Genomic DNA, 72089 nt, shown 5'->3' with positions numbered 1-72089 from the left:
CTATTTCTTATGTTCTTATGTTCTTATGTAGTATTTGCAAGGGATTTCTTGGAGTGAATTGGTACTTGCAAGGATGTCCCTGAGAGTGTGTCAGTATTTGTTGGAAATTCCATGGATATGTGGTGTTATTTGCAGGGGTTACCCTGGGAGTGTTTCCATTTTAACAGGGTATTACCTGGGGGGTGTCAATATTTGCAGGGGATTCCCTGAGAGTGTATCAATATTTATAGTGTATTCCCAGGTAGTATGTAAGTATGTTCATGGGATTTCCTGGGAGTGAAAGAAAGACAGACTTGCATTTATATAGCGCCTTTCACGACCAGCGGACGTCGCAAAGTGTTTTACAGCCAATGAAGTACTTTTTGAAGTGTAGTCACTGTTGTAATGTGGGAATGAGTGTGTGAATATTTGCAGGGGATTCCCTGTGAGTACATCAGTATATACAATGGATGTACTGGGATTGTGTCATGACTTGTAGGCGATTCCATGGAGTGTGGATTATTTGCAGGAGATTCCATGGCTGTGTGTTAGTGTTTGTAAGGGATTTCCTAGGAGTGTCAGTATTTGCAGGGGATTCCCTGGATGTGTCAGTAGCTGCAGGGAGCCCCGAGGAGTCTGTCAGCATTTGCAAGGAGTTCTTTGAGATGTTTCACTATTTGCAGGAAATTCCAAGGCTGTGTGTCGGTAATTGCAAGGGATGACTAGGAGTACCTCACAATTTGTAGGGGATTTCCTGGAGAGTACCAGTGTTTGCAAGGGATTCCCTTGGGCAGTGTTATTATGTGTAGCAGATTCCCTGGGAGTATCATTCATTGCAAAAATTCCTTGGGGACTTCCTAGAGTGTGTAAGTATTTGGCTGTGTGTCAGTGTTTGCAGGGGATTCTCTGGCAATGTGCCAATATTTACATGGGGGCTTTGGATGAGTGTCAGTACGTGCAAGGGATTCCCTGGGCGTGTGACAGTATTTACAGGGGATGCACTGGGAGGGTGTCACTATTTGAAGGGGATCCCCTGTGAGTGCATCAGTATTTGCAGGAGATTCCCTGAGAGTGTCAGTATTTGTCGGGGATTCCCTGGCTATGTGTTGGTAGTTACAGGTGATTACCTGGGAGTGTGTTAGTATTTACAAGGGATACCATGGGAGTGTGTCGGTACTTGTAGGGGGTTTCCTGGAGTGTGTGAGTATTTGCAGGGTATTCCTGGGAATGTGTCATCATTTGCAGGAGATTCCCTCAAAGGGTGTCAGTATTTACCGGGGCTTCCCTGGGAATGTGTTAGTATTTACTAAGGATTCTGTGAGATTGTGATGATATTTGCAAGGGATTCCTTAGAGTTTATTGGTATTTGCAAGGAATTCTGTGGGAGTGTGTCACTATTTTCAGGGAATTCCCTCGCTGTGTGTCAGAATTTGCAGGGGATTAGCAGGGAGTGTGTTAGTATTTACAAGGGATTTCATGGGAGTGTTTCAGTATTTGCAAGGGATACCGCGGGAGTGTGTTAGTATTTAAAAGAGACACCGTGGGAGTGTGTCAGTAATTACACGGGATTCCCTGAAAGTGTATCAGTATTTACAGGAAGTCCCTGGGAGTATTTCAGTGTTTGCAGGGGATTCCTTGAGAATATGTCATTATTTGCCAGGGTTTGCTTGGGAGTGTGTTAGTTTTAACACGGTATTCCCTAGGAATGTGTCAGTATCTGCAGGGGAATCCCTAGAAGTCTGTCAATTTTAAAACGGTATTCCTTGGGAGTGTCAATATTTGCAGGGGATTACCTGGGACTCTGGGAGTATGTCAGTATATACAGGGGTTGTCCTAGGAGTGTGTCAGTATTTATAGGCGATTCCATGGAGTGTGGAGTATTTGCAGGGGGTTCCCTGTGTGTGTGTCAGTGATTGCAAGGGATTCCCTGGGAGTGTGTCTGTTTTTGCAGGGGATTCCCTGGGAGTGTGTCAGTATCTGCTGGAGGTCCCTAGTAGTATGTCAGTATTTGCAAGGAATTCCTTAGAGTGTTTCGGTATGTCCAGGGATATCACTGGGTGTGTATCAGTATTTGCAGGAAATTCTCTGGCTGCGTGTCAGTAATTGCAGGGAGTGTGTCAGTTTTAACAGGGTATTCCCCTGGAGTGTGTCAATATGTTTTAGGTGCTTCCCTTGGAGTGGGCCAATACTTGCACAGTATTCCATGGGAGTTTGTCAATATTTGCAGGGGATTCCCTGGATGTGTGTCATTATTTACAGAGGACTCTCGAGGAGTGTGTCATTATTTGCAATGAATTCCCAGGCTGTGTGTCGGTATTTGCAGGGCATTCCTTGGGAATATGTCAATTTTTAGAGGGGATTCCCTGAGAGTGTGTCATGATTGCAGGTGACTTCCTGCATGTGGCTCGGTAAGTGTGTTTATCAGTATTTCCAGGGGATTTCCTGGGAGTGTGTCAGTATGTGCAGGAAATTCTTTGGCTTTTGGTGGCATTGGCAGAGGATTACTGGAAGTGTGTGAATATTTGAAGGGGATTCTCTAGGAGGGTGCCGTTATATGCAGATGATTCCCAGGGAATGTGTCATTATTTGCAAGAAATTGACTGGGAGTGTGTCAGTATTTGCAGGGTCTTCCCAGGGAGTATGTCAGTATTGCAGGGTATTCCCAGGGAGTGTAGGGTAATTGCAGGGGATTTCCTGGGAGTGTGTCAGTATTTGCAGGGTATTCCCAGGGAGTATGTCAGTATTTGTAGGCGATTCCAAGGAGTGTAGGGTAATTGCAGGGGATTTCCTGGGAGTGTGTCAGTATTTGCAGGAAATTCACTGGCTGTGTGTCGGTATTTGGAGTAGATTTCCTGGGAGTGTGTCAATATTTGTAGCCGATTCCAAGGAGTGTGGAGTATTTGCAGGGGATTCACTGGCTGTGTGTCAGTGTTCACAAGGGATTCCTTGGGAGTGTGTCAATATTTGCAGGGGTTTCCTTGGCTGTGTGTCAGTATCTGCAGGGGATTCCCTGGCTGTGTGTTGGTATTTGTAGGGGATTACCTGGGAGTGTGTTAGTATTGCTAAGGGATTCTGTAGGAGTGTGTCAGTATTATCAGGTGATTTCCTGGGAATGTGCCGATATTTGCAAAGTATTACTTGCAGTCTATTGATATTTGTAGGGAATTCCATGGGAGTTTGTCAGTATTTTCAGGGGATACCCTCACTGTGTGGCAGAATTTGCAGAGGATTAGCTGGGAGTATGTTATTGTTCAGAAGGGATACTGTGGGAGTGTGTCAATAATTGCACGGGGTTCTATGGAAGTGTGTCAGTACTTATAGGGAATCCCTGTGAGTGTTTCAGCATTTGCAGCGGATTCCTTGGGAGTTGTCAGTTTTATTAGGGTATTTCCTAGCAGTCTGTCAGTATTTGCAACGGATTCTCTGGGAGTGTGTCAATATTTGCAGGGATTCCCTGGGAGTGTGTCAGTTTTGATAGGGTATTCACACGGAGTGTGCCAGTTTTAACAGGGTATTTCCTGGGGGGGGTGTCAGTATTTGAAGGGGATTCCCTATGAGTGTGTCAGTTTTAACAGGGTATTCCCTGGGAGTGTGTCAGTTTTAACAGGGTATGCCCTGTGAGTGTGTCATTTTTTGTAAGGGATTCCCTGGATTGTGTGAGTACTTGCTGTGGATTCCCTGGGAGTGTTTCAGTATTTGGAGGAGATTCCCCGAGTGTGTGCCAGTGTTTGCAAGAGAGCCCTTGGAGTGTATTGGTATTTCCAGGAATTTCCCTGGGAGTGTGTCAGTATTTGCAGGTGATTCTCTCATTGTGTGTCGGTATTTGCAGGAGATTCCATGGGGGTGTGTCAGTATTTACCGGGGTTAACTGGGTGTATATCAGCACCGTTTTTACAGGGGATTGCCAGGGTGTGTTTTAGTACGGTATTTACAGGGTTTCCCTGGGAATGTGTCATTACTTGCAGGGGATTCGCTGGGTTTATGTCAGCATATAATGGGGATTTACTGGGAATGCGTCAGTGTTTGCAACAAGTTCCCTGGAAGTATTTCAGTAGTTAGAACATAAGAACATAAGAAATAGGAGCAGGAATCGGCCACTTGGCCCATCGAGCCTGCTCTGCCATTCAATAAGATCATGGCTGATCTTGGGCTCAAAGCCACTTCCCTGCCCACTCCCCGTAACCCTTCACGCCCTTATCTTGCAAAAATGTGTCTATCTCCACCTTAAATGTATTTAATGACCCAGCCTCCACGGCTCTCTGGGGCAGAGAATTCCACAGATTTACGACCCTCTGAGAGAAAAAATTCCTCCTCATCTCAGTTCTTAAAGGGTGACACTTTATTCTGAAACTATGCCCCCGAGTTCTAGATTTCCCCATGAGGGGGAACATCCTCTCTGCATCTATCTTGTCGAGCCCCCTCAGTATCTTATATGGTTCAATTTGATAACCTCTCATTCTCCTAAATTCCAATGAGTATAGGCCCAGCCTGCTCAACATTTCTTCATAAGTCAACCCCCTCATCTCAGGAATCAACCGAGTGAATCGTCTCTGAACTGCCTCCAATGTAATTATATCCTTCCTTAAATAAGGAGACCAAAACTGTACGCAGTACTCAAGGTGTGGTCTCACCAATACCCTGTACAGTTGTAGCAGGTCTTCCCTGCTTTTATACTCCAAGCCCCTTGCAATAAAGGCTAACATTCCATTTGCCTTTTTGATTACTTGCTGTATCTGCATGCTAACTTTTTGTGTTTCAGGCACAAGGACCCCCAGGTCCCTCTGAACTGTAGCATTTTGTAATCTCTCTCCATTTAAGTAATAATTTGCTTTTTTATTTTTCCTGCCAAAGTGGATAACCTCGCACTTTCCCACATTATACTTCATCTGCCAAATGTTTGCCCACTCACTTAGCCTGTCTATATCCTTTTTCAGATTCTTAGAGTTGCGGCGGATTCCCTGTGAACGTGTCAGTACTTGCAGGGGATTCCCTGGGAGTGTGTCAGTACTTGCGGGGGATTCCCTGTGAACATGTTCTCTACGTCTACCCTATCAAAACCCTTCATACTCTTAAAGACCTCTATCAGGCCACCCGTCAGTCTTCTCTTTTCTGGAGAAAAGAGCCCCAACCTGTTCAATCTTTCTTGATAGATATAACCTCTCAGTTCTGGCATCATCCTAGTGAATCTTTTTTGCATCTTCTCCAGTGCCTCAGTATCCTTTTTCTAATATGGAGATCAGAACTGATCACAGTAGTCCAAGTGTGGTCTAACCAAGGTGCTATACAAGTTTAACATAACTTCTCTGTTTCTCTATTCTATTGCTCTAGGAATGAACCCCAGTGCTTTGTTTGCTTTTTTATGGCATTATTGCCCTAAATTGCTAATTTTAGTGGTTTGTGTATCTGAACCCCCAGATCCCTCTGTTCCCTACCCTATTTATTACTCCGGAGACGCGTTGGGAGCCGGGGTGGGGGTGGGGTGGGGGAGGGGCGGGGATGGAGGAGGTGTGGGGGGGTGATGGGGCGGGTCCAATATCACTTTGGAAATCCGGAAGTAAGTTTAGCATGTCTGTCAGTGGTTTTTTAACTCAACCAGCTCATTAACATTTTACTTCCAGGTTTGGTGTTGATTGCACAGCAGCGGGTGTGATGAGGACCGGCAGGATGCGATCTCAGCTCCGGTATTTAAAGGGCCAATCCGAAGATGGTTTTTGGAGGAGTTTAGGGTTGGAAGCAAGAGAAGACAAGGTATGCAATAGATTCCAGATGGGTAAAGGCCCCACTTCAATGATGCCTCCCTTGATGTTCTGCTGGGGACTGTGAGGAGCCGCAGAGAGCAGGAGCATTGTGCCACGCTGCTGAATTCAGTGCAGGATATGCTTTAATGATCTAACCAGGTCAGGAAAGGTGAGTACAGTGGCACAGTCACCTACATCTTGGCCTGCGCATCATCCCAACCCGTTACTCTGCCTTGTCAACCCTATTCCATCGCCTCGCTCCTCACACCCACTTACCTTGCAAGCACACCATCCTTCTCTTTCTATGCAATTCCTCACATCCCCATCTATCCATCCACCACTGCCACTCACCCTCATGCTTATTGAATTTCATGCCTTTCCCTGATAGTCATCTTCACCAAATGCACTGCATCCATCGGGTGAACACATGCCATTACACTAACTCATAGGTCTGTTCTTTCCCTCGTTGCAGGAGAAGAGAGCACAGAACACTAGGGAGAGGGAGAGAACGGGAGGGGGCTGTAGTGTATGTGCTTTAAGTCAGAACTAATTTTTACAGCTCCTGTATACCGTAGTACCGGCAGTAACCACACCGGTATATAAGCTGTGCGCATGCCTCTGTACTCCAGTCTAGAGATGACCCTCCTCCAGTAAAGACCTGTTGTTTGTTTATATACAGCATCCGTGTAATTCTTTATCCACTGAACCACGGATCTAACAGTGGCGACGAGTGTTGATGCGAATCTACCTGCAACTTAAAAAAAAATAAAAAAAATAGTTGAGTCCAGGAACACGGGCGTCGACCGCGATCAACTGCCCAGCAGTCAGGCAGAGATCCAACTTCGCTGGGGAGGCTGTGGAGAGCCGGGCTTGGTTCCCGAGCCGGGCTTGGTTCCCAAGCCACAACGAGCAGTAAGAGACTGACGACAGGTCCAGAGCAGACCCATCCCGAGCAGTGGCGGCTGGAGCCGACCGACGGCAGAGAGAGAGAGCCGGGCAGCACCGACAGGGTAAGAAAGAGGGTGAAGAGAGCAGGGCACAGCCGGGGATTGATCACCGAGCGGCATCGAGACAAAAACATACTGCAAACCGGAGAGAGAGAGGGTAAGAAACAGCCGGGTGCTAGACTGAGTGGCGTCGACAAATATCAAGAGAAGAATGTGCAGAGCACAGCCAGGGAGCACGGGCTGATCAGGGTCCGCGGGGCGAAGCAAGGGGAGACGCCATTGAGCCGCAGCGGAGAAGACGGGCGAGCGCGGGAAGGAAGGAAAGCGCGGGAGACACCATTTTGTGCCAGCGGAGAAGAAGGGGAAGCGCGGGAGGCGCCATTGGGGATAGTTAACGCACAACCAAGGATGCCGAAGAGTGGCAGTATCTCTACGTTCGACAATGAAGTCGAAGATTGTGCGACATATGTGGAACGTATTGAGGTGTACTGCAGGGCGAATGAAGTGCCAGATGTTAATAAAGCACTGGCTCTGTTAAATTCCATGAGTGCAAAAACTTATGGGTTACTGCGAAATCTAATAACCCCAGAGAAGCCGGTAAACAAGGGTTTTGGAAGCATAGTAGAAATCCTACAGGACCACTTAAGCCTCACACCGCTGCTGATAGCAGAACGATTTAAGTTCCATAAAAGGAACCAACACAAAGATGAAAGCAATGCTGAGTACCTAACGGAACTGCGCAAGCTATCGAAATATTGCCAGTTTGGAGTGGGACGAGCAGACACGTTAAGGGACAAGTTTGTGTGTGGGCTACAATGTGAAGGAACCCAGAAACGGCTTCTATCAGAAAAGGACCTTATGCTGGACAAAGCTTTCAATATGGCAGTATCACACGAAGCAGCCGCAAGGGGCGCTGCAGAGATACAACGGAGACCGCAAGAATACGGCACCAACGAAATGACCTATGGAACAGGGAAGTGCTATCGCTGCGGCAGAACAACACATGACCAGAAAGATTGTTGGTTCAAGGACCAAGTGTGCAGACAGTGTGGGAAAGCAGGACACATAGCAAGAGTCTGCAGGTCTGGGAAGTAAACCAACAGTAAGAAATCTCCACAGGAGAAGTACAAAAAGGTACACCAGGTGATGGACAGTGGTTCAGACGAACAGAAAAGTGACACAGACTCCGGAAGCAAGGAGCTGGGTTGTCTGAAACTACATACTGTAACCAAAATAGAGGGTCACCAGACTATCTGGGTTACACTCAAGATAGACGGAGTCCAAGTGGAAATGGAATTGGGCACAGGGTCAGCTCTAACAGTCATAAATCAAAGAGACTACAAGCGGCTATTTTCACACATACCCTTGAAAGCTACAGAGATTGTCTTGAAGATGTATACGGGGCAAAAAGTCTACCCCAAATGAGAAATAAGGGTGAAAGTGACATATAAAGGTCAGGAAATACCTAAAATGGATATATATGTATTGTCAAATGGAGGACCACCACTGCTAGGAAGTGAGTGGATCCAGAAGATACATTTAGATTGGCATTCCATACAAGCACTGAAGGTGCAGGCCAAAAAGGATGACGACGTCACACCTGGACGACTGTCAAAAATGCTAACTGACACAAAAGAAGTGTTCCAGGAGGGACTAGGAATACTAAAAGGAATATCAGCAACAATTAAAATAGAGGATAATGCAAGCCCAAAATTTCTGAAGGCCAGACCAGTGCCTTATGCGATCAGACCAGTGGTTGAAGCAGAGCTGGAAGGGTTGGAATGTTCAGGAGTACTGTCCAAAGTGGACTGGAGCGAGTGGGCTACACCCATCGTACCTGTAATGAAGAGGTCGTTGAGTAATACGCCTGCGGAACCAAAGAAGATCCGCATTTGTGGGGATTTTAAGGTGACAGTGAACCCAGTCCTTCACACGGTGCAATATCCGCTTCCACGAATTGAGGATATTTTCACCTCGCTATCTGGTGGTAAACACTTCACCAAAATTGATCTAGCCCAGGCATACTTGCAAATGGAGGTAGAAGAAGCTTCGAAACATTACCTTACGATCAACATCCATAAAGGTCTCTATCAATACAACCGGCTGGTGTTTGGAGTAGCCTCGGCTCCGGCTATCTGGCAAAGGGCGATGGATCAGGTCCTGCAAGGGATTCCAGGGACCCAGTGTTATTTTGACGACATCTTGGTCACGGGCGAAAATGACGGTGATCACCTCGCTAACTTGGAGAAGGTGCTCGCCAGATTAAAGGAGTATGGGCTACGAGCTAATTGCCACAAGTACGAGTTTTTCCAGAAACAGATGTCGTATTGCGGCCACGTCATCGATGAAGAGGGGTTACATAAGTCCCCTGACAAGATTGAGGCAGTAGTCAAGGCTCCAGCACAGGAAAATGTGTCACAACTGAGGTCGTTCCTCGGGCTGGTAAACTATTACCACAAGTTCTTACCAAATTTGTCTACAGTACTACACCCGCTGAACACCCTACTGCAAACAGGGGTACCATGGAAGTGGGATGACGAACGTAGATGAGCTTTCCAGAAGTGTAAAGAATTGATCACATCAAAAGAGGTGTTGGCCACTTTCAACCCAGCACTACCAATTCGTTTGGCATGTGATGCATCACCCTACGGGATTGGAGCGGTGCTGTCGCACAAATTCCCAGACGGGTTGGAGAGGCCAGTAGCCTTTGCGTCTCGGTCAATAACCTCAGCCGAGCGCAACTACGCCCAGATTGACAGGGAGGCCCTCAGCCTAGTATGGGGAGTAAAAAAATTCAACCATTATCTGCATGGGCAGAAGTTCACCTTGCTGACTGACCACCAACCACTTGTCTCCATCTTTAATCCTAAGAAGGGCGTGCCAGTAATGATTGCACAGCGGTTACAAAGATGGTCCCTGTTTCTAGGGGCAAATCAATATGAAATAGAATATAAAGGCACGAAACAGCATGGAAACGCTGATGGGCTATCGCGCCTGACACTGCCTACGGTGGAGGAAGCACAAGCAGTGGACCCTATCGAGATATTTTATTCATCGATAATTGAACGGTTGCCAGTAACAAACGCGGATATAGAGAAGGAGACCCGCAATGACCCGACGCTGTCACGGATATATGAATTGACGGTGAGGGTATGGCCAACACATGGCGACTCACTGTTGCCAGCATTCTCATCCAGAAGAGAACAGCTGTCAGTATGCCAGAGGACAGTGATGTGTGGATCCAGAGTGGTGATTCCACCCAAGTTAAGGGAGAGAGTGCTAAAGGAGCTACATGAAGGTCATCTGGGGGGAGTGAAAATGAAAAGCCTTGCTAGGACTTATGTGTGGTGGCCAGGAATCGATCAACAAATCAAAGACCTAACTAAGAGCTGCTTAGGATGCCAGAAGGTCCAAAATGCACCACCACATGCCCCTCTACACCCATGGGAGTGGCCCTCCTCTCCATGGCAATGGGTGCACATTGATTCCGCTGGTCCATTCATGGACTCAATGTTCTTAATAGCAGTGGATGCTCATTCAAAGTGGCCTGAGGTGATAAAGATGTCTTCAACCACTACAGAGAAAACGATTGCAGTCCTACGGACCATATTTGCCAGAAACGGTTTGCCAGAGCAGATCTGCTCTGATAATGGACCACAGTTTGTGTCCGACGAGTTCCAAAAATTCATGAAAAGGAATGGGGTAAGGCATTACACATCCGCCCCGTATCATCCAGCCACCAATGGATTGGCTGAGAGGTTCGTACAAACCTTTAAGAAGGCGATAAAGGCCATGTGCGACAAGGAAGTTCCACTACAGCATAAGATGGACAATTTCTTATTAGCCTACCGAAACGCGACACATGCAGTTACCAACAAGACCCCAGCCATGATGTTCTTTAACCGAAGGTTGAGATCTCATCTGGACTTGCTCAGACCAAATGTGCGAAGAAATGTTGAGGACAAACAATTCCAGCAGATCAACGAGAAGCCGACAAGGAGCTTCAATGTAGGGCAACCAGTCTTGGCCCGGGACTATCGAACAGAGAAGTGGCAACCCGGAACGATATGTACAAGGCAGGGGCCATTAATGTACACAGTGGATGTCGGGGAAAACATTGTGAGACGCCACGTCTATCAGAACTTAGCGTCACAGGAAGGCGTCAACCCCATGTCTCGAGTGCCTGGGGATGAACCCGACATCCCGGTAGCATCTACTTCAGACCCAGTAGCAGTGGAACCCGATGAACTACCCGATGAAAAGGGGTCAGAATTGCCTCTGCACCAAGAACAAGAACCTCCGGAAAGGCGCTATCCTGAAAGGGTCAGGAAGCCGCCCCAAAGACTGAATCTATAAATGGACTTTTTGTTATTGAATGTACATGTAAAAATGTAATTGTTATTTGAATATTAAGGGGGTATTATTAATCTAAAAAGGGAGGAATTGTAGTGTATGTGCTTTAAGTCAGAACTACTTTTTACAGCTCCTGTATACTGTAGTACCGGCAGTAACCACACCGCTATATAAGCTGTGCGCATGCCTCTGTACTCCCGTCTAGAGATGACCCTCCTCCAGTAAAGACCTGTTGTTTGTTTATATACAGCATCCGTGTAATTCTTTATCCACTGAACCATGGATCTAAAAGGGGCCCTCCACAGATTTCCCAGTTCACAAATGCAAAGGAGGAGGCGCTGAAGATCAGTGGAGTTTAGGCGCCCCTGGCCGTCAGAGATGGGGAGACAGGGACCTCTCAGTTACCTGGCAACACAGTTAAATATCAGTAACCTACATGTCATACAGCGCTCAGTCATGTTAACCTGATTTCAACAGCGAGGGAAACATGATCATCTTCATAAAGATAAGTTGCAACACTCTTAGCTTGCCAGTACTAATTCATATCTTTTCTCTCTGCCAGAGCCTTCACATGTGCAGCAGGAGTCCATGGGCCTCGTGGATGACAAATCCTCCGAGGAGCTGATTCCTTCTGAGGCTGCACCATCACAGGACTCATGCTTACCATGCATCAGCTCAGATATTCACACTGCAGTGGGACCAGTTATACAGATAGTTGGGTTTTCACCTGGTGACTCACACTTCACAAGTGAGCAAGAGCAGATGGTGGCAGGGACAGCTGTGGAGAATCCGCATCAGAGGGCACAGCCCTGTCCAAGCTCTGCTCAGCTGTCTTATGTTCATTAGTAAATAGACATTCTTATTATGAACACAGCTAGCTTTTGCTAGACACTTTTATTGAGCACATGTGGACTAGGTACAGTATCTGTAGAGGCTTCCATCTTGATTGCTGCCTTGTGGGTAGCCTAGTGCCTCATGGGTAATGTAGTCTTAATATACATACAGCTGGGTAGTGTGGTCTTATACATACAGCTATATACAGCTCTACGGCTCCACCTAGTGTCCACTATAGAATGACATGTTATTGATCATTACATCCCCCTTTCTTTGAGGTTTAACAAAATCAATATCAATCAACTTTCAAGAAAACAATAAAGATAATATCAGTAACACTTTTGTTAGTGCTCTATAAACATAAACATTTTCAAAGCAGTCAACACATTTTCAAAGCTTTACATTGTACACAAAGATTAAGTCTATCAGGCTTTTTTACTTCACGTGTGGATCTTCTCAACATGGGTAAGTCTGATGTGTCTTCATGAGATTGTTCTGGTGGTGAGTGACAAGGTTCAGCTGCGGCATTGTCATCGATTTGCACTTGGATAGTTTCTTGTGTTTTCAGGAGGGAATGGCGGTTCCTCCTGAGAATCTGTCCTTCTTCAGTTCTAACAGTGTATGACCTTGGTCCTACTTCCTCAAGAACTGTAGCTTTCCTGTTCCATGCATCTGGATCCTCAATCCTGACAACATCATCCCTTGTCAATGGTTTTAGAGTTTTGGATGACTTGTCATCGTATGATTTCTGTTTCAGCTTTAACAGTGGAAGTCTCTGTCTCAATTCCTCACTTTGCTGTTCTTTTGCACAGCAGGGTAGCGTGGTGCGCAACTTGCGACCCATTAGTAGTTCAGCAGGTGAAGAACCACAGTCTAAAGGTGAGGTTCAGTAGCTCAGCAGGGCGAGATAAGGATCAGACTTGCTTTCTGTCGCTTTCTTCAGTAGCTGCTTGAGAGCTTGAACACCTTTCTCTGCCTTACCATTTGACTGAGCATACAAAGGACTGGATGTGATGTGCTGAAAGTCATAATGTGCTGCAAACTGTTGCCACTCCTTACAGCTGAAGCACAGACCATTGTCGCTAACGGCAATCCTGGGAATTCCATGTCTGGCGAAGATGGATTTCACATGCATTATGACACTGCTTGCTGTGGTGCTTGAGAGCAGTGCCATCTCAGGATAGTTAGAATAGTAGTCAATCACTATTAGATAGTCTTTACCATTTAAATGAAAAGGTCCATACCAACCTTTTGCCATGGTGCTGTTGGTATGTCAGCTACTATCATTGGTTCCTTTGCTTCTTTGTTTTGGTGTTTCTGACATGTCTCACATTTGCCTATCATGTTCTCAATGTCCTTATTTATGCCAGGCCAATAAACAGTGTCTCTTGCTCTCCTTTTGCATTTTTCAATTCCGAGGTGTCCCTCATGAATCCTTTTGAGCATGTCTTGACATAGAGCCTGTGGAATGACTATTCTGTTCTGTTTTAGTAATAGTCCACTTGCGACACTCAATTCTGACCTTATGTGAAAATATTTTGGACAGGAACCTTTTGGCCAACCATGATGAATGTTCTCTATTACTGTTTGTAATATTGTATCTTTTACTGTTTCTTCTGCTATTTGCTTTGATTTTGTGTCTGACACGGGCAGCGCAGCAGTGACCATAATCACATGAACATCCACGTCTTCTTCAGTAGAGCTCACATGACTCATTGTGGGCGCTCGGGATAGTGCATCTGCTAACACTATGTATTTGCCTGGTGTGTAGATCAGTTCAAAGTCATATCTTTGCAGCTTCATCATGAGTCGTTGAATCCTTGGAGACATCTCATTCAGGTTCTTTTTTATGATGGCAACCAGTGGGCTGTGGTCTGTCTCAACTGTGAAGGTGGGAAGTCCATATATGTAGCCATGAAACTTTTCTAGTCCAACTACCAAGCCTAGACATTCCTTTTCAATCTGGGCGTATCGACACTCAGTATCAGTCATAGACCTGGAGGCATAGGCAACAGGCTTCCAATCTTCACCCTCTGCTTGTAGCAAGACTGCACCTAGGCCATCTTTTGATGCATCCGTTGACACTTTGATTCTTTTTGTTGGGCCAAAGAAGGTGAGTACAGGTGTGGTTGCCAGCACTGTTTTGAGGTTTATCCACTCTTGTTCATGTCTTTCTGTCCATGCGAACTCATTTGTTTTATGTAGCAGGTCTCGCAGACAGGCTGTCTTGGCTGACAAGTTAGGAATGAACTTTCCAATGAAGTTTATCATCCCCATGATGCGTAGCACTCCTTTTTTGTCAGTGGGTCGGGGCATTTTGAGTATGGCGTTTACTTTTTCCATATCTGGTTCCATTCCTTTACCAGATATATTATCTCGTAGGAAAGTGACTTCCTGGACGCCAAACTGACACTTGGCTTTGTTGAGCTTCAATCCATTCTGGCGTATGCTCTGTAGCACTTTAGTCAGTCTCTCATTGTGTTCTTTCAGTGTGGAGCCCCAGATGATGATGTCATCAACATAGACCCGAACTCCTTCCAGACCTTCAATTATGTGTTCCATCGCTCTTTGAAAGATTTCAGATGCAGATATTATCCCGAAAGGCATTCTGAGGAAACAATACCTGCCAAATGGTGTGTTGAAGGTACAGTATTTGGTGTTCTCTTCATCCAGTTTTAGTTGCCAAAATCCTTGTGAGGCATCGAGCTTTGTGAAGTATCTGGCACCTAACATTTCACTGGTGATTTCTTCTCACTTGGGAATCTGGAAGTGTTCACGTTTTATGTTTGCATTTAAGTCCTTTGGATCCATGCATATTCTTAGATCATTGTTCATTTTCTTTACACATACCATGGAGTTAACCCAATCTGTTGGCTCTTCGACTTTCCTGATGACTCCTAGTGTGGTCATTCTGTCCAGTTCATTCTTGAGCCGGTCACGCAGGGGTGCTGGAACTCTTCGTGGAGCATGTACCACTGGCTGAGCATCCTCCTTTAGCTGGATCTTGTAAGTGAATGGCAGAACTCCAAATCCTTTGAACACATCCTGGAAATTATTCACTACAGAATCCACCGAGTCATCTGGTCTGCTTATGGCACAGTTTATACGGTAGACTCTCTTGACCAGTTCTAAGTCCTCACAAGCTTTGTCACCCAGTAGTGAATCAAGTCCTTCAGCCACAACAGAAAACATGAGATGATGCACTTTGTCTTTGACTGTCACTTTAAGTCTGCATACACTTAAGCTATCTATTTTCTGTCCATTATAGTCCTTCAGTAGTACTGACTTTTTCTGTATTTTGGGCTTTTCTTTCATATTGTTAATGTCCCTCATACTGATTAAGTTTGCTTTTGCCCCAGTGTCTAGTTTCAAGGTAACTAATGCTCCATTTACCTGCAGTGGGATCATCCATTTGTCCTCTTTTACTACATTAACTTTATGTTCAGCATTGTCCATTTCTGAGGGCTGCACATTTTCTGTATTCTTTTTGATATTGTCACATGACACCATTCCTACAAAAAATGTCTCACTTAAATCAGTGTCCTCAATTACATTAACTCGTTGCCCTTTCTTAGTTTTTACTTTTGAAAAGCATTGTTTGGCAAAGTGATTCTTTCCATTACACTTTGTGCACATTTTTCCAAATGCTGGGCATTGTCTTAACTGGTGTTTGTAACCACAGCGTTTACAATTAAAAATTTCATCCTCCGATTGCTTTTCATTTCTGTTCTGCCCATGTTTGTTCCCCTTGTAGGACACAGCACCGACAGCAGCATTATCACTCATTACAATCGCATCGTTATTGATTTCACTGAAAGTCTTCGCGTGCTTTCGAGCTAGCTCGCTGGCTTGGCTTATTTTCACCGCATTTTCCAAATTTAGTTCGGTTTCTCTCAACAGACGTTCCCTTACTTTTTTAACATGAATACCAAACACAATCTGGTCACGAATCATGGATGCTTTGAGCTCAGAGAAATTACATGTCTGTGCTTTCAGTTTCAGATCAGTTATAAAGCTATCAAAAGTCTCATTTTGCTGCTGTGTCTGAGAACGGAAGATATATCTTTCATAGGTCTCATTCTTTTTGGGAGATCAATGTGCATAAATTTTTTTTAGCACATCTTCTAATTTTTCTCTGTTCTCCTCTGGATTAAATACAAATGTATTAAATACCTCGATTGTCTGTGGCCCTGCAACCGTAAGCAGCAACGCTATCTTCCTTGCCTCTGGCTTCGTACCGAATCCGATAGCTGCAATGCAGAGTTCGAATTGCTGTTTAAGAGTCTGCAAATTGTAGTCGATGTTTCCTGTGAGTTTCAAACGCTCTGGTGGCTTCAAATTCTCCATGTCGCTTTTCACAATTTTCAGCATATCTTCACCATCCTGGTACCATCTTATGTTCATTAATAAATAGATATTCTTATTATGAACACAGCTAGCTTTTGATAGACACTTTTATTGAGCAAATGTGGACTAGGTACAGTATCTGTAGAGGCTTCCATCTTGACTGCTGCCTTGTGGGTAGCCTAGTGCCTCATGGGTAATGTATTCTTAATATACATACAGCTGGGTAGTGTAGTCTTATACATACAGCTATATTCAGCTCTACAGCTCCACCTAGTGTCCACTATAGAATGACATGTTATTGATCATTACAAGCTGTACCCCGGGGGCCATCGATAAAAAGGATAATCATTCAGCAGCAGCAGAGAATGTGCGATGCACTGATGGGCCTTCCAAGCACACTGACTGTCTTGTTTTGCACACTTTGTACAAAACTAATAAATTGCAGGACAACGGATTATTTGTTGTATCTATGCTTTAATACGTTCAATCAAGCATGTAGATACGTCGGATTAAATCAGAGTCAGGCAGACAGGCTTCTAACTATGATCTTTACTTTAATGGTAAAATGGCTGACTGCTGCTTTCCCGGGCAATTCCCATAATGCAATGCACATTACATTACTGTATTAACTAGTGTTAAACTCGCACATTACTGTAGTGTCCGAGTATAAATAATACACGGACTGCAGGAGAACAATAATAACAGGTATTTACTGAACAGAGGGTAACTTAAGACTGACGTACAGAAGCCTGCTATGGCTTTATATACAGGGGTAGTCACTGCCGGTACTGCAGTATAGAATCAGTTCTTCTCGTAAAGGTACATACACAACAATTCCTCCCTTTTAGATAACCAGTACATAACATTCATTTAACAACTAAATAATAACTAATTACAATTACAATTTTCTCTGTACTATATACATCAACTGAAATAATCATTTATAAGTTCAGTCTTTGAGGAGGCTTCCTGAACCTGACTGGATAGCGCCTTTCTCGAGTATCCTGTTCTTGCGGCGGATTTGATTCTGGTTCATTGTCATTGGTTGGTTCGTCAGCTTCCAATACCACTGCTTCTGAGATAGACGCAATCTGTACTTCGGGTTGATTACCAGGTGCACCTGCTCGTGGTATGGGTTTGGCTTGTTCCTGTGACTCTAGAATCTGGTCAGCATGGCGTCTCACGATGCTCTCTCCAACGTCCACTGTGTACATTAGTGGTCCCTGCTGTGTGCATATCGTTCCTGGCTGCCATTTTTCTGTTCGGTAGTCGCGGGCCAAGACTGGTTGCCCTATCTTGAAGCTCCTGGTTGGCTTCTCATTTATGTGCTGGAATTGCTTATCCTCAACATCTCGTCTTATGTTTGGTTTGAGCAAATCCAGGCGACATCTTAGCCTTCAGTTGCAGAACATTATGGCTGGAGCTTGGTTGGTGACTGCATGTGTCGCATTCCGGTAAGCAAACAAGAAATTATCCACCTTGTGTTGTAGTGGTATGTCGTCATTATTCATTGCCTTTATTGCCTTTTTAAAGGTCTGAACAAACCTCTCAGCCAATCCATTTGTGGCTGGATAATATGGGGCAGATGTATAATGTTTCACCCCATTATTCCTCAGAAACCTCCAGAAATCGCGGACACAAACTGTGGCCCATTGTCGGAGCAAATCTGTTCAGGCAAGCCATTCCTGGCGAAGATGGTCCGTAGGACTGCAATAGTTTTCTCCGTGGTGTTGGAGGACATTTTGATAACCTCTGGCCATTTCGAATGGGCGTCCACAGCGATTAGGAACATTGAGTCCATAAATGGACCAGCAAAATCAATGTGTACCCATTGCCATGGAGATGAGGGCCACTCCCATGGATGTAGCGGGGCTTGTGGTGGAGCGTTTTGGACCTTCTGGCATCCTGTGCATCTCTTGGTCATATCCTCGAATTCTTTATCGATTCCCGGCCACCACACAAACGCCCTGGCTAGGCTCTTCATTTTTACCCCTCCCAGATGACCCTCATGAAGCTCATTGAGCACTCTATCTCTCATCTTGGGTGGAATTACCACTTGGGATCCACACATCAAGGTCCCCCGGCACACTGACAGCTGTTCTCTCCTTGGCGAGAATGCTGGCAACAGTGAGTCGCCATGTGCTGGCCATCCCTTCACCGTCAAATCATAGACCCGAGAGAGTGTCGGGTCATTTCGGATTTCCTTCTCTATACTTGAGTTTGTAACAGGTAGACATTCGACTATGGTCGCATGGAATATCTCAACAGGGTCCACTGCAGGTGCTTCCTCTACTGTAGGCAACGGTAGGCGCGACAGCCCATCAGCATTTCCATGCTGTTTTGTACCCTTGTACTCTATGTCGTACTGATGTGCCCCTAGAAAAAGTGACCAACTTTGCAGCCGTTGCGCCGTCATCACCGGAACGCCCTTCTTTGGCTTAAAAATGGAGACCAGGGGCTGATGATCAGTCAGTAGGGTGAATTTCTGCCCGTGCAGAGAGTGATTGAACTTCTTCACCCCCACACCAGGCTGAGGGCCTCCCTGTCAATCTGGGTGTAGTTACCCTCGGCTGAGGTTAACGAGCGCGACGCAAAGGCTATTGGCCTCTCTGAACCGTCAAGGAATTTGTGTGACAGCACTGCTCCGATGCCATAGGGAGACGCATCACATGCTAACCGAATTGGTAGTGTTGGACTGTAGTGGGCCAATACTTCTTTTGAAGTGGTTAGGCATTTACATTTCTGAAAGGCACGCTTACACTCATCACTCCATTTCCATGTTACTCCAGTTTGCAGTAGGGCGTTCAGTGGGTGCAGAATTGTAGATAAATTCGGCAAGAACTTATGGTAGTAGTTCACCAACCCGAGGAACGACCTAAGTTGCGACACATTTTCCGGTGCTGGAGCCTTGACTACAGCCTCAATCTTGTTCGGCGACTTATGCAACCCTTCCTCATCAATCATGTGGCCACAATACGAGATTTGTCTCCTGAAGAAATCGCATTTGGGGTGGTTGGCTCGTAGCCCATATTCCTGTAATCTCGTGAGCACCTGCTCCAGGTTGGCAAGGTGTTCACTGTCATTTTCGCCCGTAACCAGGATGTCGTCCAAATAACACTGGGTCCCCGGGATCCCTTGCAGGACTTGTTCCATCGCCCTCTGCCAAATAGCCGGGGCTGATGCTACCCCGAATACCAGTCGATTGTACTGGTAAAGGCCTTTGTGAGTGTTTATCATGAGGTATTTCCTGGATGCTTCTTCCACCTCCATTTGTAGATACGCTTGGGCCAGATCAATCTTTGTAAAGCGTTTCCCTCCAGATAGTGAGGCGAAAATATCTTCTATCCGTGGAAGTGGATATTGTACTGTGTGCAGGACTGGGTTCACAGTTACCTTGAAGTCCCCACAGATGCGAACCTTCTTCTGTTCCCCAGGCATGCTGCTCAATGATTTCTTCATTACAGGAACGATGGGTGTGGCCCACTCGCCCCAGTCCACCTTGGACAGCACACCCGAATGCTCCAGACTCTCCAGCTCTGCTTCAATGGCTGGGCGGATCGCGTAAGGTCTGGCCTTAAAAAATGTTGGGTTTCCGTTATCTTCGATTTTTATCATTGCGGTTACTCCTTTTAGAGTCCCAAGTCCTTGTTGGAACACCTCTTTCGCATCAGTTAGAATTTTTAACAGTCGTCCAGGTGTGACGTCATCATCCTTTTATCAGTCACAGTTAGCGCCTGAATGGAATGCCAATCCAATTGTATTTTCCGGATCCATTCACGTCCCAATAATGGTGGTCCTCCATCTGGTAGTATATATAGATACAGTTTCTGTGTTTCCTTGCCGTTGTATTCAACTGGCACCCTTATTTTTCCTCTGGGGTAGACTTTTTGCCCCGTGTATGTCTTCAATACAATGGACGTGTCCTTCAAGGGTATGTGTGGGAATAGCCGCTCATAGTCTCATCGATTCATGACAGTTATGGCTGATCCTGTGTCCAATTCCATCTTTACTGGGGACCCTGCTATCATGAGGGTGACCCAAATGGTTCGGTGATCCTCCTTTGCGATCACGTTGTGTAATTTTAGACAACTTAGTCTCCTGCTCCCGGAGTCCTTATCACTCTCCTGATCTTCCAAACTACTGTCTGTCAATTTCTTTACTTTCTTGTACTTTTCCTTAGTAGTTCTTGTAGTGTTGGTTTTCTTTTCCGACCTGCAGACCCTTGCTATATGTCCCATTTTCCCACATTGCCTGCATACTTTGTCCTTAAACCAGCAGTCCTTCTGATCATGGGTTGTTCTGCCGCAGCGATAGCACTTTTCTGCTCCATACGCCATTTCGTTAGCACTGTATTCTTGTGGTTTCTGTTGTATTTCCGCAGCTGCCCGTGCTGCTGCTTCGTAGGATACTGCCATGCTGAAAGCCTGTTCTAGCTTCAGGTCCTTTTCCGAAAGTAGTCATTTCTGGGTTCCTTCACTCTGGAGCCCGCAGACAAACTTATCCCGTAAGGTGTCTGCCAGTCCTGCCCCGAACTGGCAGTGCTTCGATAACTTGCGTAGTTCCATAAGATAGTCAGCATTGCTCTCATCTTTGTGCTGGTTTCTTTTATGGGACTTGAATCTTTCTGCTATCAGCAGCGGTGTAGGGTTTATGTGTTCCTGGAAGATATTAACAATTTCTTCATAACTTTTCTCCATTGGTTTAGCTGGGGTAATTAAATTCCGCAATAGGCCGTACATTCTCGCGCCCATCAAATTTAATAATACCGACGTCTTCTTTCCATCGGCCACCTCATTTGCCTTGCAGTACACTTCAATTCTTTCCACATACGTGGTCCAGTCTTCGACCTCGTTGTCAAAAGCAGTGATACTGCCACTTTTCGGCATCTTGGCTGAATTAAAATGGCACCTCCCGTGCTTTTCCTTCTTCCCCAATGGAATAAAATGGTGCCTCCCGCACTTTTCCTTCTTCCCCTTGCTGCCACGCTGCTCCTAGCGTTCTGCAGGGTAATGGCAGCGACCCACAGCTTCGGCGCGTCTCACTTTTCCTTCCCCTTGTTTTATTTTCGCTACGCTGCCCGGTTCTTGAGCACCGGCCATGCCCTGTGCGCTCCACTCTCTCTCTCTCTCTTTTCCTCCTGACGACGCTGCACGGCCCCTTTGCAGAGCCGCTCGATCGAGCTCGAGCCCGCCGCAGTCCGGAAGGGTCAGCGCACTACCTGCTACCAGCACGATTTGCTGGAACACCTTGACTGGGGAGCCAAGCCCAGCTCTCCACGGCCTCTCCTGCAACTCTCTGAACTCTGATGGATCCTTGGGCGGTTGCCCACGGTCGACGCCTGTTGTTCTGACTTCGACCGCCAAAAGCTTCTTCTCAGGGAAAGATCCCCATGAGGTGATGCAGTACTGCAGGTGAGTTCGAACCTGTTCGTCGCCAATGTAGTGTCCGAGTATAAATACTACATGGACTGCAGGAGAACAATAATAACAGGTATTTACTGAACAGAGGGTAGTCTTTTATTTGGACCCAAAAAAAAACCCAATTCAACTGTAAATAAACAAAAGTTCAACTAAAGCTTAACAAATCAAATTAAAATTTGGTTTTCTGTGTTGATGATGCACTCCAGTCCCCGTGGCACCCATCGGTCGCGGAAATACTCAAGCGCACCGGCGGACACCGCGTGCTCCATCTCCAGGGCCACCCGGGCGCGAACATGGCCGCGGAAGAGATGCAGGCAATCCGGCTGGACGACCCCCTCGACCGCCCGCTGCCTGGACCAATTGATGGCTCTTTTAGCCAGGCCCAGGAGCAGGCCCACAAGGAGGTCCTCCAACCTGTCCGCTCCCCTCCGCACCGGGTGACCGTAGATCAAGAGCATGGGACTGAAGTGCAATCTAAAATCGAGGAGCAGCCCCTTCAAGTAGTGAAAGAGGGGCTGCAACCTCTCACAATCCATATAAACATGAAACACGGACTCCTCCAGGCTGCAAAAAATGCAGGCGGCCTGGGAGTCCGTGAACCTACTTAAAACCTTATTGCACGGGACCGCTCCGTGCAACACCCTCCAGGCCAAGTCCCCGATGGAACAAGGGAGGACTCCCGCATAGAGAGCACTCCATTGGGGACCTCCGCTACCGCTGGTCGGCAAAACGCCACGCCAAGGCGTGTCCGGACGGTAGACGAAGATGGCAAAGTGGAGAGTGTGCAGGAGCAGCCCGTACAGGAAACCCCTCCGCGCAGAATGAAAAGGCACGGAGGGTATTTCCTCGAGACGGCTCAAGTTGTGAGGCGCCGGTTCCCGAGGGGAGGTTCGGGGCCGGGCGCTGATGAGGAATTCCGTCCGAACGGGGGTAAGCTCGGACGGGATTGCCCCACGTGCTTGAGCCGCCTCGATACACCTAGTGGAGTTGGGGCCCAGTGCCGCTTTCGCCGATTTGATGGTTTCGACCGCGAGCCGGACGTTGGCCCAGGGCAGGCGCCGCGCCAGCTCCTCCGGCGCCATCCAGCCCGCTCCTCCGCCATCGAGCAGGTCCCCGACTCTGGTCACCTTGCCAGCCACAGCCCTACCCTCCGCCAGCCGCCCGAACCCGTGTTCGTGGAGGTGCGGATTCCTGAGCAGCGGCTCCCGAAGGAGAGCTGCCGCTCCTGACGGGGGAGAGCTCCGCCTGGAAGCGACGTAGTTCCAAACCCATAGTAGTTCCTGGTAGAAGACAGGCAGCTCCCGCAGGCCGGCACGCCTGCTGCCCACTTTCGCAAACAGGAGCTGCGTGTCGTAATTGAGGCCATGCAGCTGGCGGAAGAAAAACGTCGCCAGCGCACACCATCTCGGAAGATTCTCGTCGTACAGGTATCTCTGCAGCGTCTGAAGACGGAAAGTCGCAGCCTGGGTGCGAAGGCACACCAGCGCCTGACCGCCCTCCCTAAGCGGGAGACACAGAACCGTGGCAGAGACCCAGTGCTTCCTTTTGTCCCAGAAGAAGTCGATGAGCTTCTTCTGAATCTTGGCGACAAACGCAGGGGGAGGGATCAAAGTGACCAACCGGTACCACAACATGGCGGCCACCAGCTGGTTTATGACCGGCGCTCGACCCCTGTAGGACAACACTCGGAGCAGTCCTGTCCAGCGTCCTAGGCGAGCGGTGACTTTGGCCTCCAGCTCTTGCCAGTTCGCCGGCCAAGCGTCCTCGGCAGGGCTAAGGTAGACTCCCAAATAGAGGAGGTGCGTGGTGCTCCAGGCGAAAGGCCTGAACTCCTCCGGCAGGGAGTCCACCCGCCACTGACCCACCAGGAGTCCGGAACATTTCTCCCAGTTGATCTTGGCGGAGGATGCGTCCGAGTAAATCTGCTGGCATTCCCGCATCCTCCGCATGTCAGCGGGATCCGTGACCATGAGGAGCACGTCATCGGCGTAAGCCAAGAGGACCACCTCCACGCCCGGCCCTTGCAGAGCCAGTCCCGTCAACCTCTTCCGCAAGAGGCGCAGGAAAGGCTCCACGCAAATGGCATATAACTGACCGGACATGGGGCATCCCTGACGCACCCCCCTCCCGAAGCGAAGGGGAGCCGTCAAGGACCCGTTAACTTTAATCAGACACTCCGCGGCGGCGTACAGAAGTCGGATCCGGGCGACGAAATGCGTCCCGAACCCGAATGCGCGCAGAGTCCCGAAGAGATACTCGTGATCCACCCTGTCGAACGCCTTCTCCTGATCCAGGGAAAGGAAGGCGACCGACAGACCAGCCCTCTGGGAGTGGTGGACCAGGTCCCGGACCAGATGGATGTTATCGTGGATGGTCCGGCCCGGGACCGTGTAGGACTGGTCGGGGTGGATCATGTGGGCCAGCACGGTGCCAAGGCGAGCAGACATGGCCCTGGCAAAGATTTTATAGTCCGTGCTGAGGAGGGAGACCGGGCGCCAGTTCTTAAGGAGGCGGAGATCGCCCTTCTTACGCAGCAGGACAATGACCGCCCTGCGCCAAGAGAGGGGCATCTCCCCGGTCGCCAAACTTTCCCCCAGGACCCGCGCGTAGTCGCCCCCCAAGACGTCCCAGAACGCCCTGTGGAACTCCACGGTCAGCCCGTCCAGCCCCGGGGACTTTCCCCCAGAGAGCTGGCGGAGGGCGCCGGTCAGCTCCGCCAGACTTAGCGGAGCGTCCAATTTTTCAGCGCCCTCCGGGCCAACCTTCGTCAGGTCCTCCCACAAAACTCTGCGCGCATCTTCGCTGGACGGATCCGGAGAGAACAGAGCCCCGTAATAGGCACGGGTCTCCGCGCTGATTCCCTCCGGATCCGAGACCAGAGATCCGTCGTCGGCCAGCAGCCCCAAGAGCTGCTTACGGACCCCCCGTCTTTTTTCCAGCGAGTAGAAGAAGGGGGAGCCGCGGTCCAGGTCCCGCAGGAGCTGGATCCGCGACCTCACGTACGCGCCTCGGGACCCGACGAGCTGCAGGTCCTTCAGCGCGCCCTTCTTCTCTTCGTACACCTTCCGCAGGGCCGGGTCCTCGACGACCTGACCGAGACGGGACTCCAGGTCGAGCACCTCCTTCTCCAACCGCGCGACCCGGGCCTCCCGCCTCTTGGTCGACCCCTTCGCGTACTCCTGACAGAAGAGACGGATGTGAGCCTTGCCCACATCCCACCATAGCCTCAAGGAGGGGAAGCCCCCCTGCTTCGTTCTCCAGTCGGCCCAGAATCGACGAAACGAATCCCGGAACCGTGCGTCCTCCAGCAGCAGGTTGTTAAAATGCCAGTACACGGACCCCCCCCGCGCGCGCAGTGGAGCGAGCTCCGCCCACACCAGGTGGTGGTCCGTGCATGGCACCGGCCGCATGGAAGCTGCCGGAACGCAGGAGACGTACGCCCGGGAAATGTAGAGGCGGTCGATTCTGGACCTTCCTCCCCCAGACCTCACGCTAGTGAAGGCGCTGGAGTCGGGGTGGAGATTTCGCCAGACGTCCACCAAGTTGAAGGACCCAACCAGGTCCCTCAACTTCTCCATCGCCGCCGGGCTTCGCGGGGGACCCGAACGGTCCCTCGCCTCGAGGGTGCAGTTAAAATTCCCCCCGAGGATGACGCACTCGCCCACGTCGATGGAGCCCAAGAGAGCGGACACTTCTTCGAAGAAGCGCACTTGCTGCGCACTGGTCTGAGGGGCGTACACGTTCACTAGATGGAGCGGCACGCCCCCCAGGCGAACAGTGACCTGGAGCAAGCGGCCCGGCACGTGCTCCTTGACCCCCAAGATCTCCGGCTGAAAATGCGGGGCCAGCAAGATAGCCACCCCGCTGGAATTGTTGGAGAGGTGACTCATGCTGACCCATCCTTGCCACTCCAGGAGCCACGTGGCTTCGTCTCCCGGAACGGTGTGGGTTTCTTGCAGGAAGCACACCGCATACTTCCCGTCCCGAAGGACCGAGAAGTTATTGAACCTGCGGCGCGCCTCCTTGCTGCCGTTGATGTTGAGGCTGGCTATGGTTATCTTCATGTCAGAAGCATAGTGCAACCTCTACCTACACCTAACGGGGGGAGGAAGCGCAGCCGCTGGTCAGCCGCCACTTCCTCAGCAGCCCAGTGAGAAACGTTGTGAGCCGACGCAGCTCGAGCGGGTTCACACCCTCGTCCGCGCCCATGATCTTAACGGCGGCGCGGACGGAATTGATGAGCAGCGCCAGCTCCGACCACCTGTCGAGGGCCAGCCGGACCTTATTGCGCTGACCCAGGCACGTGGCCATAAAATCCCGGAGTTCCCTTATGGAAATGAGGGGAGACTCGGCAAGGGGCACGAGGTCATCCATCGCCACGTCGGCGCTGGAGTCCGAATCGTCCTCCGTGCCCATCAGCGAGTCCCCATCCTCCTCCAGGGGGTCGTCACCAGCGGCCGACCCGTCCGCCGTGCAGTGCGAAGCGAACGACTCGGCCGCGCCAGCCAGCCCCGCCTCCGCCCGGATCCCACCCCCAGGATCGGCGGCAGAGGATTTCTCCCTGGGCTCATCTAGGGGTGCCGGGCCAGAAGACGGCGGCGGTTCAGAGCTCCCCTCCGCCTCAGATGCCGGAACGACCGGAGAAACCGGGGAGAGAACAATTTCCAGCTCCTCCAGTACGTCCGGCACCAGAGACGCAGCCAGGGGGCCATCCTCCTCCCCGCCACCAACCTCCGACCCAGCGGACGGGGGGTTTTGAATTAAAAGCTCTACCAGGACGAGCATCCCCTGGGAGATGTCCGGGTCGCATTGGGCGAGCTCATTATCCTTGGGCTCACCCGACCCAGCCCCCAGGCTGCCCGACCCGGCGAGGGGTAACGGCACCGATAAAAGGTCAATTTCAATTACTGCCGCAGGTTGTTCCGCAACCCCCCCCACGGGCAGGGTCTCATCCCCATCCCCGGGAGGCACGTGCTGGACAGACACATCTGCCTCAGCCTCCCGAGGGACTGGCGACCCCTGCCGATCGCTGGTGATGACGACAGCGCTGGGGGGGGGGGGCGCGGTACCCGCGGCGGGCGACGACTCCCCCTGCTCGGAGGGACCGTCCTCCTCCTGGTCCTCCTCCTCATCCAGGGGGTCGCGCCTTCTTTTTAGCACGGAGGGAGCGAGGGAGACCTCCATGTCTGCAAAGGCCTCCTCCTCGACTCCCTCCGGCGGAGCAGGTTTGTCGGGTTCCTCGGGCCCGAGCCCGGCCGCAGGTATTGGCATTACCGCTGCGGCGGTTGCGGCCACAGGCTCGGGCACGAGGCCCCTCCCGCTCACATCTGCCCTGATCAACTCCGCGAGGAGCGCGGGTGTAAGGGGCTCAAGGGGCAAGGGCTCGCCATCCACGGGGGGACCCGCCCCAAGGTGCTTCTTTTTTCCCCGCGCCTTCTTTCCGGCCGGACACGCTCCCTCCCCCCCGCCGGAGGTCTTGGTGGCATCAGCCCCCGACGTCAACCGCGCATCAGACGTACTTGACGCGTGGGCAGATCCGGGGGGAAGGGCGGCGGCGGCGGCGCCAGCCTCGGCCGCACGAGATGATCCGGCGGCCTTGGAGGCAGGGCAGTTCCTCCTGATGTGCCCCACCTCCCTGCAGGCATGGCACCTCACACCGTCCAACGTCCAAAAGGCGCGGTAGGCGGTCCTCTCGTGGAGGACGACGAACGCCCCGTCAGTGTCCTCCTCCCACGCCAGCTGGATAAACAGCTGGTGCCGGAAGGAGAAGACGTGGCGAAGGCTGGCCTCCCGGAAGCCGAGCGGGATGGGTGTGATCCCCGACCTCACCTCCCCAAGTTGTCGCAAATGGGGAAGGAGGAGCTCACCAGGAACATAGGGCGGGACGTTGGAAATAATGATCCTCTGCACGGTGGCCTCGAGAGGATCCACCGGCAGGAAGGTCCCGCCCACGGTGAGCCCCTTGGCGACAGCCAGGGACACCGCCCGCTCCGACCCCAGGAAGAACACAGCCTTCCCATACATTTTCGAGGCCGCGACGATGGCTGAGGGGCCGACAACCCCAGCCATGGCCTTGACGCAGGCCTCGATGGTCATAGTGGGGTGAGTGTAGCTCTTCACCCCAAGCTTTTTTGAAATTAATCGAAAATGTGACGGGGCAGCAGGAACAGCGGGAGCAGCTGTGGCTGTGGCTACCACTCCCGCATAGGTCCCGGCTGGCCCCGCCACCGGCGAAGACGCAGTCGCCATTCTGTGGTGCTTTTTTTAAGGGCTACACTCACCCCAAGTCACAGGCCTGAAGGTGTTAATGGCCTCGGTGTATATATATATTTTTTGTCCTCTATTGAGCAGAGGGAGCTGATTAAAATGAGGACACACCTCTCTCCTTATTGATTTAAATTGGGAGAGGGGCCCTCTCCCCTTTGCTCAATTGGCAATTAATAAAATAGATGAAACTAAGGTGCCTTAGAAAGACAGGCAGAGAGAGACAAAGAGAGAGAGAGAGGTGGGGGGGTGGGAAGGAGGGAGGCCGCAAAGGGCAGTGTTGCCACTCAGGATGGTGGGTGGGTGTTGGCAGGGTTGCACTCTCCGATGGAAAAAGTCTTTGGTGGTGGTGGTCTTCTGGCAGGGGGAGAAGACGTCTTCACCTGGAAAAGCTGGAGAAGCCCAGGCTCAGTCCTGCAACAGGTCTTAACGATGTAATTAAATTAAATTAAGGACTTCACCTTGGGCAGCTCCAAGCTCTCCCAGGGCAGGCAATAGAAGGGATGCTAATTAGTGGTGTGTGTGGCCTAGCTTTTAACAAGAGCCACACACACACACACTACACCCCTTGATGATCCGGCCTTGCTTCTTCTTTTCTCCCCCCACCTAAAATACAAAGTCTTGGGAGAGTGCCCCAAATAACACCCACCTGTAGATGTTCCGGATGAAGTTTTCTTCCCTCCTTTCAAGCAGTTGGTTTCTCTCCCCTCTCTCCCTCTCCTGAAGTGGAGGCCAATTTGGGGAGGCAGTGATAGAAAAGGCCTCTCCCCTGGTTGATGTTGATGTAGGTCTCCTTTCTCCTTCTCCTCCTCTGTCCTCTCTCTCCAGGCACCTCAGTTGATGTAACGATGGTGGAGTTGGTGGTGGTGGTGGTCCAACGTTCTCCTCCTCTTCCTGGTCAGGGGACCACCACTTTAATCCACTCTCCAAAGTCTGGCTGCTCCCTCTGCTCGTGCTTGCAGCTGCACAGCCAACAATGCTGTGCAAACTGAACAGAGGGTAACTTAAGACTGACGTACAGAAGCCTGCTATGGCTTTATATACAGGGGTGGTCACTGCCGGTACTGCAGTATAGAATCAGTTCTTCTCTTAAAGGTACATACACAACAATTACATTACCGTATTGACTGGTGTCAAACTCACAATCAATACACGACATCCCCCTTTTCCTTGGAAACAAACTTGCAGTTTACAAAGAGTTGCTTACAATAACACTGCATAACTTATTTGGTTTATAAACTTTTTACAAACTTGTGTCTTACCACACAACCAAATAATTCCCAGGTTTAAACATTTAACATCACCCATGCAGTTCTCGCACAGTTTATGTTGTGACATAATCAGACAGTCTTTGGGGTTTTCTTTTAACCCTTTGAGGTCTGGCTGTATTGGGTATGTCTGACATGTTGGTGTCAGTGTGTATTGCCTGTGTCACAGTGGTATGTGTGTCAGGGTCTATTATACTGTCCTCAGTCCCTTATGTTTCCTCCTGCTCATGGAGTGTCTCCTTTGGTTCATTGGTTCTGTATTTCTTCACATACGTAGTGTTTCTCGAGTAGCGTGCTCTGTCTGGAGATTCTACTACTACTTGACTCCCTGTTTTACTCAAAACTTTGTGCGGTGTGGCATTAAAAGGAGTGGTGAACTTGTCTACTTTGTCCTGCCGTACCAGCACTGTGTCGCCAACTTCCACCTCTGAGTATTGTGTTCTCCGCTGTTCATCTGCGTATAGTTTGGACTTGCCTTTTTTTTCTGCATCCCGGTCACGTACTTCCATGTCTGCGCGTGACTCTGTGATGTCTGGCAGCTTTCCTCTCATTTTCCGTTTAAAGAGCAGCTCTGCCCGGCTCTTTCCTGTCGTGGCATGGTCAATGCTCCTGTACACAGTCACATATTTTCTAAGTTCACGTTTCCAATGTAGTCCTTCTGACTGAGCAATTCTGATTCTCTTCATCAGCGATGCATTCTGGCGCTCGACTTCTCCGTTAGCCTGAACCCATTTTGCTGTCATTTTCAGGTGTTTGATCCCGTTGTTTTCACAGTATTCTTTGAACAATTCAGATCGGAATTGGGGACCATTATCAGATTGCAGGTGATTGGCAAACCATGACGGCTGAAGATTGACTCTAAACTATCAATAACCTTCTCTGTTGTTGTGGAGGTCATGATGTCGTATTCATAGTAGCGACTATAATAATCAACTACCACAAGAATGGAGTGGTTGGATGGCAAGGGTCCCAGTAAGTCTATAGCTACATCCTGCCAGGGGCCCTCCGGTAATGGTGTTGGTCTCAACGGTTCAGGTGGGTCGGGTCTGTCTACTATCTAACAGCCGTGGCACGCTTTACAGTGTTTTTCAGCTGCCTTGTCCATGCCAGGCCACCAAACCTTGGTTCTGAGATGTTGCTTTGTTCCAACTATTCCCAAGTGTCCATCATATGCTAACGCCAGGGCTCGTGCGTGTAACACTGTGGGTAGCACGATGCGTGTTCCCCAAAGAACTAGGTACCCCACTACGCACAGCTCATTTGCAATTGCTGCATAAGCTTTACAGTTCTCAAAATGTCTGTTTGTGATTGCCTTCCGGACCTCAATCAGCTCTGGGTCGGTAGCAGAGGCTTCCTCCACCTCTCTAGTAGTGAGTGCTTTTGGTGTCGCACTCACAGTTACAAATCTCACGTATTCATCTGAGCCATGAGAATGTCTCTCCTGTTTTGCTGTCTCCCCCAGCAATCGTGACAGTGGGTCTGCAATGTTTTGCTTGCCTGGAATGTGTATCACCTTAAAATCGTACGGCTGTAATCTAAGTACCCATCTCTCTATACGGGCACAGGGTTTAGAGTGTGGGCCGTATATCACTTGTAATGGCTTATGGTCAGTTACCAAGTTAAATTTTCAGCCATACACATATGGATGCAGTCTCTCACAAGCCCATACAAGAGCTAAGGCCTCTCTCTCTGTTTGAGAGTATTTCCTCTCACAGTCTGTTAAACTATGACTTACATAGCATATTGGCACCTCTTGTCCCTGTTGGTCCTGAACTAGTACTGCGCCTAAACCTACAGGACTGGCATCTGCTATCACCTTGCTTGGTGCGTCCTTATATCAAAATATGCTAAAGTGTCAGCTCTGGCCAACTCTTCCTTGAGTGCACTGAATGACTGTCTCTGTTGTGATCAAATTTAAATGGTGTGTCTTTTCTCGTCAGGCGTCGCAGTGGCTCTGATAGCGTTGCAAACTGCGGGATGAATCTGCTACTGTACCCAACGAGTCCCAAGAAACTCCTCACCTCTATAGCATTCTCTGGTTCCCGAGCTTCTGCCACCGCTCACACTCTCTCTGCTGTTGGTCCGATGCCCTTTTCAGACAACAGGATTCCCATGAAAATCAATCGGTCCATGTTGAATTGGCACTTCTCTGAGTTTAGTGTCAGTCCACTTTCCATTAGTCTGGTCATGACAGCGTGCAGGCGTCTGTCGTGCGTTTCCTGGTCGTGTGCATGCACGATAATGTCGTCTGAGATGTTTTCAACACCCTCTATTCCAGCTAAAGCATTAGCTATCTCGTGCTGATATTGCTCACTAGCTGAAGATACACCAAATATCAGCCTCTTGTACCTGTATATTCCGTTATGTACTGCAAACTTTGTGATTTCTCGTGACTCAGGGGTCAGTTCTAGCTGGTGATAACCCCATTTCAGGTCTAGCTTACTAAACACCGTCGAGTCATTCATACCTTGGAGTATCTCATCAATGGTGGGGATTGGATATCGTTCCCTCACTGTTGCCTGGTTTGCTCGTCTCATGTCTAGGCATAACCTTACATCCTTATCTGCTTTTGGTACAATAACCACAGGATTTACCCATGGGGTGGGACCAGTTACAGGTTCGATAATGTCCATGTCCCTTAATTGTTTTATTTTGGCCTCTACTGCCCCCCTTAAGTTGAATGGTATACGCCTGAGTGGCTGGGCCACAGGCTTCACTTGTGGGTCGATATACAAACTGATCTGTTTTGTGTTCAACCTTCCTACTCCCTGGAACACCTTTGGACACCGCTGTTCTAGTAGCTGTCTTACATCTACTACAGCTGAGACATCTGCGCCTATTTTTAAAACTCCCAGTTTCATGGCTGTCTCCCTTCCTAGCAACGGCTCTCCATGGCTTTTAACCACAATGAACTCCACCTGCTCAGTTCTCTTACACCTTTAACTGACAGTGGTCGGCTAGAAGCATAAGAGAATAACTTTCTCTCTGTCTTAGGAACATGTTACTGACACTTAATGTGTTCTGACTTTAATCCTTCCCATGTATTCTCATCTATCACATTATTAGTTGCACCCGAATCAATTAACATTCTCAGGTTTACTTCCCCCCACACAAAAGGTAAGTCTCTCTGTCACGTTATTTCCAGTAACAGCAAATGCACAGTTATTTTGTTCCTCTACATTGTTCACACTGTGTTTCTTTGTACCCTTTGTGCGGCATACTTTGGAGAAATGATCCTTTCCCTTGCACTTATGACACGTTTGTCCGCGTACTGGGCATTTCGGATCTCTGCCCATGTGATCTGTGTGTCCACATCTGTAACATTTCCTTTCGTTCCTATCGCCATTTCCCTTTGGTTTCTCTGTCGAGCTTTTCGCATAATACCCTCTTTTCGTATAACACGACGAACAGTATCTGTCTCTGCCTTCTCTGTACATGACATGGCTGACATCTGCTCCTCGACGTTTTTACAGTGTGAGGCCAATTGTAACGTGCGGGCGAGCGTTAGACCATACCCTTCCTCTAGCAATTTCCTCCGCACATAGGCTGACGTGCACCTACTCAGGATAGCATCTCTTATTTGATTATCCGCATCCCCCCCAAAAGCACGGTCTTTAGCAGCCTGCCGCAAGCGAGTAGCAAATTGTTGCACAGTCTCACCTGTCTTCTGGGACAACTTATGAAAAGTCTGTCTAGCAAATGCTGCATTGACCTGGGGCACGAAGTAGTGATTCAAAGCACTAACCGCCGCCGTGTAGTCTGCTGGCTCTCCTGTGTCCGGCAGAGTCGAAAAGATATCCTGGACATCTGATCCTGCTAGGTGTAGAAGTAGAGCTCTTCTCCTCTGCTTCATGGCAGTTGTAGAGGTATTGTCGATAATGAATCCTTTGCCGTCGGCATAAAGCTCAAAAGACGTTAACCACCTCGTCCATCTTGAACCCAACGTGGCTGGCTCGGCGAAGCAAGCAAAATTTTGAATGCCGGTCTTCTCCATCCTAACTAACTAAAACTTGGGCATCTACCTATTTAAAATGATTCTGTCCATTATCCCCATCACCAATGTTGTATCTATGCTTTAATACGTTCAATCAAGCATGTAGATATGTCAAATTAAATAAGAGTCAGGCAGACAGGCTTCTAACTATGATCTTTACTTTATTGGTAAAATGGCCGACTGCTGCTTTCCTGGGTAATTCCCATAATGCAATGCACATTACATTACCGTATTAACTGGTGTTAAACTCGCAAATTACATTACCGTATTGACTGGTGTCAAACTCGCAATCAATACATGACAGTATTACAGTTTAAACTATTTTAATGAAGCATCGGGTCTGTAAACTTTCTCAATCAATACAGCAGCACCATGTGGACCAGATGGAGTCAGGACCCCCTCGGTCTTCTAAACAATAGCAGTCCTTACAGATGCCTGCAGGCCAATGACAACTCAGCATGTGATCACATGTGAATATAATAGGTATTCCTTACAGATGCCTGCGGGCCAATGATAAATCAATATGCAAATGTTACATCCCCTTTCTTTTAAAAGAAAAATGTTATGCATTACTTTTGAACCTTTCTTCTACATAATGTTCTCAGTAGCATCAACATATAAGTAAACTCAACATTTAACTAGCACTGAAAACAGCTCAACGTTTCAATAACGATGTACAGTTTTTTTTTAGGGCAGCGATCCGCCTATACCCTTTGACAGTTCACAAGTCAAGGATAATTCTAGGCTTCACCTCTCGTCCTGACCTTGTGTGGTATGGAACTGAGCATGCTCCTGAATCGGTCAACAAATCAGGTTCAGGTTTAGGTTCAGGTAAGTATGATGTGTTTTGTGTATTGCTCTGTTCATCACACTCTGTTGCACTGATCCTCTCGTCGGAATGATGGTGTTGTTCCTTGGTGTTCAGGAGGTGCCTGCGATTGTGGCGGTACACCTCTCCTTCTGGGGTGCGGACGTGATACGATCGCTCAGTGTCAGCTGGCTGGATGACGACTGCTGGCTTCCAGTAGTCATGCTCCTGGATTCTGACGGATTCTCCATTGTGCAGCGGCGGCAGTAATCTAACTGACCTGTCATAGTATCTCTTTTGGTGTTGCTGTCTCTGTACATGTTTTGCATGCACTTGCTTGCAGCTGATGACCAGCCAGGGCCTGTCTGGGATACGGTGAGGTATCATGGGCTCTTTGGCATTTGATGGGCGGCGTTCTAGACAAATGGAACATTTTCTGACAATGTCCTCAATGTGTTTGCACATTCCAGGCCAAAACATAATGTCACGTGCTCTTTGTTTGCATTTTTCCATGCCCATATGTCCAGCATGAATTTTTGTCAACATCTCTTCCCCGAGACTGGTAGGAATCATGATTTTCTCCACTTTGAAGACGATTCCGTTGATTTGTGACAGTTCGTCTCTGTGGTTCCAGAATTCAGATATGCTCTGAGGGCATTTCCTCCTTTCCTCAGGCTATCCTTCATGTATGACTTTGCTCAGCAGTGTGAGTTGTGCATCTTTCTCTGTTCCTGCTCGGATCTCCTTCAGTTTTGAGTCACTCACAGGTAAGCTGTTGTACACCATGTGCACCTGCACATCCATGCCTTCACTAAAGCTGCTGTCCTGGTAGCTAAGAGACTTTCTGGAGAGCGTGTCTGTGACAGGAATGTCTTTGCCTGGACAGTGAATGATTGTGAAGTCATACTTCTGTAGCTGAAGGATCATTCTATGTAGCCTTGGTGGGGCTGCAGCTAGTGGTTTCCTCATGATTGACTCGAGGGGCTTGTGGTCGGATTCCACAATGACTTGTCAGCCATAGATGTACTGGTGGAAACGCTTACATCTGAACAGAATTGCATATAGCTCTTTCTCGATTTGAGCATAGTTGATTTCACTGTCTGTGAGAGATCTGGAAGCGTAGCTGATGGGCTTTCCTTCTTGCAGTAATACTGCACCTAGTCCGTACTTTGACGCATCCACTTGTAGTCTGAGCTCTTTGTTGGGGTCGAAGTAGGCAAGAACTGGTCCTGGTTCTCTGGTGATTAGGTCTTTCATTTTCTGAAATGCTGTGTCATGTTGTTTGTCCCACAGGAACTCATTGGATTGTTTGAGCAACTGACACATGGGTGCGTTGATTTCGGAGAGGCTCGGGGCAAACTTGGCTAAGTAGTTAACCATGCCTAGTACTGTCTCTAGCTCTGCGCGGTTCTTTGGCGGCTCCATCTTTTTGATGGCAGAGATTTTCTCTGGATCCAGCTTAATGCCATCAGTTGAGAGGCAATGCCCGAAATAACTGATCTCAGTGGATCCGATTATGCTTTTCTCGGGGTTGAGCCGGATACCTTTCTCCTGTGATCTTTGTAGCATCGCACGGAAGTTCCTGCCATGTTCCTCTCTATTCCTGCCATAGATGAGGATGTCATCTACGATTGCGACTACTCCATCGAGGCCTTCATTGGTTTCGTCGATCTTCCACTGGAATTCATCCTGAGCTAAGATAAGACCAAATGGTAAATGCAGAAATCAGTAGCGTCCAAATGGTGTGTTGAACGTTGTTAGCTTAGATGACTCTTCCGTGAGCTTGATAGTCCAGTATCCTGATCGTGCGTCCATTACACTGAAGTAACGTGCTCCCACTAGCTTGGGTGTGATGTCATCTAGCGTTGGTAGAGGGTAGTGAGGGCGCTTGATAGCTTTGTTCAAATCTCTGGGGTCGAGACAGACTCTGAGCTTGCCTGTACGTGGTTTCTCAACCACTACTAACGTGTTGACCCACTCTGTCGGTTCTGTTTCCCGGACGATGATTTCTGTATTCTCCATGCTCTGCAGCTCCTCCTTCAGGCGACTACATAGAGCAAGGGGTATCCTTCTCGGTGGGCAAACCACAGGGGTTGCTGCTGGGTCAAGGTGAATAGTGCATTCACCTGGGAATAGTCCGATTCCTTTGAAAACGTCAGCAAACTCCTCCATGACTGTCTGCTTCTCAACTGGTGCTGTCAATGATAGCACTAGCTTGACGAGGTCCATGTCTAAACATGCCTTTAGACCTAGCACTGGAGGTGCTCGAGTGTCAACAATGTAAAAGTCCAATATCATGTCGCTTTCTTTGTACTTGCATTTCATCACGTATGTGCCTTTTAGAATGAGCTGCTCACCCCCATAGCTGGTCAGTCTGTGTGAGGTGGGCTGCAGCTCACACTCATCCTTCAAGCTGTGATACACACTCAGAGGAATTACATTAACCTGAGCTCCAGTATCTAGTTTAAACTTAAGGGGCTAGATTTTCAGTATAGGCAGTTTTGGGGCGCTAACCTTAGCGCCCGCCCGAAGTTAGCGCCCGCCCCAAAGTAGCGCCCCGTTGCCGGGAATTCAGTGGCTTCGCCCTAAGAGGTTGGTGGAGCGCTAAAAGAGGCGTTCCACTACTCTCTTTAGGCGCTAAGCCGGCGGTCCAGAGGGATAGCGCCCAGGCGGGGCGCAGCGCGGGTGCGGTCATTTTTGCACTGACAGCAGACCCCGTGGTGCCGACCAGCTCTTAAAGGGGGAAGGGACGAATTGGTCTGCTGCCACGCCCTGCACACTGCAGCCTTGCAAAGAGGCCTCAACACTACTGCTCAGCCCCAGGGAGTCATGGCAACGCCAGAGAAGGCCCGTCAGCGTGCCCTGCGCTTCTCAGAGGGTGATCTGGACATAATGGTCACAGCTCTGGAGGTGAGGCGCAAGATCTTGTTCCCAGAGAGTGGGAGGAATCCAACCCACCACGACTACACCAAAGCCTGGAAGCAGATCGCCCAGAGGGTGACGTTCACCGGCGAGGCCCCCAGGACCCACACACAATGCCGTAAGAAATACAACGATCTGACCAGGATTGTGAGGGTGAGTAGCCTTTCCAGTCTCCTCCTCATTCTTGCATGTACACCTGACATGATGGGCAAAGGGACCTGAAAGTCCTTTTGGCCAGCCCTCAGCCAGCAGCATTGGGACAGTCATGAGCATCAAATGGCCATTCGGCACTCTACACTTTGGCCAAGCTATTCCACCATGGGAGGCAGTGGACAGTACATCAGGGCTTCACTCTGTCCAAGCTATTCCACCATGGGAGGCAGTGCACACTACATCAGGGCTTCACTCTGTCCAAGCTATTCCACCATGGGAGGCAGTGCACACTACATCAGGGCTTCACTCTGTCCAAGCTATTCCACCATGGGAGGCAGTGCACACTACATCAGGGCTTCACTGCGCACTTACAGCCCGTCCTTTCTCTTGCAGGCTAAAGTAGCGTTTAATCACCAGGCCCGTGCCAGGGGTGGCCGCGCCAAGCTGCAGAAGCTCACTCGGCTGGAGGAGCGCGTGTGTGTGCTCATGGGAGCACGTGTGATTGTCCCCACAGCGTGCGGTGTATCCGACCCTCCACTGCCCGGCAATGGTAAGGACCTCGCCTTTTGGCCCTCTCGCGTCGCACTGGCCCATCCGAGCTACCTCCTTTGCCACTGTCCCACCAATGCGCTGAATCCCACCAGTCCTAACTCCCTCGCTGACGCCGTCTCCTCACTCTGAAGCTACTCTTGTGCATTCCTGCTTTCAGCTGGTGACGACCAGGACCCTGAGGCTGCCAGTGACAGCACCTCCAACCAGGAGGAGGAGGAGGAGCAAGCCGGACCTTCGGGGGAACAGTCACGTCCCGCAGGAGAGGAGGAAATGCTCGACACCTCCTCACTGGACGAGTGCCTGGAGGAACTGTCGCAGGGCAATGCAGCTTCTGGGACCAGTGGCGTCCAGCCACCCAGCAGCCGTGCGCGTGGCCCGCGGCCTTCCCCCCAAAGGGGGGAAGGATCAGAGGGGAGTGCTGCTGCTCGGCACACTCGCCATCACCAACGCGGCAAGGGTCCCCTAGTTCGGCCCCCTCCTCCCCAGCGGGAGAGTCGCGACTCCAGTCCGGACACCTTCACTTCGGAGGAGGTGCGGAAGCTCGATCAGATGGCCGACGACTCGGACCGGCGCCACACGGAGCTCATGAGCGTGGTGGGGCGCATGCCTGAGGCCATCGAGTCGCTGGCGACCAGTGTGCGCGAGTTCGGGGCAGCAACTGCCGCGACTGGCCGCATGCTAACTGATGCCGTCAAGACCCTGGCGGATGTGATGCGCGCGCACACCAGGACCACAGGGCCACTCACTGCTGCCACACGCGCTGTCTCAGGCAGGCATCGCCAGGGCAGGCGCCGCGCTGGACCATCCCAGCAAGCCGGCCGTCGGCTGATTGCTGCGGATCCTGCAGTGCGGGCCCGGCCGAGTGCCACCGCGCCACAGCACCAGCCAGCGCATCCCAGACGCCAGCTGGCCCACATTGCGCCATCCGTCGCCGCCATTCCCCCTCTGGGGCGTCAAGGGCAAGCGGCTGCAGCTGATGGTGGCCAGGCTCAGGTGCGCCACTCAGGAGACGGCCCCTCGAGGCCCAAACGCCGTGTAGGCCGCCCCCCAGCGGCATCTGGCGGAAGGGCATCTGAGCCTCAGGCGCCTTCCCCCAGCCTCGCAGCAGCCACTGGGCAGAGCTTGCGAAGGAGCAGCAGGCAGGGCAGGGGAGGCAAAATGCTGGCCAAGGTCTCGCCCTCGCGGGCCACTCAGTAGAGGGTGTGGCCAGCTTTCCTTTAATATGGCGGTGGCCATCTTTATTTTGCCCATGGTTGTGCTTTTGGAGGGCTTTTTTTTTGCGTTAGGCCGACGTTGAGGCCCGGTTTCAATAAAGGTGGAGTGGCTCCTCCCCAGTTTGTGGGAGTGAGTCGTTTGTTGGGCTTTTTGTGGGGCCCGTTTATTGTTTTTGGGGATTCATGTGGGAAGGGCTTTTCATTTTTGTTTAATAAAAAATTATCTTTATTCATGCAGTCTCCATGGTTGTTCTTCTTAGTGTTTGTTGGCTTCGCCGGCTGAGGGCTTGCGGAGCGGCTGCATTCATCTTCCCTCATGGCCCCTGGCCATTCCCTGACAGGGGGCTTAGAAGTACCGTGTAATAAGGTGGCGTCGTGCGGCCCTTGGCCCTGGTCGCTCCCTCCTGGGAACGTACTCCTGCTCCTCCTCCTCCTCCTCCTCCTCCTCCTCATGCTCCTCCTGCTCCTCCTCCTGAGGTGCTGGTCCAACGTCAGGTGGCAGTGCCTGAGTCCTGCGGATAGCCAGGTTGTGTAGCATGCAGCAAACCACCACAAATTGGGAGACCCGGTCCGGCGAATACTGGAGAGCTCCTCCGGAGCGATCAAGGCAGCGGAACCGCTGCTTGAGGACCCCAATAGTTAGCTCGATGATGTTGCGGGTGGTTTGATGGCTCTCGTTGTAGGCCTCTTCAGCAGCGGTCCTGGGCGCGCGGAGCGGGGTCATGAGCCAGGTGCACAAAGGATAGCCTTTGTCCCCGAGTAGCCATCCTCTTGGGGGAGGCTGTGCCTGGAACATGTCATGCACAGTACTCTGCCACAGGATAAAGGCATCGTGGCTGCTGCCTGGGAAGCTGGCATTGACTGCCATGATGCGCTGCTTGTGGTCACAGACCAGCTGCACATTCAGAGAATGGTAGCCCTTCCTGTTGCGATACTGCTCGCCATGCTCCAGAGGGGCCCGCAAAGCCACATGCGTACAGTCAATGGCGCCCTGCACCAAGGGGAATTCCCCGAGTCTGGAAAATCCCAATGCGCGCTGATGCTGGCTCTCCAGGGCCATGGGGAAGGAGATGAATTGGCTTCTCCTTCTGAACAGTGCTTCGGTCACCTGGCGGATGCAGCGATGCGCGCCGTACTGGGAGATGTTTGCTATGTCCCCAGCAGCGTATTGGAAGGAGCCGGTGGCATAGAAGTTCAATGCCACCGTCACCTTCACTTCCACCGACAGAGACGTCCTGCACCTGAGCTTTGGCCGCAGATCTCGGCGAAGCAGGTGGCAGATCTCTGCAATCACCCCCTTTCGGAATCGGAGCCTTTTAACACATCGCGCGGCACTCATGTTTAGGTAGGAGCGCTGCTGGCGGTATAGCCTGACTGGGTAAGGCCTACGTGGCCGACGCCTGTAGCCCCCTCTGCCTCTAGCCAGGGCTGCCCCTCTCACAATGCGTCTGCGAGCCCTACGGACATGGAGCTGCAGCTCCGCTTTGGCACCCCATGCAACCCCCATCAAATCCTGGCAAACACTCTAATTTCCAAATGGCCACTTGCAGCGCTGTTGCCTGAGTCCAAAAATACCTGCCTCTTGCTGCTTGAAACCAGTTAGCTATCCTCCTTGTTGTGTCTCCAGAAATGCGTTGCACAAGACTGTTTTCTGAAAAAAGGATGGCCTTTATACTGGAGAGGACGTTCCCTTTAATTAGCGCCCCCCGGGGCCCGCGCTGGTTGTGTTGCGTTCCTTTTTCCAAACGCTCCGGCCGCCCGCCGCACAATGGGGCGGTCCGACTGAAGTTTGCAATCGGGGCGGCCAAAGGGCGTTGCACGAGGATGTGACGTCATTTTCTGCGCGCGCATCCGGGCGGGCGCTAAACTTTGCGCCGGCGCTAACGGGCAACTTAATTTGGGGCGGGGCGCAAACTGCGCTGCGCCCGGGCGCTACACGCATAGCGCCCGGAAATCACTTCTCTTAAGGCGCTAACTGCTGGCGCAAGCAACTGAAAATCTAGCCCAAGCTCTTTGCCCTGTTTTCCTATCTCAATATCGGCATAGGCTTGCTCAGTCTCTGAAATCTGTTTTTTCTGTGACACAGAATCAATAAACAGTTCCTCTGCATTTGGCTCTCTATCTAGCATTTGGCTGTCACTCACTGTGTGTACCATTTTTCTGAAAACAGTCTTGCAAACTTTAGCAAAGTGGTTCCGTTTACCACATTTAGTACATTGCCTTCCTTTGGCAGGGCAGTACTCCTTTTCTCCATGCCAGTTGTTTCCACAATATCCACAGTTTTTGAAGCGTTTTATGTCTCTGTCGCCCATTTTTAGAACTCTCGCTGTTCTTTCTGTTCTGAAACACGCTCTCTGGGCAGTGTTCTTTGGTGTGTATCTATTAACTGCGTGCACTGTCTGTTCACATGAACTGCTCATGGCGCCGGTTATGGTTTTCAACTGTGCTTGGGCTATCTCCTGCGATCTAGCTATGTCTATAGCTTTGTCCAGCGTTAGCCTGGACCCAACATTCAAAAGTTTCTCTCTCACTTTAGCTGAATGTATTCCAAACGTGATGTGGTCTCTGACCATCTCATCTTTATCTGCATATACACAGTCTTATACCAACAGTTTTAACTCAGTCACGAACTGTTCAAACGACTCACTAGCTCCTTGTACCTTCTCCTGAAACTTGTACCTAGCGAATATCGTATTTGTCTTGGGCATCACATATGCTTCAAAATGGTCAAAATAACTTTTCAGTACCTTTGCTTCATCTGCGGTGAGAGACCATGTGTTAAAAATGTCTCTCCCTTTTTCTCCGATCCACAAGAGTAGATAACTGCATCTTTCTTCCTCCCCTTTGCTTTTCAGTGGACCCAAAAACATTAACTCCACGTGTTGCTTGAACTTGCTCCATTCTCTAGGTAAGTTCAAAGATTCCCAATTTATTCGGGGTAAGGGAGCTCCAACAATGTCCATTTCAAATCCCTGTTCCAACACCATGTCTTGTTTTGCACATTTTGTACAAAACGAATAAATTGCAGGACAATGGAGTATTACAGTTTAAACTATTTTAATGAAGCTTCAGGTCTGTAAACTTTCTCAATCAATACAGCAGCACCATGTGGACCAGATGGAGTCAGGACCCCTGGGTCTTCTAAACAATGGCAGTCCTTACAGATGCCTGCAGGCCAATGACAACTCAGCATGTGATCACATGTGAATATAATAGGTATTCCTTACAGATGCCCGCAGGCCAATGATTAATCAATATGCAATTGTTACACTGACCACGATTGCAGAGTCTGCCTCAAGCATGAGTGGGTTGATGTCGCAGAGCATTGCGATGATGTGTTCTTCCATGGATAGAGTGGCCAGCTCCATGGAACATAAAACATGGCAATCAAATGAGTCCATGCAAGCCTTGACCACAGCCATGCACACTCTGGATGCCAGCATGTTTGTGCCTTAAATAGGATGACACATAGCTTAGCATTGGCCTTACATTGCTGCATTGATCTGCACCAAAGTGTTCTCCAGAAGAGCGGTAGCAGTGAAGTGCGGCTGAACCATAAGAGGGATGATGGCAAAAAGGAGACATGGAAGTGGGAACTCCACTCAAAGCGCGTGCTCTTCTCACCCGTTGGCCCCCCTCAGTCAGAGTCCCACATGCTGCCTTGTGTCCCGATGGCCAAGTCTGCCCCTGCCCAGGTGCAGGTCCAGCAGTCTTTGGCGGGGCCCTCACTGGCTCCAAAATGCAAAGGTCGTCATCCCTGAGCATCTCAACGGTTAGAGCAGGGATGTGAGCAGCCTGCCTCTACCTCTGCTCAAGCCACAGGGTTTGCACCACGGAGGAGCAGTAGGAAAAGGAGGAGTAAAGCTTTGTAGTGGCACAAGTGTATGCACATGGATGTATGAGAAAATGTAATATTGTTAAGTTTCTGTTGTTTAGTTAAAGCACATAAATTTTATTATTTTGCATCACTTACCCGTTTTGCCCATTCTTGGTTGCTGGGTGGCAAGTCACTTTTTAACTTGATTGATGATGAATGGGATGACATGAATTGACAGGGGCCAATGGGGCTATGTGCAAGAGGTGGTTGGTTGTTTGCAGGACTACTTTGTGTCAGTGGCATTGGATGGGGGCATGGGCTGGCAGGAAGAATGGCTATTGCATGTGGTTCTGACATTGGTCCACTGGTACAACCTGAGTGAACCTTGCATTAATAAGGGTATCCCGGCATCCCCGGTATCAATATGAGCAGCTGGTGCTGCATTGCCCTCATCACCTTTCTCCTCCTTGTCTTCCTCCTCCTCATTATCCTCATTGGAATTGCCCGCAGCTGATGTGTGCTCTGTGCCTTGTTCCTCCTGCAGGTCCAAACCTCGCTGCTGCACAATGTTGTGTAGAGCGCAGCACACCACGACCATTCTGGACTCCAAGGCTGGTGTATACTGAAGGGCCCCTCCAGATCTGTCTAGGCACCTGAAGCTCATCTTCAGCATGTTGATGGCTTGTTCTATCACCCATCTGGTCATTATATGGCATTCATTGTAGCGCTGTTGTGCTTCATTGGCTGGGTTTCTGACGGGTGTCATCAGCCAAGATTGAAGGGGGTATCCTTTGTCTCCTAACAGCAACCTCTTAAATATGCTTGCAGGATCGAAGATATCAGGGAGCTTGGAATGCTGCAGGATGAAAGCATCATGGCAGCTCCCCTGGAATCTTTTGCACACCTGCAGAAGTGTCTTTTTATGGTTGCACATCAGCTGCACATTGAGTGAATGAAATCCCTTGAGGTTGACGAATACTCCTGGTTGTTCTGCGGGTGCCTGGATTGTCATGTGTGTGCAGTCGATGAATCCCTGCTCCTGTGGGAAGCCAGCCAGAGGTGCAAATCCCAGCGCTCACTCATTCTGACTGCTGTCATTGCAGGCGAAGTTGGCATAATTGCCGGCCCTGGCAAACAACCCATCAGTCACCTATCTTATGCATTTGTGGGCCGCCAACTGGGAGATCCTATATACGTCTCTGACAGAGCCCTGGAAGCATCCGAAGGCAAAATATTTGAGGGCAGTGGTCTCTTTGACAGCCACTGATAATGCATGGCCACCAGGTCCAGCAGGAAGCAAGTCTTCTTCTAGAAAGCTACAGATGTCTGTTACCACTTGACACGACAACCTGAGCCTCCTGAAACACTGCTGTTCCGACATGTCAATGAAACTCAGCCTCTGCCTGTACACCCTGTGTAGTGGGTAGTGCCTCTAGCAAGCTGCACCTCTCTGCTGTCCAGCTGCAGGTCTCTGAAGAGCAGGCTGGTGCTGCTGCTGCTGCGAGTGCTGGTGCTGGTCATATTGGTCCTCGTCTGAGGTCCAATCTAAGGCGAGCCTTAGCGCCACCCATCCTGATGTGATTCAGAAAATCTCCAAAGTGTAGAAAGTAAACTCTCAGCAAAAATATTGTGAACAAACCCTTTCCCACTAGTACATAAGAAAGCAGCTGTGAGTACTGAGTATTTATTGCAGTATTTCCATGAACTTTAATCGGCCCCCTCAATTGCCGTTGTGGTCGCGCTGTGCTTTCACTGATGAGTTTCAGGAAGCCCGGAAAACTCATGGATGCGACGTTAAATTTAAAACTGTGTTCAAATAGCGCACCAATTGAGTGATTAGCATATGTTAATAGGTAACCTGCCTCTCCCGAGGGGGTTGTGTGCAAGCAGCCTAACGCGTGCGAGTTAAATGTGGAAGTCAACGGGTTAGAGTTGGCATCCCGACACGCTTCCATTTTGCCAGTTTTATCCCCCCACCCACACCCATACCCACGTGCAGATTCAGGTTAAAATTCCACACTTATCTGTACTGAAGTTCATTTGCCAATTGCACGCCCATTCTACAAGTTTATTTGTGCTAGAAATTCAGTGCATTTATGCCTCTCTGGGGGCGCTAACGGGATGCAAATGACTTTTTGCCTGGGCGCAGCACCGTTAATGACACCTGCTAAATTCAGTGGGAGTTTAGCAGTGGCGGTAACCAGTAGCGCCCCACTCCACTGTGCAGGCAATGACAACGTCACCACCGTGCTCAGCGTCCCCCGCCTGCAAAATTGGCACGCGCCCCCTGAATCTGTGGTGGGCGATGACAGCGACTGATTCAGGGGGCTGGGAGTGGAGCGGCAGGAAGCTCGTGGGGTGGTAAGTAAAGGGGAGGTGGCGGGCAGGGAAAATAAAATTCGTCCGACTTACTTCTCGCGGCCCGTTGTCTCTTTGAACGTGGGGTCCCTGCCGCGATCTGGCAGCCAGGTACTCCTCTTGTGTGCCAGGCTGCTGGCACGGCACCCTGCTCCCCGGTGGACCAGGCTGGGATCTGCAGAGTTGTGGGATTGTGCCCTTCCCTTTAATGAGGGGAAGAGCCCTTCCATGTGGCAGCGCTACGTGGTCCAGTGCATAGCGCTGCAAAATGCACTGCCCCGATATTCGGGGTTAGCACTCTAAAAAGGAAGTGGAGCGCTTGAATTAGTGCCCCACCTGCCTCTTGAGGTGCTAAAACTGAATTTACCCATCGCCAGCGCTATATTTCGCCGGGCACTAAATTTAGCGCCCAGGCGATGTTAGCGACCCAAAATGGTCGCTAGCGATTTTTTCCCCCATACTGTCTTCTTGTATTTTGTCACAGCCCTCCTCTGTATTAACTACACCCCCAATTTGGTGTCGTCTGCAAATTTTGAAATTGTACTTCCAATTCCCGAGTCCAAATCGTTTATGTAAATGGTGAACAACATTGGTCCCAGCACCGATCCTTGCAGAACACCACTTCCCACCATTTGCGAGTCTGAGTAAGTACCTTTAACGCATACTCTCTGTCATAAATCTCATCATCGAGAAACTACCTATGAAATAACACTGGACGGCCAGCTGGTGGCGCCATCCAAGGAGTATAAATACTCGGGCGTTGGCCCCAGCTTTACAGGGACATTTTGTAAGACAAGGAGCTAGTGGATACAACTAGACTTCCATGTTCTGAAACAAGTTGATTAAAGTCTTGCTTTATGCTCAAACCAAGTGTGTAGTGAGTTTTATTACGTCAATTTAATCAACTTGTTATTGACTCCACGCTTTGGGTGATTTCGGGAACAGCCAGCTACGTCTCAAACCGTAGAAGGCAACTCAGACAAGTAATCGATCCATCATGGAGAAACTACTCAGCCCCGCCCGACTCGGCCTGGACCCGAATTCACTTACAGCTGCTAAGGTATGGAAACACTGGTATCGTACTTTCAGCAACTTCCTCAGGGTGTGTGGTGAAAATGTTCCTGATAAATTAGAAATACTTGCTAATTACGTACCCCCTCATGTGTTTGATTATATCAAAGACTGTGAAGACTATGACGCCACTGTCCAAATACTACAGCAGCTATATGTCAAGTCCCCAAATGAAATTTTTTCTCAGCATCTACTGGCCACAACTCGAAACAACCCGGGGAATCACGTGACGAATTCCTTCAGAAACTTCGCAGGCTCAGCAAGGATTGTAACATTAAAGCTGTTACAGCTGAGCAGTACCAGGAGGAGTTAATTTGTGATTCCTTTATTAATGGGATTGCGTCTCCCTTCATACGTCAGCGTCTGTTGGAGAATAAAACCCTCAAGTTACAGGCTGCCTATGACCAGGCATGTTCGCTGGACTTAGCAAAGAGGAATGCAGACACCTATCTTTCACCACGTGCACGGGCTGCTGCTATCTCTTTTAGTGACTCCTTCGATAGGCCTCGGGCGGAAGCCTTCACAGATGGTGACTCCAACCCGGCTGATGACAACCCTACCCTAGAAACCTACACTGATGATGGCCCCGCCCTAGCAGCATCTTGGTAATCTGGAAGGAAGTGTTTCTTCTGTGGAGGTGCATTCCATTATAGGAAATTTTGTCCTGCTCGTAACGCGACCTGCAATCATTGCAGCAAGAAAGGTCACTTTTCTAAGGAATGACAGTCAAGAGCCGCTATTAGTAAGAAAGGCCACTTTTCTAAGGTATACCGGTCGAGAACTCCTGTTATTTTTGCAGCTACTATCTATAAAACTGCTCCTCCCCCAAGAGCCACAACTAAGGTTACAGCTGTCAAGGGTAAAACTGCCCCTCCTCACATCACAGCTGTTTTTCCCCAAAGTTTGTCCCATGCAGCCACGAAGGTTTCGGTAAATGGACACATTTTGAATGCACTAATCGACTCATGCAGCTCTGACAGCTTCATTAGTGAACGGGCTGTCAGTAAGTTAAAACTGCGTATTTGCCCCTCGGACAGGAAAATTGCAATGGCTCTGACGACACTGACCACCAATTCTTCCGGCTTTTGTCTTGTCGACCTTATTCTCAATGGCCGCACTTATTTCTCCACCCGGCTCGGGGTGCTCAAGAGCCTATGCAGTGATGTGCTCCTGGGACAGGATTTCCAGAAGCAACACAAAAGACTCACTTTTGAGTTTAAAGGGTCAAAACCGGAGCTTACTATTTCCAAAGTACCGTTTTACGCGCTTTCGGCGGCTTCGCTCGATGAGCCCTCCTTGTTTGCCAATCTTTCCCCCCGATGTAAGCCCATAGTTACTAAATCACGATGTTTCAGCCAAGATGATCGAGCCTTTATCGAGGCAGAAATCTCTTGCATTCTATCTGACGGTATCATTGAGCCATGTTCATCTTCCTGGCGGGCTCAAGTCGTCATTGTTAAAAATCCTCTGAAGCAACACAAGAAACGTCTTTGCATCGATTACTCGCAAACTATTAACTAGTATACTGACCTGGATGCCTACCCACTACCACGCATCGATGACATGGTCAATAACCTTGCCAACTACAAGGTATTTTCAACTTTTGATTTAAAGGGCGCATATCATCAAGTACCGTTATAGGACTCTGACAAAAAGTATACAGCCTTTGAGGCCAATGGTCGGCTTTACCAGTTTTGTCGCCTTCCATTTGGGGTCACCAATGGGGTGGCTGTCTTTCAATGGGCAATGGGTAGCTTAGTCAAACAGGAGAACTTAATGGACACTTTTCCATATCTGGATAATATCACCATTGCTGGTCATGACCAGAAGGAGCATGATGCCAACCTCCAAAATTTTTTTTGATGTTCTCCGTCGTTGCAACTTAACATTAAGTGAGTCCAAATCTGTGAAATCAGTACCATCAGTCAACATCCTTGGCTGCTGGGTGGGCAACGGTGTCATCAAACCAGATCCGGAGTGACTTTGACGGCTTCAGGAGCTCCCTCCCCCTACGAATCTCGGCTCTCTTCATCGGGCACTCGGCATGTTCGCCTATTATGCGAATTGGATACCCCACTTCTCCGACAAGATCCAGCCCCTGCTTCATGCAAAGTAATTTCCATTGGAGGCAACGGCTATTTCAGCTTTCAACCTCCTCAAGCGACAACTGGAAAAAGCCACGCTTTGTTCCATTGATGAAAATCTTCCTTTCGAGGTCGAGTGCGATACATCGGATGTGGCGATCTCTGCTACCTTGAATCAAGGTGGTCGACCCATTGCATTTCTGTCCAGAACTTTGCAGGGTAGCGAGCTCCATAATCCTCCTGTCGAGAAGGAGGCTACGGCCATCATCGAAGTGGTACGTAAATGGAGTCATTTTCTCGCTCATCACCATTTCATACTCATACACGCTATGCAGCCTATGCAGCGACTCAGCATTGACTTTAAAGGACCATTGCCTTCCTCAATGTGGAACACCTACTTACTGACTGTGGGGGATGAATATTCACGCTTTCCCAATATGCTTACTTCCACAGTGATCAAATGCCTTGATCAAGTCTTTTCCCTTTGCGGTACGGCCAATTTCATCCACTCTGATCGGGGTCCCTCCTTCATGTCAAGCGAACTCAAAAGTTATCTCTCCCAACGGGGAATCGCCATAAGTAAAACAACACCGCACCATCCCATCGGTAACAGACAGGTTGAGAGATGCAACGCTATCATTTGGAACACTGTTCACCTTGCGCTGAGGTCACACAATCTTCCAGACCAGCAGTGGGAAACTATGCTCCCTGACACGTTGCATTCCATGAGGTCTCTCCTTTCTACTTCTACCAATGTCACACCTCACGAGTGATTCTTCAGCTTGCAGCGTCGCTCCACCCATGGGACGTCTCTGCCATCATGGTTGGTTGCTCCTGGCCCCGTGCTGCTCCGAAGATTCGTCCGATCGTTGAAAACTGATCCTCTAGTCGATGAGGTAGAACTTACAGACGTCAACCCCACGTACGCCCACGTGCGGTACCTGGATGGCCGGGAGTCCACCGTTTAGCTCTGGGACCTGGCTCCCTGTCCGGCCGGTTCCATGGACCCGACTGATGGAGGGACCCGCGGGGATGAGGCCGACACTCTGCGCTCCCTCGAGGATGACGCCCTACCTGGGACATCGAGGGATCTGCCGGCTGTCTCAGGGATGGCTACGCCGGGCCAGAACATTTGTCAATCTCCGGCTAACCAATGGGACGATGCCAGTTCTGCACCTGTGGGGACCCGCATCTGGAGTCACAATCTCCCCAGCCTCCCTCGGGTCGATCAGAGCAACACGGGCCCTGTCGATCCACCGGCACGGATCAAGCGGCCCAGGGACCAAGACACGGTCCGGGGAGACGTGCCTTCTGGCCATAGACAAAAATCTAAAGACTGCGGCTATTCGTGGTCCGCCTAATCCGTTAAGAGGAAGTCGTCGGACTTCCAAATCTTTTAGGCAGGAAGAATGTCATAAATCTCATCATCGAGAAACTACCTATGAAATAACACTGGACGGCCAGCTGGTGGCGCTGTCCAAGGAGTATAAATACTTGGGCGTTGGCCCCAGCTTGCCAGGGACATTTTGTAAGACAAGGAGCTAGTGAAATACAACTAGATTTCCATGTTCTGAAACAAGTTGATTAAAGCCTTGCTTTATGCTCAAACCAAGTGCGTAGTGAGTTTTATTACGTCACTCTCCGTTTTCTGTTTTGTAGCCAGCTTGCTATCCATTCTGCTACTTGCCCCTTATTCCACATGTTCTGACCTGAGTCATGAGGCTACTGTGCAGTAACTTGTCCAAGGCCTTTTGAAAATCTAAATACATTACATCTACTACCTTACCCTTGTCTACTCTTTCTGTTACTTCTTCAAATAATTCAATAAGGTTGGTCAAGCATGATCTTCCCTTTTGAAATTTGTACTAACTATTCTTTAATATATTTTCAATTTCTAGATATTTCTCTGTTACATCTTCCATTATCTTTCCTACCACGGTGTTAAGCTAATTGGTCTATAGTTCCCTGGATGAGTTCTATCTCCCTTTTTAAATATAAGAATCACATTAGCTGTCTACCAGTTCTCAGGTACTAATCCCTTTTCTAAAGAATTTTTAAAGATGTGTAATAGTGTCTCTGCTATCTCTTCCCTAACTTCTTTTAATATGCGCGGATGCAATCCAGGGCTTTTATCCTTTCTAAGTGTGATTAGTTTATCAATTATCTCCCCCCTTACTATCTAAAATGTCTTTATATATTTTTTGTTCTCTTCTTCTAAAGTCATGCCCACTATGTACGTTTCCCTGTTAAATACTGAGGCAATGTATGTATCCGATTATTATTGCCATTTCGCTGTCATTACCTGTGAGTTTATCATGTGTATCCCGTTGTGGCCCTATCCCTATCCTGGTTTTTCTTTTTTTTATTAATGTGTCTGTAGAATACTTCATATTTTTTAATATTCCTTGATAATTTAATTTTGTAGCTCCTCATTGCCTTCCAATTTTTTTTCTTCTTTGTAACCTTTTCTTATTCCCTTTTGTCATCCTTTGCTTTGTTGTCTATGTACTTATTGTATGCCTTTTACTTTAGTTTCAATTTTGCCTTTATTCATCCATGGTGTGTCATTACTAGCTAGTTTGTTCTTGCTTTTTAGTGGGATATATTTCTCCTGGACTCTACTGATTACCATTTTAAATGTTTCCCACTGCTGTTCTATTTCTTTGTCAGTACATTTTTCAAGCTTATTTTCCCTAGTTCCATTCTCATTCCCTTAAAATCAGCTTTTGTTCCAATTTATTATTTTGGCCTTTGTCTTACTTACGTCCTCCTCAATTTTTATCTTAAACCTCATTATGTTGTGATCGCTAGATGTTACTCTGTGCCTACTTCTCTTAGCTGTTCTGGTTCATTTCCCATTACTACAGCCATCAGTGATTCCTCTTTTGTTGGGCCTTTTACATACTGGGCAAGAAAGGAGTCCTGCTCACATTTTAAAAACTCTATTCCCTGTAACCCTTTTGCTACTTGAGTGTGTCCGCGTTTGCAAGGGATTCCCTGAGAGTGTGCCATTCGCAGGGAATTGCCTGGCTGTGTGTCAGTATTTACAAGTGATTCCCTGAGACTTTCTCATGGGAATCCCTGGGAGTGTGTCTGTAAATGTAGGTGATTCTCTGGGCGTGTGTCAGTATTTGCAAGGGATTCTCTGTGAACTTGTCGATATATGACGGGGATTTCCTAGGTGTTCATCAGTGTTTGAAAATGATTCCCTGGGTGTGTGCCGGTATTTGCAGGGGTTTCCCTAGGTATTTGTCAGTGTTTGCAAATTATTCCGTAGGAGTGTGTCATTATTTGTAGGGGATTCTCTGAGTGTGTGTCAGTGTTTGCAAGGGATTCCCTGGGAGTGTGTCATTATTCGCAGGGGATACCCTGGCTGTGAGTCAGTATTTACAAGTGATTGCCTGAGAGTTTCCCTGGCAAGGATCGATGCTGCGACCGCTGTTGTTCACCATTTACATAAATGATTTGGACTCAGGAATTGGAAGTACCATTTCAAAATTTGCAGACAACATCAAATTGGGGTGTGTAGTTAATAGAAAAGAGGACTGCGATAAAACACAGGAAGACATCAGGAAGACATTAATAAACGTGCAGAATGGGCATGTAATTGGCAAATGAACTTCAATATAGATAAGTGCGAGGTGGTACATTTTGGTAGGAAGAATAAGGAGGCCACATACTCCTTGGAAAATAAGGCCGTGAGTTTGCCGGCGCTCAGAGAGCAGGTTTGGAGGCGGGTCAGAGGTTAAAGTCATTTTGATTGACAGCGGGTTCCGAACCCGCTGCCATCCCACCTCCACATAATCTCCCCAAGTGTCGGGTCCCCAATTTGCGAATGGACCCGACACCTAGCGGCGGGAAACGGATTAAAGGCAATTAACTGCCTATTAACAGGCATTTGTGAGCAATTTTCAGAGTCTTTTTCGATTTTCCAGCTTCTGGGTCAGGTTTTACGACATCTGGACAACATGCCAGGTAAGTGTGGCGTGTTGTGAGTCTGGTCTGATGTTTGTGAAAAGATGACAGCTGCAGAAGTGGTGTCAAGGATGCAATGTTGCACATGGTGAGTTTCAGAGCAAAGAAAATATTGGTTTCTGCATTTTTAATACACATACAGATTTCTTTAGCTTACAAGTTTTTAAATCCAACTGTATGTCCACTGCCACCTCATTGGGAGAATCTCTCTCACCAGTGACAGATCGCTTCTGTCATCTCACCTGCAGCTGCCATCTATTCCAGCAACATCAAAGCCAATGAAACAATCAGACCTTGGTCCTCCGAATCCTTCCATAATTATCCCCAACACCAACGTCACCAACCTCATCATCAACCTTCGCCACCATCACCTGATGCTGCACTGGACACAGGGCATCAGCCCCTGACAAAATTGTTGGCCCGGAGACCAGCGATGGCACCACCATGGCCAGACTTTCTTCACTTGATGCTGTAAACCCTGGCTGGCACATGATGCGCCAGGTTGACAGCATCCCACATCAGCACCGTGAAGCATCCCTTTAATGTCCAAGCCATTCCATGCACACACATCACTATAGCGGGACCAGGGGGTGGGGGGGAGGGGGGGTGGGGAAGTTATGACTGAACAATCACTGGAACTCAGTAAGACACTTCTCAAGGTGTGCTCAGATCTGTCCAATAAGGGGCACTATTTGAAAAAGAGATTTCACTGTATGACAACACATTACCAGAAACTTCACATGAACATTGGCTAAACCTCTCAAGTGCCCACCCTTGTGTGTTGTTAGTTGGTATGCTTGCAGTAGAATGAGGGTGAGTGTGAGGAGTGGCTAGTGAGATGGGGATGTGATAAAGTAGATAGAGAGGGTTGCATGGAGGTGCAAGGTATTTTGGTGTCTTGGGGAGGTCTGTTCCACCCTTGGAAGGGAAGAGAACCTCCCTGCGTACTATGACTCCCTCTATAAGCATATGGAGGGAGTCATTGGAGAGCCTGGGTGCAAGAGTTCACCTTTGTGCAGTGATTGTCAGTGTTTTCAGCACCTCAATGCTGTCAAACACTGAAAAATCAACTGTCAAAATAAAATTGTGCATGGTCCTTTTAAGGAAACTGGCAGATGACGCGTGTTCAAATGACATCATCAAACCTGCTTCCAGTTAATTGGCCGGAAGCCCGCAGGGCGGTCTTAACAAGGCCAAACAAGGGAAAAATCACGTCTGCAGAGCGGACGCAGCTGGGGGCAGGACTGGAACCCGGAAACCAGCTGACCCGCCCCCATCCCGACACCGCTGAGAAAATCTAAGCCTAAGTGCCTAAATGGGGTAGAGGAACAGAGGAATCTGTGGATACAGATGCATAAATCACTAAAAGTGATGACAAAAGCATAATACTGCGGATGGTGTAATACTGAAATAAAAACAGAAAATGCTGGAAACACATCTGTGGAGAGAGAAACAGAGTTAACGGTTCAGGTCCATGACCTTTCATCAGAACTGAAGTAGCGATGCAAGTTAATGGCCCAGAAATTCGGGTTGAGGGCTTCCTGTGGGTGTAAGCCCCCGACCTGCACTTACCTTGCGCGGCGGCCGTTGTGCTGTGAGCCCACGTGGGATTCCAATCCTGGGCCTGCTCCAACTGCCGGCGTGCAGTGCTTGCGTATCCCAGGGGCGCAGTTAGTCCGAAGCGTCCCCTGGGATCACGTGGGCCATGGAGAGCCAATCGGAGCAGGGAATGTTTCATTCATAGAAATATAGAAACATAGAAGATAGGAGCAGGAGTAGGCCATTCGGCCCCTCGAGCCTGCTCCGCCATTCAATGTGATCAAGGCTGATCATCCAATTTCAGTAGCCAGTCCCTGCTTTTCCCCCATACCCCTTGATCACTTTAGCCTTAAGAAATATATCCAACTCCTTCCTGAACATATTTAATGAATTGGCCTCTGCTGCCTTCTGTGGTAGAGAATTCCACAGGTTTACCACTTTCTGGGTGAAGAAGTTCCCCCTCATTTCTGTCCTAAATGGCCTACCCCTTATCCTTGGACTGTGACCCCTGGTTCTGGATTCCCCGACCATCGGGAACATCCTTCCTGCATCTAGTCTGTCCAGTCCTGTCAGAATTTTATAAGTTTCAATGAGATCCCCTCTAATTCTTCTAAACTCCAGCGAGTACAAGCCCAATCGTTCCAATCTCTCCTCATACGTCATTCCTGCCATCCCAGGTATCAGCCTGGTGAATCTTCGCTGAACTCCTTCCATGGCAAGAACATCCTTCCTCAGATAAGGTGACCAAAACTGCACACAATACTGAAGATGTGGTCTCACCAAGGCCCTGTATAACTGCAGCAAGACATCCTTGTTCCTGTACTCAAACCCTCTCGCTACGAAGGCCAACATACCATTTGCCTTCTTAACCGCCTGTTGCACCTGCATGCTTACCTTCAGTGACTGGTGCACAAGGACACCCAGGTCTGGTTGCACTTTCCCTTCGCCCAATCTATTGCCATTCAGATAATAATCTGCCTTCCTGTTCTTGCCACCAAAGTGGATAACCTCACATTTATCCACGTTATATTGCATCTGCCATGCTTTTGCCCAGTCAACCATCCTGTCCAAATCATTCTGGAGTTTCTCAGCATCCTCCTCACAGCACACACGCCCACCCAGCTTTGTGTCGCCTGCAAATTTGGAGATATTACATCTAGTTCCCTTGTCTAGATCATTAATATATATTGTGAATAGCTGGGGTCCAAGGACTGATCCCTGCGGTACCCCACTAGTCACTGCCTGCCACTTGGAAATAGACCCGTTTATTCCAACTCTTTGCTTTCTGTCTGCCAACCAGTTCTCTATCCAAGTCAATACCTTGCCCCCAATCCCATGTGCCTTAACTTTACACGCTAATCTCTTATGCGGGACCTTATCAAAAGCCTTCTGAAAGTCCAAATATACCACATCCGCTGGTTCTCCCTTATGTATTTTACCTGTTACATCCTCAAAAAATTCCAGTAGATTAGTCAAGCATGATTTACCTTTTGTAAATCCATGTTGACTTTGTCTGATCCTGTCACTGTTTTCCAAGTGCTCTGCTATTACACCTTGTATAATGGACTCTAGCATTTTCCCCACTACCGATGTCAGTCTGTAATTCCCCGTTTTCTCTCTGCCACCTTTTTTGAATAGTGGGGTAACTTTAGCTACCCTCCAATCCATGGGTACTGTTCCAGATTCCATCGAATGTTGGAAGATGATCGGCAGTGCATCTACTATTTATAGGGCCACTTCCTTAAGTATCCTAGGATGTAGATTACCAGGCCCTGAGGATTTATCGGCCTTCAATCCCATCAATTTCCCTAACGCCATTTCCCTACAAAAATTGATTTCTTTCAGTTCCTCCCTTTCATCAGACCCTATGTTCCCCGACATCTCTGGGAGGTTATTTGTGTCCTGCTTTGTGAAGACAGAACCAAAATTTGTATTTCATTGGTCTGCCATTTCTTTGTTCCCCATTATAAATTCCCCTGATTCTGACTGCAAGGGACCTACGCTTGACTTCACCAACCTTTGTCTCTTCACATATCTATAAAAGCTTTTACAGTCAGTTTTTATGTTCCCTGCAAGCTTACTCTCACATTCAATTTTCCCCTTCTTAATTAAACCCTTTGTCCTCCTTTGTTGAATCCTAGACTGCTCCCAATCCTCAGTTTTACTGGTTTTTCTGGCCAATTTATATGTCCTCTCCTTGGATCTTATGCTATCCTTAATTTCCATTGTTAGCCACGGTTGAGTCACCTTTTTTGTTTTATTTTTATGCCAAACTGTGATGAACAAATTCTGTAGTTCATCCATGCAGTCTTTGAATGTTTGCCATTGCCTATCCACCGTCAACCCTTAGAGTGACATTCCCCAATCAATCCTACCCAACCCGCGCCTCAGTCCATCGTAGTTTCCTTTATTTAAATTCAGGACCCTAGTCTCGGAGTCAACTCTTTCATTCTCCATCTTAATGAAGAATTCGATCATATTATGATCGCTCTGACCCAAGTGGCCTCGTACAACAAGATTGCTAATTACTCCTTTCTCGTTACATAATACCCAGTCTAAGATGGTCTGATCTCTAGTTGGTTCCTTGACATATTGGTCCAGGACACCATCCCATAAACACCCCAGGAATTCCTCCTCCACAGTATTGTTACTAATTTGGTTAGCCCAATCTATATGTGGATTAAAGTCACCCATGATGACTGCTGTGCCCTTATTGCACTCTTCTCTAATTTCCCTTTTTTAATGCCATCCCCAACCTGCACGTTACTGTTTGGAGGTCTATATACCACTCCCACTAAAGTTTTCTGCCCCTTGGTATTTCTCAGTTCTACCCATACAGATTCCACATCATCAGAGCTAATATCCTTCCTTAAAATTGTGTTAATCCCTTCTTTAACCAGCAATGCTACCCCACCTCACTTTCCTTTTAACCTATCTTTCCTGAATATTGAATACCCCTGGATGTTGAGTTCCCAGCCTTGGCCACCTTGGGGCCATGTTTCCGTAATCCCAATCAAATCATATTCGTTTACCTCTGTTTGCGCAGCTAATTCATCAACCTTATTACGAATGCTCCTCTCATTAAGACACAAGGCCTTCAGGCTTGTTTTTTTAACGCTCTTGGACCGAGTAGAATTATTATTTACTGTGGCCATGTTTGATTTAAACCGTTGATTTCTCTTACTGCCACTTTTGTTTTTCTCCTTCCTATCTTTTGCTTTTATCCTTGTTTCCATTTCCTCTGTCCCCCTGCTCAGGTTCCCAACCCCCTGCCATTTTAGTTTAAACCCTCCCCCAGAGCACTAGCAAACACTCCCCCTAGGACATCGGTCCCGGTCCTGCCCAGGTGGAAACCATAAGTTTGACAGGAAAGGCTGTCCAAACTTTCAAATACTACGGGCCCCAAAACATCACTAAATCTTCAAATACATTTTTTAAAAAATCACATTTTTTAAATAAACTATAAATTACATGAAATAACTATTTTAAACAATAATTTAAATTTTTGAAAAATATAATTTTATTTTCAAGTGAGGCTAAAATTAACTTACCTTGCTTTAAAGTATTTAAAAATAATAAACCTGTGGAAAAAATGCTTTAATTTTAATTAATTCACCACTTGCCTTGTAAAAAGCAGGCCTTGCGCCTACTTTTTATATCTAACTTCTGGAGACTTACCCTCCCAGGAAAACCTGCAAAAAAAACGTAAGTTCGATGCGCACGCGGAGCCTCTCCTGCGCACGCGTTCGAACTCTGAACCCCTTCTTTCAGTGGAACGGAAGTTCCGGTTTCCCACGCATGCGCAGTGCATGCAGGAAACCGGCACTTCCATTGGGCTTACGGGTGAGTACCCTGTGTGTACTCACCCATGGAGACCCGAATTGCTGGGCCATTAATAAAGCCATAAAAAAAGCAAACAAAGCCTTGGGGTTCATTTCTTGAGGAATAGAATTGAAAAGCAGAGAAGTTATGTTAAATTTGCATGGAACCTTGGTTAGACCAGACTTAGAACATTGTGAACAGTTGTGGTTTCCATATTATAAAAAGGATATAGAGGCACTGGAGAAGATGCACAAAAGATTTACGAGAATGATGCCAGACTGAGAGGTTATACCTAGCAAGAACGATTGAACAGGTTGGTGCTCTTTTCTCGAGAAAAGTGTGACTTGATAGAGGTCTTTAAGATTATGAAAGGGTTTGATAGGGTAGACGTAGAGCAGAAGTTTCCACTTGCGGGGGGTGGGGATCCAAAATTAGCGGCCATATTAAGATAGCCATGAATAAATCCAATAGGGAATTCAGGAGAAACATCATCACCAAGAGAGTGGTTCCATTCTTATCTATCTATACGTAGCCAGAGAACCACCTGCAATGGCTTCTCTTCTCGCTCCCGCATCATTAACTCTGGTGTCCCCCAAGGATCTATCCTGGGCCCCCTCCTATTTTTCATCTTCATGCTGCCTCTCGACGACATCATCCAAAAAAAAATCGGCCCAGAAATTCGGGTCCCAGCGCATGAGTATGCGTTGGGTACTTACGCGTATGCCCAACGAAAGTGCTGGTTTCGTGCAAGCACTGCGCATGCGCGGGAAACCGGAACTTCTGTTCCCTTGAAAGAAGGGGTTGACAGGTGGAACGCGTGCACTGGAGAGGCAGCGCGTGCACATCGAACTTACATTTTTTTTGCAGGGTTCTCCGGGAGGGTAAGTCTCCAACAGTTACACTTTTAAAAAGCAGGCGCAAGTCCTGCTTTTAACAAGGTAAGTGGTGAATTAATTAAAATTAACACATTTTTTCCACAGGTTTATTATTTTTAAATATTTTAAGGAAAGGTAAGTTTATTTTTAGTCCCGTTAGAAAATGTAATTAATTTTTTCAAACATTTAAATGATTGTTTAAAATAGTTATTTCATGTAATTTATAGTTATTTTAAAAATGTGATTTAAAAAAAAAATTATTTGAAGTTTTAGTGATGTTTTGGGGCTTATAGTATTTATAGGTTTGACAGCTCTTCCTGTCAATTTTATGAATGAAGCATTCCCTGCTACCATTGGCTCTCCATGGCCCTCGTGATCCCAGGGGATGCTTCTAACTAACTGCGCCCCTGGGATACGCAAGCACTGCGCGCCGGCAGTTGGAGGAGGCCCAGGATCGGAATACCATGCAGGCCCACAGCTCAACGGCCGGCACGCTAGGTAAGTGCAGGTCAGAGGCTTGCACCTGCGGGAAGCCTCCGACCCGAATTTCTGGGCCATCGTCAGTTTCCACATGTATGCTGATGACACCCAGCTCTACCTCACCACCATGTCTCTCGACCCCTCCATGGTCTCTAAATTGTCAGACTGCTCATCAATCATGCAGTACTTGATGAACAGAAATTTCCTCCAACTAATATTCGAAGACCAAGGTCATTGTTTTCGCCACAAACTCCGTTCCCTAGCAACCGACTCCATCCCTCTCCCTGGCAACTGTTTGAGGCTGAACCAAACTGTTCACAATCTTGGTGTTATTTTTAACCCCAAGATGAGCTTCCGAATACAAATCCGCGCCAACACTAAGACTGCCTATTTCCACCTCCGTAACATCACCTGACTCTGACCCTGACTCAGCTCATCTACTGCTGAAACCCTCATCTGTGCCTTTGTTACCTCTAAACTTGACTATTCCAACACACTCCTGGCCGGCCTCCCACATTCTACCCTCTGTAAACTTGAGTTCATCCAAAACTCGGCTGCCCGTGTCCTGACTCGCAGCAAGTCCCGTTCGCTCATCACCCCTGTGCTCGCTGAACTGCATTGGCTCCTGGTTAAGGAACGCATCGATTTTAAAATTCTCATTCTTGTTTTCAAATCCTTCCGTGGCCTCGCCCCTCCCTATCTCTGTAATCTCCTCCAGCCCTACAACCCTCAGAGATATCTGCGCTCCTCCAGTTCTGGCCTCTTGAGCGTCTCTAATTTCAATCACTCTCCCAGACATTCAGCTGCCAACACCCTGACCTCTGGAATTACCTCCCTAAACCTCTTTCCTCTTTTAAGAAGCACCTTAAAAGCTATGTCTCACCTATCCAAATACCTCCTTATGTGGCTGGGTGTCACATTTTGTTTGATTTCGCTCCTGTTGTGTATGTACCTTTAAGAGAGTAACTGGTCTCAGACTGCAATACTGGCAGTGACCACCCCTGTATAAAAGGCACTAGAGAGCCTCTGTTGGTTAGTTTCGTTTATGCCTTTCACCAGTAAAGACTTGTTTGTTTCTCTCCTGCTAGTCCGTGTCTCAATCATTCACGGACTTAACACTGGCGACGAGTTAGAAAGAACTTACCTGCAACTGAGCAGCAGCTCCGACGACGTTGAAGGTCGGAAGGAAAAAAAACAAAAAAAAACAATAGAGTCCATTGAAACTCGAGGAACGGGCATCGACCGTCAATCATCAGGTTCAAGGCTTTGCAGGAGCGACGTTCCAGAGCCAGGCTGGGTTCCTCGGTCCGTGGTTTCCCAGCTAATCGGGCTGGTGGCAGGTAGTGCTCTGATCCTTCCTGGGCTGCAACGGGGCCGGGCAGCGAGTCGGGAAGCAAGGAGAGAGAGAGAGGGTGGAGCATACAGGGCGCAGCCGGTGTTTCGAAGCTGGGCAGCGTTCGGACCTCAGAAGAGGGAGGGAAGTGTTCCAGAGGGTCCGCTCCACGACGGGAAAATAATAAAAGAAAAAGAATACGCGCAAGAAACCGTGGAAAGCAGCGCTAACAACAGCGGGGAAGAAGGAAAAGCATGGGAGGCGCCATTTTGTTAAATCAGAGAAGAAGGCAAAGCACGGGAGGTGCCATTTTAGATTTGCAAGATGCCGAAGACTGGCTGTATCACTGCTTTTGATAATACATTAGAGGACTGGACCACGTATGTGGAAAGAGTCGAGGTATATTTCGAGGCAAATGAAATAGCGGAGGGGAAAAAGGCATCAATATTGCAAAACGTAATGGACGCTAGAATGTATGGCCTATTGCGGGATTTGATTACTGCAGCCAAACCGAAGGCGAAGAGTTTTAACGAAATTGTTGCTGTTCTACAGGAGCACTTAAACCCTGCACCGCTGTTGATAGCAGAAAGATTTAAATTCCACAGGAGAACTCAGCACAAAGATGAGAGCAATGCTAAGTATCTTACAGAACTACGCAAGCTATCAAAGCACTGCCAGTTCAGAGCAGGACTGGCAGATACCCTACGGGACAAATTTGTCTGTGGACTCCTGAGTGAAGGAACACAGAAGAAGTTACTCGCAGCAAAAGAGCTGACGCTAGATAAGGCTTTCAGCGTGGCAGTATCGTATGAAGCAGCAGCCAGGGGAGCTGCAGAAATTCAACAAAAACCACAGGAATACAGCACCCATGAAATGACACGAGGATTTGCAAAATGTTATCGCTGCGGCAGAACTAACCATGACCAGAAGGACTGCTGGTCCAAAGACAAAATATGCAGACAATGCGGGAAGATTGGACACATTGCACGAGTTTGTAGGTCTGGGAAGAAGACCAGCGACAACAAAAAGGCTACTAAGGAACCGTACAAGAAAGTACAAAAGATGACAGACAGTAGTTCCGAAGACCAGATGAGCGATAGTGAATCCGAGAACAGGAGATTAAGCTGTCTCAAACTTCACAATGTAATCGCAAAAGAGGATCACTGAACCATTGGGTCACCCTCACGATAGCAGGGTCCCAAGTTAAAATGGAATTGGATACAGGATCAGCGCTAACCGTCATGAATCGACGAGACTATGAGCGGCTATTTTCACACATACCCTTGAGAGAGACATCCATCGTCTTGACGACGTATACGGGGCAAAAAGTATACCCAGAGGAAAAATAAGGGTGCCTGTCGAATACAATGGCAAGAAAATATGGAAATTGTATCTCTACATACTGCCAAATGGTGGACCACCGTTATTGGGATGGGAATGGATCAGGAAGATAAACTTATTTTGGCATTCCATTCATGCAATGACGGTGGATGGTAAAAAAGATGAAGACGTCACTCCTGGACGATTGTCAACAATCTTAGCTAACGCCAAAGAGGTATTTCAACAAGAACTGGGCACGCTTAAAGGTGTAACCGCCTCGTTAAAAATAGAAGAGAATGCAGTTCCCAAGTTTTTCAAAGCGAGACCGGTACCATATGCAATTCGTCCAGCCGTCGAGGCAGAGCTGGAGAATCTGGAGAAGGCGGGCGTGTTGTCTAAGGTCGACTGGAGCGAGTGGGCGACACCCATCGTTCCTGTCATGAAAAAAACGTTAAGCAATAAGTCCGGAGAGCCAAGGAAGATTCGCATCTGTGGGGATTTCAAGGTGACGGTGAACCCTGTCCTTCACACAGTACAATATCCTCTTCCAAGGATAGAAGACATCTTCGCCTCACTGTCTGGAGGGAAGCGTTTTACAAAAATTGACCTAGCACAAGCATATTTGCAGATGGAGGTTGAAGAGGCCTCTAGGAAGTATCTCACGATAAACACTCACAAAGGTCTTTACCAATATCATCGATTGGTATTCGGAGTAGCATCGGCTCCGGCGATATGGCAAAGAGCGATGGAACAAGTCTTGCAAGGGATTCCGGGGACTCAGTGTTACTTGGACGACATCCTTGTAACAGGTGAAGATGACAGTGAACACCTTAACAACCTAGAACAGGTGCTCACTAGACTACGGGAACATGGGCTGCGAGCCAACCGCCCCAAGTGCGAATTTTTTAAGAAACAGATATCGTATTGTGGCCACGTGATTGATGAAGAGGGGTTACATAAGTCCCCTGACAAAATTGAAGCGGTTGTTAAGGCCCCAGCGCCTGAAAATGTGTCGCAACTGAGGCCATTCCTCGGGTTGGTGAATTACTATCATAAGTTTTTGCCGAATTTGTCGACAATTCTGCATCCACTGAACGCCCTGCTATGAACGGGGGTAGCATGGAAATGGAGCGATGATTGTAAATGTGCTTTTCAGAAGAGTAAGGACTTAATCACTTCGAAGGAAGTATTGGCTCACTACAACCCAGCACTGCCAATCAGGCTGGCGTGTGATGCGTCTCCCTACGGCATTGGGGCGGTACTGTCACATAAATTCCTTGATGGTTTGGAGAGGCCGATAGCTTTTGCATCACGCTCGTTAACTTCTGCCGAGCGTAACTACGCCCAGATTGACAGAGAGGCCCTCAGCCTAGTGTGGGGGGTGAAGAAGTTCAATCACTATCTGCACGGTCAAAAATTTACTCTACTAACCGATCATCAACCTCTTGTCTCCATTTTCAACCCTCAGAAGGGCGTACCGATAATGACAGCACAACGGCTGCAGAGATGGTCCCTTTTCCTAGGGGCACACCAATATGACATCGAGTACAGGGGAACTAAACAGCATGGAAATGCTGATGGATTGTCACGTCTACCGTTGCCGACGGTGGAAGAAGAAGACCTTGCAGTGGATCCAATGGAGTTATTCCACTCGACCATAGTCGAATGTCTCCCTGTGACGAATGCAAACATAGAAAAGGAAACACGGAATGACCCGACACTATCACGGGTCTATGATTTAACGGTGAAGGGATGGCCAGCACATGGCAAACCACTGCTGCCAGCTTTTTCGCCAAGAAGAGAACAGCTGTCAGTGTGCAGAGGAACCTTGATGTGTGGATCCAGAGTAGTAATTCCACCTAAGTTGACGGATAGAGTGCTCAATGAGCTTCATGAGGGTCATCTGGGTGGGGTAAAAATGAAGAGCTTAGCCAGAGCGTTTGTGTGGTGGCCGGGAATCGATAGAGAATTCGAAGAGATGACCAAGAGCTGTGCAGGATGCCAGAAGGTCCAAAACGCCCCACCACAAGCTCCTCTGCATCCATGGGAGTGGCCCTCATCTCCATGGCAAAGGGTGCACATTGATTTTGCTGGTCCCTTCATGGACTCGATGTTTTTAATTGCGGTGGATGCACATTCAAAGTGGCCAGAGGTAATAAAAATGTCCTCAACCACCACGGAAAAAACTATCGCAGTTTTACGAACCATATTTGCCAGGAATGGGCTGCCTGAACAGATTTGCTCTGACAATGGACCACAGTTTGTGTCTGAAGAGTTCCGGAGGTTCTTAAAGAACAATGGTGTTAAGCATTACACATCTGCCCCATATCATCCAGCCACTAATGGATTGGCCGAGAGGTTTGTCCAAACATTCAAGAAGGCTATCAAGGCAATGTGTAATGAAGATATACCCCTGCAACACAAGGTGGACAACTTCTTGTTTGCCTACCGGAATGCGACACATGCGGTTACCAACCAAACTCCAGCCATGATGTTCTTCAATCGAAGACTACGATGCCGCTTGGATTTGGTTAAGCCAAACGTCCGAAGAGATGTGGAGAACAGGCAGTTTCAGAATATGAATGAAAGGCCGACCAGGAGTTTTAAGATAGGTCAACCAGTTTTGGCCCGGGACTACCGCACTGAGAAATGGCAGCCAGGAACGATTTGTACATGACAAGGACCTCTCATGTATACCGTGGACGTTGGGGAGAGCATTGTAAGATGCCATGCTGACCAGATTCTAGAGTCACTGGAAAACGTCAACTCCACACCACGATCTGATACACCTGGCAATGAAATCGACGTTCCAATTGCAGCTACCGCAGAACCGATAATATTGGAAGCAGATGAACCAAACAACGACATTGATTCCGACTCAACATTGCCAGAAGAACCTGATACTCCAAAGAGGCGTTATCCAGACAGAATCAGGAAGCCTCCTCAAAGACTGAACTTATAATTGCTTAAACTTAACCAATGTATCTAGCAACAGTAATTGTGATTGTAATTCGTTATCATTAGTGTTAAATGAATGTTATGTACTGTTTATCTAAAAGGGGAGGAATTGTTGTGTATGTACCTTTAAGAGAATAACTGGTCTCAGACTGCAATACCGGCAGTGACCACCCCTGTATAAAAGGCGCTAGAGAGCCTCTGTTGGTTAGTTTCGTTTATGCCTTTCACCGGTAAAGACTTGTTTGTTTCTCTCCTGCTAGTCCGTGTCTCAATCATTCACGGAATTAACAGCTCCTGTGAAGCACCATGGGACATTTTACTACGTTAAAGGCGCTATATAAATACAATTTGTTGTTGTTGTTGTTAGAATGTGGAACTCGCTACCAGAAGGAGTAGTTAAGGTGAGTGGCACAGATGCATTCAAGGCGGAGCTAGATAACCACATGAGGGAGAAAAGAATAGAAGGATATGTTGATGGGGTTAGATAAAGAAGGGTGGGAAGTGGCTCGTGTAGAGCATAAACACCGGCATGGACTTGTTGGGCCAAATGGCCTGTTTCTGCGCTGTAAATGCTATGTAATAGTTTGTCATGATTTGTAGGGGATTCCCTGGGTGTGTGGCAGTATTTGTAGGGATTTCCCGGGGTGTGTGTGTCAGTACTTACAAGTAATTCCCTGAGAGTGTGTCATGATTTGTTGGGGATTCCCTGGTTGTGTCAGTAGTGTATTTGCAAGGGATTCCCTGGGTGTGTGTCAGTATTTGTAGGAGATTCCCTGGGTGTGTGTCAGTATTTGCAGAAGATTCCCTGGGTGTGTGTCAGTATTTGCAGGGGATTCTGTAAGATAGTGTAGTTAAATGCAAGGGATTTGCTAGGATTGTGGCAGTTTTTATAAATGATACCCTGAGAGAGTGTCAGTATTCATAGGGGATTGCCTGAGAGTGTGCTAGCGTTTGAAGGGGTTCCCTAGGAGTGTGTCATGATTTGTAAGGGATGCCCAGGAGTAGGTGAATTTTCTGGGAGTATGTCAATATTTATGGGGGATTCTGTAGAAGTGTGTCAGTATTGACAGGAGATTTGCTTGTACTGTGTGAGCATTTGCAAGGGATTCCCACAGAGTCTGTCAGTATTTGCAGGGGATTTCCTGGCTGTGTATCGGTATTTGCATGCTGCTCCCTGGGGGTGTGCCAGTTATTGCAGGGAATGGGAATTCGTCAGCAGTTGCAGGGGATTCCCTGCATGTCCGTGTCAGTATTTACAGGGGATTCGTTGGGTGTGTGTTGGATCCGTGGTTCAGTGGATATGCTATTATTAAATAATCACACGGATGCTGTACATTAACAAATAACAGATCTTTACTGGAGGAGGGTAGTCTCTAGACTGGGGGTACAGAGGCATGCGCAAAGCTTATATACCGGTGTGGTCACTGCCGGTACTACAGTATAGAGGAGCTGTAAAAGTAGTTCTGACTTAAAGGCACATACACTACAATTCCTCCCCTTTTAGATTAGTAATACCCCTAATATTCAAATAACAATTAACATTTCAACATGTACATTAAACAACAAAAGTCCATTTATAGATTCAGCCTTTGGGGCGGCTTCCTGACCCTTTCGGGATAGCGCCTTTCCAGAGGTTCTTGTTCTTGGTGCAGAGGCGATTCTGACCCCTTTTCATCGGGTAGTTCATCGGGTTCCACTGCTACTAGGTCTGAAGTAGATACTACCGGTATGTCGGGTTCATCCCCAGGTACTCGAGACATGGGGTTGACGCGTTCCTGTGACGCTAAGATCTGATCGACGTGGCGTCTCACAATGTTCTCCCCGACATCCACTGTGTACATTAATGGCCTCTGCCTTGTACATATCGTTCCGGGTTGCCACTTCTCTGTTCGATAGTCACGGGCCAAAACTGGTTGCCCTACATTGAAGCTCCTTGTCGGCTTCTCATTGATGTGCTGGAATTGTTTGTCCTCAACATTTCTTCGCACATTTGGATTGAGCAAGTCCAGACGAGATCTCAACCTTCGGTTAAAGAACATCATGGCCGGGGTCTTGTTGGTAACTGCATGTGTCGCGTTTCAGTAGGCTAATAAGAAATTGTCCATCTTATGCTGTAGTGGAATTTCATCGTTGCACATGGCCTTTATAGCCTTCTTAAAGGTTTGTACGAACCTCTCAGCCAATCCATTTGTGGCTGGATGATACGGGGCGGATATGTAATGCCTTACCCCATTCCTTTTCATGAATTTTTGGAACTTGTCGGACACAAACTGTGGTCCATTATCAGAGCAAATCTGCTCTGGCAAACCGTTTCTGGCAAATATGGCCCGTAGGACTGCAATTGTTTTCTCTGTAGTGGTTGAAGACATTTTTATCAACTCAGGCCACTTTGAATGAGCATCCACTGCTATTAAGAACATTGAGTCCATGAATGGACCAGCGAAATCAATATGCACCCATTGCCATGGAGAGGAGGGCCACTCCCATGGGTGTAGAGGGGCATGTGGTGGTGCATTTTGGACCTTCTGGCATCCTAAGCAGCTCTTAGTTAGGTCTTCGATTTGTTGATCGATTCCCAGCCACCACACATAAGCCCTAGCAAGGCTTTTCATTTTCACTCCCCCCAGATGACCTTCATGTAGCTCATTTAGCACTCTCTCCCTTAACTTGGGTGGAATCACCACTCTGGATCCACACATCACTGTCCACTGGCATACTGACAGCTGTTCTCTTCTGGATGAGAATGCTGGCAACAGTGAGTCGCCATGTGTTGACCATCCCCTCACCGTCAATTCATATATGTGGGAACTCAGGGACACTTCCTGTGTCCCTGACAACTACATGTGCAGGAAGTGCACCCAGCTGCAGCTACTGACAGACCGTATTGCGGTGCTGGAGCTGCGATTGGATGCATACTGGAGCGTTCACGATGCTCAGGACATCGTGAACAGCACATTTACGGAGTTGGACACACCGCAGGTAAAGGTTGGACAGGAAGAAAGGGAACGGGTGACCAACAGGCAGAGTACTAGGCGCAGGCAGGTAGTGCAGGGGTCCCCTGTGGCCATCCCCCTCTCCAACAGATATACCACTTTGAGTACTGCTGGGGGGGATGGCTTATCAGAGGAAGGCAGCAGCAGCCAACTTCCTGGCACCAGGGGTGGCTCTGCTGCACAGAATGGAAGGAAAAAGTGTGGTAGAGCTATAGTAATAGGGGATTCAATTGTAAGGGGAATAGATCGGCGTTTCTGCGGCCGCAAACGAGACTCCAGGATGGTGTGTTGCCTCCCTGGTGCAAGGGTCAAGGATGTCTCCGAGCGGCTGCAGACCATCTTGGAAGGGGAGGGTGAACAGCCAGTTGTCGTGGTGCATATAGGCACCAACGATATAGGTAAAAAGCGGGATGACGTCCTAAAAGCGGAATATAGGGAGTTAGGAGGTAAATTAAAAAACAGGACCTCAAAGGTAGTAATCTCAGGATTGCTACCAGTGCCACGTGCTAGTCAGAGTAGAAATAGAAGGATATTTCAGATGAATACGTGGTTAGAGGAACGGTGCCAGGGGGAGGGATTCAAGTTCCTGGGACATTGGAACCGGTTCTGGGGGAGGTGGGACCAGTTCAAACTGGACGGTCTGCACCTGGGCAGGGCTGGAATCGATGTCCTAGGGGGAGTGTTTGCTAGTGCTGTGGGGGAGGGTTTAAACTAAAATGGAAGGGGGTTGGGAACCTGAGCAGGGAGACAGAGGAAAGGAAAACAAGGATAAAAGCAAAAGATAGGAAGGAGAAAAAAAAAAGAGGCAGTCAGAGAAATCAACGGTTTAAATCAAACGTGGCCACAGTAAATAATAATTCTAATAGGTCCAAGAGCGTTAAAAAAACAAGCCTGAAGGCTTTGTGTCTTAATGCGAGGAGCATTTGTAATAAGGTGGATGAATTGGCTGCGCAAATAGTGGTAAACGAATATGATTTGGTTGGGATTACGGAAACGTGGCTCAAGGACGGCCAAGACTGGGAACTCAACATCCACGGGTATTCGATATTCAGGAAAGATAGGCAAAAAGGAAAGGGAGGAGGGGTAGCATTACTGGTTAAAGAAGGGATTAACACAATTGTAATGAAGGATATTAGCTCTGATGAGGTGGAATCTGTATGGGTAGAATTGAGAAATACTAAGGGGAAAAAACATTAGTGGGAGTGGTATATAGACCTCCAAACAGTAAGGCGGAGGTTGGGGATGGCATTAAAAGGGAAATTAAAGAAGTGTGCAATAAGGGCACAGCACTCATCATGGGTGACTTTAATCTACATATAGATTGGGTTAACCAAATTAGTAACAATACTGTGGAGGAGGAATTCCTGGAATGTTTACGGGATGGTTTCCTGCACCAATATGTCGAGGAACCAACCAGAGATCAGGCCATCTTAGACTGGGTATTATGTAACGAGAAAGGATTAATTAGCAATCTTGTTGTACGAGGCCCCTTGGGTCGGAGCAATCATAATATGATCGAATTCTTCATTAAGATGGAGAATGAAGTAGTTGATTCAGAAACTAGTGTCCTCAATTTAAATAAAGGAAACTACGATGGTCTGAGGAGCGAGTTGGGTCGGATTGATTGGGGAATGGCGCTCAAAGGGTTGATGGTGGATAGGCAATGGCAAACATTCAAAGACTGAATGGATGAACTACAGAATTTGTTTATCCCAGTTTGGCATAAAAATAAAACAAAAAAGGTGACTCAACCATGGCTAACAAGGGAAATTAGGGATCGCATAAGATCCAAGGAGTGACATACAAATTGGCAAGAAAAAGCATTAATCCTGAGGATTGGGAGCAGTTTAGGATTCAACAAAGGAGGACAAAGGGATTAATTAAGAAAGGGAAAATAGAATATTAGAGTAAGCTTTCAGGGAACATAAAAACTGACTGTAAAAGCTTTTATAGATATGTAAAGAGGAAAAGATTGGTGAAGTCAAGCGTAGGTCCCTTACAGTCAGAATCAGGGGAATTTATAATGGGGAGCAAAGAAATGGCAGACCAACTAAATACATGTTTTGGTTCTGTCTTCACAAAGGAGGACATAAATAACCTCCCAGAAATACCGCGGAATATAGGGTCTGATGAAAGGGTGGAACTGAAAGATATCAGTATTTGTAGGGAAATGGTGTTAGGAAAATTGATGGGACTGAAGGCCGATAAATCCCGAGGGCCTGATAATCTACATCCCAGGGTACTTAAGGAAGTGGCCCTAGAAATAGTAGATGCATTGCTGGTCATCTTCCAGAACTCAATAGACTCTGGAACAGAACCCATGGATTGGAGGGTAGCTAATGTTACCCCACTATTCAAAAAAGGTGGCAGAGAAAAAGCGGGGAATTATAGACCGGTAAGCCTGACATCGGTAGTGGGGAAATTGCTAGAGTCCATTATAAAAGATGTAATAGCAGAGCACTTGGAAAGCAGTGACAGGATCGGACAAAGTCAACATGGATTTACAAAAGGTAAATCATGCTTGACTAATCTACTGGAATTTTTTGAGGATGTAACTGGTAAAATAGATAAGGGAGAACCAGTGGTTGTGGTGTATTTGGACTTCCAGAAGGCTTTCGATAAGGTCCCGCATAAGAGGTTAGCGTGCAAAATTAAGGCACATGGGATTGGGGGCAAGGTATTGACTTGGATAGAGAACCGGTTGGCGGACAGAAAGCAAAGAGTTGGAATAAACGGGTCGTTTTCCGAGTGGCAGGCAGTGACTAGTGGGGTACCGCAAGGATCGGTCCTAGGACCCCAGCTGTTCACAATATATATTAATGATCTGGACGAGGGAATTGGATGTAATATCTCCAAATTTGCAGACGACACAAAGCTGGGTGGGAGGGTATGCTGTGAGGAGGATGTCATGAAACTCCAGTACGATTTGGACAGGTTGGGTGATTGGGCAGAAACATGGCAAATGCACTATAATGTGGATAAATGTGAGTTTATCCACGTTGGTGGCAAAAACAGGAAGGCAGATTATTATTTGAATGGCAATAGATTGGGAGAAGGGGAAGTGCAAAGAGGCCTAGGTGTTCTTGTGCACCAGTCGCTGAAGATAAGCATGCAGGTGCAGCAGGCGGTTAAGAAGGCAAATGGTATGTTGGCCTTCGTAGCAAGAGGGCTCGAGTACAAGAACAAGGATGTCTTGCTGCAGTTGTACAGGGCCTTGGTGAGACCGCACCTTGAGTATTGTGTGCAGTTTTGGTCACCTTACCTGAGGAAGGACGTTCTTGCCATGGAGGGAGTGCAGCGAAGATTCACCAGGCTGATACCTGGGATGGCAGGAATGACGTACGAGGAGAGATTGTGTCAATTGGGCTTATACTCACTGGAGTTTAGAAGATTGAGAGGGGATCTCATCTAAACCTATAAAATTCTGTCAGCTCTGGACAGACTAGATGCAGAAAGGATGTTTCTGATGGCCGGTGAGTCCAGAACCAGGGGTCATAGTCTAAGGATAAGGGGTAAGCCATTTAGGACTGAAATGAGGAAGAATTTCTTCACCCAGAGTGTGGTGAACCTGTGGAATTCTCTGCCACAGAGGGCGGTGGAGGCCAGTTCATTAAATATATTCAACAAAGAGTTGGATATATTTCTTGAGGCTAAAGGGATCAAGGGATATGGGGAGAAGGCAGGGACAGGGTACTGAATTTGGATGATCAGCCATGATCTCATTGAATGGCGGAGCAGGCTCGAAGGGCCGAATGGCCTACTCCTGCTCCTATCTTCTATGTTTCTATGTTTCTATGTTTCTATACCCGTGACAGCGTCGGATCATTGCGGGTCTCCTTCTCTATATCCGCGTTTGTTACTGGCAATCGTTCAATTATTGATGAATAAAATATCTCGATAGGGTCCACTGCTGGTGCTTCCTCCACAGTAGGCAGTGGCAGGCGCGATAGCCCATCAGCGTTCCCATGCTAGTTCGTGCCTTTATATTCTATTTCATATTGATTCACCCCTAGAAACAGGGACCATCTTTGTAACCGCTGTGCAGTCATCACTGGAACGCCCTTCTTAGGGTTAAAGATGGAGACAAGTGGTTGGTGGTCAGTCAGCAAGGTGAACTTCTGCCCATGCAGATAATGGTTGAATTTTTTTACTCCCCATACTAGGCTGAGGGCCTCCCTGTCAATCTGGGTGTAGTTGCGCTCGGCTGAGGTTAGTGACCGAGACGCAAAGGCTACTGGCCTCTCCAACCCGTCTGGGAATTTGTGCGACAGCACCGCTCCAATACCGTAGGGTGATGCATCACATGCCAAACGAATTGGTAGTGCTGGGTTGAAATGGGCCAACACCTCTTTTGATGTGATCAATTCTTTACACTTCTGGAAAGCTCGTCTACGTTCGTCATCCCACTTCGATGGTACCCCTGTTTGCAGTAGGGTGTTCAGCAGGTTTAATACCATAGAAAAATTTGGTAAGAAGTTGTGGTAGTAGTTTACCAGCCCGAGGAACGACCTCAGTTACGACACATTTTCCGGTGCTGGAGCCTTGACTACTGCCTCAATCTTGTCAGGGGACTTATGTAACCCCTCTTCATCGATGACGTGGCCACAATACGAGATCTGTTTATGGAAAAACTCGCACTTGTGGCGATTAGCTTGTAGCCCATACTCCTTT

The sequence above is a fragment of the Somniosus microcephalus genome, chromosome 3, assembly GCF_052327205.1.
Source record: "Somniosus microcephalus isolate GS21.2 chromosome 3, FLI_Smic_1.0, whole genome shotgun sequence".
Classification (NCBI taxonomy): domain Eukaryota; kingdom Metazoa; phylum Chordata; class Chondrichthyes; order Squaliformes; family Somniosidae; genus Somniosus; species Somniosus microcephalus.
The sequence above is the reverse complement of the archived record's forward strand: the minus strand, read 5'-3'. Positions refer to the sequence as shown.